We start from the raw sequence: 72,089 nt of genomic DNA on the forward strand, positions 1-72,089 counted from the left end.
CAAAGCTTCCTTGACAGCCACTCAGCTGTCCCATTTTTGCTTTTGGGAATAGAAATATTGATAAGGAAATAGTTATCTCCTGATGACAATTGCCTCCAGGAGAGACAAACCTCGAGGAGGAATAGCTTAAAACAGAAACAAAACAAAACAAAAGACATCAGAGAAATCAATGTTTGCTCCAGCTATTACTCCACACTGCCAGAAGATGGGGCCGCATCTATTTTTTCTATATGCTTTTGCAAACTACAGCCATTGTAGAGAAAATCTACGTTGGTAGGTTCATTCCACAGTGAATGATTGTAGTCTTGGCTTTATTTTGCTCTCTGCCATCCTCCCTCCCTCCCTCCCTCCCTCCCTCCCTCCCTCCCTCCCTCCCTTCCTTCCTTCCTTCCTTTGTTTCATTCCCCTTTTTAAAAATAAAAACTGCTTTATTCTTAGGAAACTATTAAAGAACCCTCTCCCCCCATTTCTTTAAATACACATAAAGGCCACTCCTCAAATTTGAAAATGAATAAAATAGGAGTCATGGCCTTTCCACTAGGGTGTCACTTCCTTCAGTTTTCTACTCAGAAAATAGAAGTTCAGTAACATCTGCTATACTTATATGGTAGGGCCTTATTCTAGGCCATTGAAAGCTTCAGAAAAAAGGTGGAACTCTAGTCAACAAAGAGGTATTATCTGTCCTCAAGACCCCCGCCTGGGAGACCTCAATCATGTAACTCCTGAGTCAGGAGGTGATAAAACAAAAGGTACTGAAGCTAAGGCGGCTGTGAGTGTTTGGGGGGAAGGGGGAGATATCTCCAAGGATGAGCAGAAGGAGGTAGAAAATGGGCTAGAATTGCAGAGAAATGCCATGGGTTTTTTTTTTTTAGATGTTGGGGGTAGGAGTTTACTAATTTATTTATTTATTTTTGCTGTGTTGCGTCTTCGTTTCTCTGCGAGGGCTTTCTCTAGTTGCAGCAAGCGGGGGCCACTCTTCACTGCGGTGCGTGGGCCTCTCACTGTTGTGGCCTCTCTTGTTGCGGAGCACAGGCTCCAGACGTGCAGGCTCAATAGTTGTGGCTCACGGGCCCAGCCACTCCGCGGCATGTGGGATCCTCCCAGACCAGGGCTCGAACCTGTGTCCCCTGCATTAGCAGGCAGATTCTCAACCACTGCACCACCAGGGAAGCCCGCCATGGTTTTTGTTTTTTTTTCAGCTTTATAATTTACTGTATTCATCCTCTGAAATACTCTATTGTGTTTTTTTCTCTGTTAAAGGCCTAATTTCCCTGTTCATTCAACTCCTCTGCCCTAGTTTTTTAAAAAAATTAAAACCCGATTGATTGGAATCAAGTGCAGCCATCATTTCCATAACAATATCAACAGTTTCAAAATTAGGCTCACAACTTCCGAGCGAAATTATATCATGGCTCCTGGAAAATCAGCTTCAGGGAACAGCTTTTGCTAAATACTAATGTGGTTTCCAATCAGGCCACAGCACACAGAGAACCGTTGTCAACAGGGGGGAAAATGATTTGTTGGGTTTGACTGAGCCGCAGAGCCAGGCCCTCTCATACATCTTGGCAGCACTGGGTACAAGGAACTTACAGATTTTATTGTGTGATTTAGTTCCTGATGAAGGTTCCTAGACAAATGGTCTGACTGTGTGGTTAAATCTTGCTTGTCTTGGAATCAATTTCAGTTGGGAACCAGTTCTCTCTGAACAGAATTGCCAGTTTCCTTTGTTCATATTTTCTATTTAAGATTCTCTGGTGTCTCTTAGGGTCAGTAAAGTCTTGGATTTGCATAGCTATGTATAAGATACTCACTGGCTAGAAACACCTGCCTTGTGTGTCTTGGTTTGTGGGCAAGCTTAGGGAAGGCTCTTGTGGGCTCAATTCAATGCCAAGAGTTCTGAGCCATGTTGTGGTTTGCTGGAGAGGTCAGCATTGTCGCCAGAAATACTTAACGCTCAGAAGGTCAGATCGGGTTAAATCCCTGCAAGCCCAGTTTCCTTCTAGACTTCAAACAACACAGAGAGATAAGAACATACACCATCCATGAATATTACAGACTTTCCTATTCAAGCTTTTCATTCTTAGATGAGATGAAGGTTGACCAGCTGACTGACCCACCTTCACCAAATAGCTCTGCAAAGGCCATAAGCCCTGCTTTGTCATTTGGGCTATCTTCTCATCACAAAGCAGGCAAAGTGTGGGCATGCACCAGTTCCTCACCTTTCTCCCTGGACAAACTACAAACCCCGTGTAATGGTTAAGTCACAATGCATTCAGCTCACATCTTGACTTTATTCACCACATGCGGCCTTAATGTAACTGCTTAACCTACCCTATAAAATGGGAATAATCAAAGTATCTGCAGTGAATACAGTGCCTGGCACACAGTAAGGACTCAATACACGCATTACCGTCCTTTATCTTCAGCAACAGACAAAAAAAGGAAAAGCTGGAAGAAACTTTAGAAATAACCTATTCCAGTAATTTTCAAATATTTTAAAGCCATGGAGAATGCTTTGTAGAAATGAAATTGTGGGCAGAAATATAAACCTAAGAAATAGATTTAAGACGAGGAACTCTGAAGAAGGTGTGAGGACCTGGAAGATGGGGGGCCTATCTGCTTGGCCCTCCTTCCTCTCTGTCTCCCCCAGAACACTCTTAAAAAGGTCTCTAGAACTCTAAGAATTGCAATGTTTATAGTCTGGCAATCACTCATTTAACCCAATTCCACATTTTAAATAACAGGCCAAGAGAAGGAAGGAGATTAATGTATGGTCATATGGCTAAAAAAAGACCTAGTCCGACTTGACCAGTTTTTATTACATACCTTTGAGTTAGGCACTGGAGATAAAAATGGGATATATGGGTCTTCATCTACTCTATTTTCTGAAGGAAAATCAGAGTTTATGATCTTACAACAAGCACAATATTTTGATTCAGTACTGTCCTGGAAATTTAGAGATGTTTGGTTACAGTCAAGCAAAGATCCACTCTGAGTGTATAAGCTAGTAGCTGAGACCAGAGAGCCTCATAAAAGATGACTAAGGCATCTTTGGCTTCAAACCAAATGTGTGGTCCCAACACAATTAGAAGATTCAGAAGTGGTAATAATCTGGGAAGGTTGGAGTGCATGGGGAATGCTCCATGGAAGGTATTATTCCTATGGTAGCCCTTGAAGATAGGTCAGAGCATTGGCAAGTGGAGAGAGAGATAAAGGCCATTCACTCCAGAGGAACCCTATGGAAAGCGGTGTGGAAAACACAATATATGTTGAAGAAAGTTGAAGAAACAACTAGCTTGGTAGGAGATGAAGATTCTACTAGAGAATTTGAGGTAATCACATCGTAGATACTGGGGAAGGGGATGGACTTTATTAAATGGGGCACCCCTGCTGAGTATAAGCATGGAGAAGCCAATGTGTGCAAAGTAACATTCTTGGAAAATTAATCACATCATAATAAGTACAGGATGAAGGGAGGAATCAGGAAAACAAATTGGGGAGCAATTACAGTAGTTCAGACATGACATCATGAAGGACTGGGCTTGGGGGTGGCAGTGAGACCCAAAAGGAAGGGGAGGGTATGAACAGCTACACAAAGAAGGAAACAACAAACTTTAGTGACTCAGCAGATGCTGTGGACGAAGAGAGAGAGGAGCTCAGACTGAGGGCAGGATATGAAGCTGAGGTGGGCAGCCTGTGTGCTGAAAATGAGAGTCTATAAAGAAAGGCACTTAGGAGGCCCTGGTGAGTTTTTGGCTAGTTGAGTGTGCAGGGACGGGGAGATGTTAGGTAGACCTAGAGAGTATCCATAGTGCCGGGGGTTAAGAGGTCAGCTCCAGGGGTCTATCGGTTCCACCACTCCCAGTGGTGTCCCTTTGGGCAAGTTATTTAAATTCAACTCTCTTAAGCAACAGTTACCTCATTTGATGGTTGTGAGGATGAAATAAGATAAGGCATATAATACGTATAGGACAATGACTGACCCTCGGGTGCATGCTCTCTACCTCTGTGTCTGTCTGTAGCTGTAGCTCTAGCTCTTGAATTATCCTGGAAGAAAGATGTGAAACACTCAAATTTAGCAAGGAATAAAGATAAAGATATTTAATTCATTTTAGAAGTGATAGTTGAAGATGTTAGTTATCTCTTGAAAAAGGAGAGAAAGGGATACCAGGAGGAGAAGTCTCTGGACACCCAGGGGGTAGTAGAGACGGCACTCTGGACCAGTCCACACAGTTTATTATTAAGGTGCTTGGACTCTCAGTCCCACTGGGGAGTCCCCGCTCTGATGGACCAGGACAGACAACAAGCATGACACCTTGGGAGTCTGGCCCATCTGACGCCAAGTGCAAGGCAGATGAGCAGTCACATGGGCCCTTTTCTCTTGATCCTATCCTCTGATCCTTGCCTCTCCCTGAGGCCTTACCATCCAAATGGTCATAAAAGTCGAGGGAGGACAAACTCAAGAGCAGAGCCTTTCCCAAACACCTAACCCTACAGTGGAAGTCAATGCCATCGTTATTATGACTGATTTTGGAATTAGAGAGAGAAGGGAATCAGGGGAAGAAGAGAGAGAGAGGGAGGGAGAGAGACAGAAGGTCAGGGAGGGCAAACAGTATAATTTTATAAAATTAAGACTCTAAAATCGGTCTTTTATTTTCTTTCAAATGTTCTCCTGTGCCCCAGTGACATTGTGAAATTTTGTCCTTGGTGTGAGCGATTCAGAAAAGCCTTTCTGGCGGGTGAAGTGGTAAAGGTGGAAGAAGTGAGCTTCTCCCAGTGAATCATGTCACAACTGGAGGCCACAAGCCACAGAGGAGAGGAAGCCTGCAGTCTGAAGATAAAGAGACGCAAGTCTAGTAAACGATGCTATCATTTGGACAAGGCTGGAGAGGAGCCGGCAAGTGAGGACCACAGGGTGCCTGAAGCCAAAGGCGAAGAGGACAAAGAATTTGATGGAGAAGGACGGTTCTTTCAAAGACCTTCCCATCTCTGACCCTCACCTGAATTAGGTCTCATCTGAGGTTAGTGCTGGACATTCTAAAGCCAGTTGGATCCCAGGGGGAGCTCTCAGGACCACGGCCTTATATAAGAACTAGGGCAACCACAGATAAAAGCTGATGATTTGGGCATGAGCAATCAAGACCAGTGCTGGGCAGACACCAGACTCGAATTCCCAGACATGTTCTAAAGTTACCAGCACCGGTGCTCTGGTTCAGGCCCCCCAGTAGCATGGGCCAGGGCTACTCACCACCTATCAGTGTGATTAAACAGCAGTTATTTATCTCATGGTGTTCACCATTTTGACATCTGTCAGCTATTTGCTATAAAAAATGATAATAATTATTACAAATATAACAACAAAAAATAACCATTACTGTTTGGGACTGATTTAGAAACAAAAGGCTCTTTACAAATGATTTAGCATCTGAATTTTCCTTAGGTTGCCTCAGATTTGGCTTTCCAGGTCATAAGATTTTAAAACCCCAAGTGTTTGGAAGTTTAGTCCAGAAGGAAGAGTCTTAGGCTGGGAGTCAAAAATGCTCGCTTCTGATCCCAGCCACACCTTTCTTGCTCTGTGACCTTGGGTGACAATTTCTCTGAGCCACAGTCTTCTCCACAGTAAGTGTAGTGGACAGACGTGTACTCTGGGTCTTTCCCAGGTTGAGGTAAGGAGTAAAAGAAAGAAAGAGGTTGAGATTACACTGGTGCAGAAATGTGCTGATTAGAAACACATGGGAGGTGCGGGACCATTTGTTTCTAAATCACTCATTCAACTGCTAGTTCTTGCTGGGGTGACTATTACTAGTGTTAGGTGTTGCAGCCAACCTTTCAGCTGCAAGGGCTCTCTTGCAAACGTCCAAAAGATTAAAATTAAAAATAGTTTAAAAATAGATTCAGGGTAGTCCCTCAGGATAAGAAAGGTTAGCCGAAGATAATTCAGGCGCCTCCAACAACAAAGCTGTGATCTTACATGACATGTTCCTCACAGGACTCTGTCTCTCGCTGTCACAGGAGCTCAGGCCGATGAAACTGCTGTCATCTCCAATGTGCTGGTCACCACGCTCTGAGGGTCTTGCCCCTGTAACTGAATGTTCAGCCCGGAAGTGACATACCTCTCTTCTGTTCACAACTTGTTGGCCAGAACTGGCCACATGTCAGTTTCTGTCCCCCAGTGTCACGGAGCCAGGAAGTGAGTGCATCCTTCCAGGGACCCGGAAGTAGAGGACTGGAAGTCCTTAGCCAGCCACAGGGACTCCTCTCCATTGATCCCTGCAGGGGTGGTACTTTGACTCTTGCTAGTGATGGAGTCACCCATCATTCATTTTGTGTAACGAGCATTCGTTGAGTACCTGCTGTGTGTGAGGAATGGTGTCCAAGGTGGGAGATGCAAAGTCATAGACAAGTTCTCTGCCCTCAAGCACAGCATTAGACATACACACTGGAGGGGACATGAGTGGAGTACTGACTGGAACAGTCAGTCATAGAGAGGCTGGGGAAGAATGTTGCTCCCAGTAAGGACAGCAAGAGCCGAGACAGGGCAGGGCCAGCACCGCGAGTGCGGGCCCTCTAAGCAGAAGTTTCGCTGGAGCATCAACTGTGAGGTAGGATGGCTGAGGGTGGGGAGTTTGGATGAATGGAGGACCAGTTAGGAGGTAGTGACAGCATCCATGGAAGAGAGATGAGGCCTTTACAGGGCAGGTGAAGCAGGGATGGAGGGAAGTGCTCAGGTTTAGGAAACTGTGGAATGCTGCCTTCAACTCTAAGCTCCCCCAGGAGCCCCAGAGCACAGAGGGAGGGAATAGCCTGCAGCCAGGTCAGAGCTGGCCGCTGTGTCCCCTCGCTTAGAAACCAGACTTTTTGGTTTAATCCCAGCTCCCCCATTTAATGGCTGTGTTACCCTGGGTTAGTTATTTGCCCTCTCTGTGCTTTAGTTTCCCTGTTTTCAAGATGGGGATAATGAAAAAGACAACTCATAGCTATGAGATTAAACCAGTTAATACGCATAAAGAGCTCAAGACAGAGGCTGCAGGGTGTGGACCATCGCTCCTAGCACCGCAGGGGGGTTCCTGCCTCTCCCAGCCAGGCCTGGCCTGTTCTGCCAGCTGAAATGTCAACACGGGCGGTTCCCATCTGAACTCCCCATGGACAAAGGACACTTTGGGGCCTGGGACCTGAGCAGTGTCCTTTTCTGTTTGCTTCACAGAGGCCTTCCTTTTCTGGCCTGCAGGGTGGGCGGGCTCTGAGCAGCAGGTCATTTTCTGCTGAGTCACCCTGCCGGCCCCTCCTGGCTGGCGTCTGCCCCCAGATTCCTAGCAGGAGGGGCCCGCCACCCTGAGCGGTTTCTGTTCTGGGGGCACAGAAAATAGCATTTTACTTGGGGGGATCCAAAAGCCTTCCTAAGAAACAATAGAGGTTTTTTTATGGGGCAAGGTGGGCTGTTTGCCAGGGTAGCCTGCCAAATCATGCCAGTAGAGGAGGCCCTGTTGTCACTGGGCTTTGTGCCATGAATTTGCATCCGTCGAACAGAACAGGAAGCAAGAGCCCAGAAGGGCCTGGGTTCCGATCTTATTTTTACCGCTTAAGACAGATGTGCCCTTGGTGGAGGTTTAGAGACTGTTTCACTTCCACAGCTGCCACGCTGGGTAATAATAGTTGCTGACCTTTTATGAGCACTTGCTAAGCGCCAGCCTCCCTACTATGCTTTCAAAGCATCTTCTTAATCAGTCTTTACCAGCTTGTGAACTAGGTTCTCTTCTTATTCCTGTTTAACTCCTGAGGACACTGACTCTCAGAGAGATCAAGTCGCTTGTATGAGGTCACACAGCAGGCCATTTGATGCCAGGGCCCCTTTCTCTCAAGTACACCTGCCAGCAGGCTGCAGGGACTGAAGGATGGGGATGTGTGAGTCTCACACAGTGGGTGTGCAAGCGGGTGTGGCCTCAGTTGGTGTTTTTACTATTATTTATTCCTTTAACACAATGTGATTATCCCTTTGAAGCAAAAGAACAACAGCAAAAACACGATGCAGCAGCATCGTATTCTAGGCTGGCTTTTGTCCTGAACGAGGCGAGGACCAGTCTTGCCTCTTGGCCCCCGCATCATCATGACACGGAGGGTCTATGGGCAGAGACCCCAGGGATCAGGAGACCACACCCCAGCCGCATACTTTACCCTGGTTATATTTGCTTCTGAACGGTACTGGGCTGACCTTGTTTTGAAGCAGAGTGACCTTCAGTCTGCATGTCCTCATTTTGTGGTTTAGGACTGAAGTGTGTAGGTTGTAGAAATTGCACGGATTCCAGACAGGCTGGCCACACTTAAAATGCCACCGACAGGTGTGTGACGCCTACTCTTTTAACTCCGTGTGGGTCAGATACACATTACTCCTCAGAGCAAGAACTTTCTTAAACCAACTTGGAACTGGGCTATTTTGCTTGCTAGCTCCTGGCCCAATAACACCAGGGTTTTTTTTTTTTTCTTTTCTTTTTAAGAGTTTTCAAGAGACGTTTGCTCCTCTCCCAGTGTCCTTTCTGGTGCCCAGAAAGAGTCCTGGTTACTGAAGCCGAAAACACATTCTCCCCTTGGTCACCATCAGAATCAAATTACCGAGCAAGCGGGTGCTGACGAGGTCTGTCCCCACGCAAACTTAATTAACAAAATAGGTAAGTGACCCAGTTTCCTGCGGAGTGACATTTCCTGAGGAGTGACACCTTGTGACAGGGACACGGCTTGGCAAGATGTGCAGCTTGGAGCCTGGGATCTGCCTGCCATTTGGGCTCCTGTCGGAGTCACTGTCGAGACCATTAATCTTCAATTTACGGCTGCACCTTCTCCTCGGGGGGTTGGGTTTTCTTGTTCTGTTTTGTTCGGCATGGCATTCAAGATTCCTTCACAGAAATCTGTGTTGGGGCAGCAAAATGCTATGTGAATTATGTCCTCGTGAAGTCACCATCTGGCCAATATTCATCTTGCTTTGCAAAATACCAAGGATATCCTTCGGCACAGATGCTGGGCCAGATCATCACACACCAGCGACCGCAGTCGTAAACCAACAGGCAATCAAGTGTAATTAATGCACCTGGTACCCGCTTCAGAGTTCCCAACCTGCACAATGCTTGGCTCTTTTTTTTTTTTTTTTTTTTCTGTATGTGGGGCTTGGTTTTGTTTCCTTCCCTTTTAGGGTGGGGAGAGAGGTTTGCAGTTTGAATCAGCTCTCGCATCTTCAGCAGTAATTAAGTCACCGTCACGGGGCTGGTAAAAATGGGAGTGTTTGTGTGTGTTCAAGAAGCTGCATCACATGCAAACAATACAGCACTGAGCAACTTTCTGTGGCTTGAAGAGGCCATTGTCCTGTGCGCCTGGCATCCATTCTGCTGTTGGCGCTCACTGGCTTTGGGAGGCCGGCCCCAGCCACTGGTCTCCTAGTGGTTTTGTGCCTGATGGAAGAAGGGAGGGATCTCAAGCTTGGAAAAACAAACAATAAAACACCAAGCAGCCCATCGTCTTCCTGTGAGCAGAATTTCACAGCCTCCTTCCTCTCTTGCTATGCTGGGTGCTTTAAAGTGGTGATGGGAAAGGTGGGGAAGCATCCTGCCTCTGTGCAATCGACATTCTGGGAAGCCGTGAACACTGTCTTTGGACAGAGACCAGCGAGGGTTCGCAAGCGGGACACAGAGGGTGGAGGGGAGCGGAAGCTGCAGAATAGCCAACAGTGATGGTGACTGCGGGTGGTGATGGGGTGCGGGGGTCCGAGGGTCCCTGCAGGCTCCTTCCATCACAACAGCCATGTAGGCTGTGGAGTGTGGGAGTCTGGAGAGCCTTGATCTGGGTTCAGGAACATGCAGGACAGTGAGCTGGGCTCCTTTGCAGCTTCCCTGCGCTGCACTTAAGTGCTCTCATGGTGACCTTGCTGTGGGCACCTTATTCTGAAGCACCTTGTCCCATTGCCTGAGCGCCGTCTCTGAAGCCTTCTAATTGCCAGCTCTCTTCAAATCAATTCCATTCAACAGATGTGCACTGGATTTCTGCTCCAGAGCCAGGCCCTGAAAGAAGGAGAGGCAGTTAGATAAATGAATCAGATGTCATAGGCTTCTGCGTATAGAAAGCATTTCCTAGTGTCTGAGAAAGGAGGCAATAGTTTGAGATTCAATCCAGACTCAGGAGCTGAATCATCTTGGGCAAGTTCCTTAAACTCTCCAACCCTCCTTTCTGGGGGCTCAGCAGTAAAATGGCAATAATAGTGCAGAGTTGCTCTAAGGATTGAGTGAGATTTTTATCTGTCTATCTATTGATCTCTATATAGTTCACGCACATATATACACGCACGCGCACTAAGCCCTCAAGAACCTGTTGTTATTTTCCCTGCAATTCAGATGGAGCCTGAAGTGGTAGTAGGTCATCTCTGCCTACAGAAGTCCACAAAGGCTTCATTGAAGAGGAGAGATTGAGCCAGGTGTTTCTTCTTCCAGTAGACCCGAGAGAAAAAGAGTGTACCAGGGCGGGGAAATATGTGTACAGAGTCAGGGAGGCAGGAAAGAGCCCAGCGTGCTCCAGGAACAGCAAGTACACCTGGAGCCCTGGTTTCTGGGGCGGCCTGGGGTCAGATGGTGGAGGATAACCCTAGAGAGGCAGTTGGTGGCCAGGTGGACACCCACCGAGGCCCCACCTCTTTCAGATGGTAGCTGCTCCAAGAACACGCCTCCTCCACCTTCTCTGTGTTGTGTGATTTCCCCTCTCATTCTCAATACTACTCAGACTCACCTTTTCCATTCAGCCTTTCCTGCTTCCAGGTTCAGTGCAGCCCCTAGCACCACTTGGGACTGGTCAGACGTCATCTATCACCTGTCTGGGCTCAGCTTGTAAAGTCCTCCAGGATGGAGAGCTCATAGAAGGCTCCTCTAGTAACCACATTTCAATAGCACTTTGCAAACAGAGGGAGTTTTGTAAATGCACTTGCTTCACCAGGTAGATTCTTAATTAGCAGATGAGGAGTAGTGATGGGAGAGCAGAACCCAGGTAGAGATGAGACACCTTTGCTTCCAGTGACCTCAAATGTGTCATCAGTCTCTTTGAACCTAGTTTTCTGTATCACCAAGACAAGGGCCACCTCTTCCTGAGGACGTTCTGAGAAGCAGGGAGGAGGCCCAGGGACTTTGGGAGAAGCGTGCAGCCTAAAGGGAGCCTTTGTTTCCATAACTGTGGCCAGGAAAGAACTTGTCGGGTTCTTATGGGCTTGTTTGCCCCCAGGGCTTGGAGTCTCTGAAGCTGCACCTCTTTCCTCTCCTCTCGGGAACAGAGCCCAAGACAGGGCTCTTTTACCAGCCCTAGTGTGTGGGTGTCACACTTCTTCCCCATTTATCAGGAGGTGGTATGTGCAGTGCTAACTCCACAGCTTTGGTGGTGACCCTCACAAACCCTGGCAGGAGGGAGCCTGGGGTCAGAGGGATTGACACACACCTATATCTCCCTCCCAGTAAGTGAGAGAGGTGAGACTGAGATAGAAGATTTTCTGACACCAACTCCAGGATCTTTTTACCATCCCACTCGGTAAAAATGCCCACTGGAGCATCTTTGGATGCAAAGTGGCACCAGAAGGAAAAGATATGTAGAATCAAGAGCCCCACGGGAACGGATCATAAACCTTGCAAGTTTCCAACTTGACCAACTGTTAAGGAGGAGACAGAACAGAGAACAGGGAGAGGAGTGGGGACCCCTTGGTGCGGGTGGGAGAGAACAGCTGGGTGTCAAGTGCAGAACTGGAGGTCTAGCAACAAAGTCTAGACCAGCAGAGAGAGGAAACAGAGGGGCATGGGAGGAGCATATGGGCTGGGTTCATGGTTGTGAATGATCAGTCATGGCTGAGTCAATGCTGAGGGAGCAGCCACTGAGTAGAGTTTCAAAATCCAAATGGAGCACTGACTTTGCACAAAGCAAAACAGGGTTCCTGACTTCACAAAGAAGATGCTCTTGCTCTCTCTTTAACTATGCTTTCTGTGTCAGGAAGGGTGCCTGGGCATGATCAGTATGATTCCAGAATAAACATCACTGCTGGTCACACCCACACGGGAAGTCTAGATGGAGATACAAGACATGTCTTCACTTCCCCATCGTTTAACCTGTTCTTCTCTGCAGAATCCACCTGGAAGGGCGGCTAGGAGTCTCACCCTCTCTTGGAATCTTTGTTTTCTCCTCCTTCACAGCCTTTTTGTCTTTGCATCCCAGAGGGGCTGCCTAACCTCCCTGCCTGATGACTTTCTGCTGCCTGAAAGCAGTGATGTTGGATCTTCCAAGCTTTAGATCTTTCACAGGAGCATCCACAACACAAAGATATAATTCCCTTGTTTTCCTCTCTCTCATTGTATGACTTCACCATGCTATTATACCTGCGGAATTCTATCTAATACTTGGTTATATTAAAGACCTCTGTTATGGACGAAATGCTTCTGTTCCCCCCAAATTCATATGTTGAAGCCATAACCCACAAAATGGTGGCATTTGGAGATGGGGACTTTGGGAGGTAATTAGCACTAACTGAGGTCATATGGGTGGGCACCGTGATGCACTTAGAGCCATTATAAGAAGAGGAGCTTCTTCTTAGACCAGAGCTTCCTCTCTTTGACATGTGAGGACACAGTAATAAGGTGACTGACTGTAAGCCAAGAAAAGCACTCTCACCAGGAACTGACCCTGCTGACAACTTGACTTCAGACATCCAGCCTCCAGAACTGTGAGAAACAAATATCTATTATTTAAGCCACCCAGCCTATGGTATTTTGTTATAACATCCTAAGATTGTAAGGCAAACTCGTCCCTCTAAAGGTAAGGGAAGAAGGGAAAGAAAGGAGTTTAAAGGTAAGGGATGATCCAGAAATGCTAATTCTTGAGAAAGGTGCCAGACGGGAAGACATCTGACCACCTCTTCCATGAAGCCCTCCTTGGCCTCCCCGGACTGACCGTGACTACGCTTGCCCACAAGCTCAGGTGCCATGCCTGCAGTGTTGAGTGGCATTGATTTATGTGCCTATGTCCCTCTCAATTGACTCTGAGCTCCTTACGACTGGACCTTGCTTGTTTGTTCTCTCTGCACACAGCTGGCACATACTAGGGCCTCCCTAAGTGCCTGCTGAGTGGAATACATAGTACTAGGAGCTCTAGGTTATGTCTCCCAGGATGTCACTTTCAGATGTAGGTATCTCAGATCCAGCACAGCATCACAGTTAAAAGTGCTGGCCCTGCATGAGAATGCCTGGGTTGGAACCCACCTGCTCCCACTTAGTTGCTTGACCCTAAGCAAATTGCTGACTCTTGCTAAGTCTTAGTTTCTAAAACTCTTAACACACAGGTAGGAAGGATGCTTACTTCCTAAGGTTGTGGTGCCATCAGCTGAGATTATCCATGAAAATAGTACTGGATCCAGAGTCAATACTCAGTAAACCTCAGCTATTATTATTTTTCGAGGAGTCAGAGGTGGGTGAGACTGCTTTGTGTGATAACCAGGGATACAGAGGAGGCTGGTCTTGAATTGACCTTAGAAGATGGGGATGGATAGTACCCAGTACTTGGTACGTGATAGCACCTGTTTCTCAGCACAAGTCTTCAAGGAAGGGATTATCATCTCCTTGGTAAAGATGAACAGACCAAGGCTCAGGGAAGTTGTGAAAACCTGCCCAAGATCACACAGCTAATAAATTACAGAGTGGGGGCTTGAAGTCAAGTTTACCTGCCCCCAGCGTAAGACACTATAGGCACAGGCAAAGTTTCAGGAGCAGGAAAGCCCAAGGTCATTCAGACTGGCTACAAGAGAAGGTGCCTGTAAAGGGAGGAGGACAGATGAGGGACAGAAAAGTCAGGTGGTGCCAGGGGAGCTCTCCAATGCCAGGCAGATCTTGTTCCATCAATATTAGAATGCCATTTCAAGGGTGGGAACAGGGAAGAAAGCAGACAAAAGGGGTGGAAAGGGGCCTAGATTGTTGTATAGTCCTTGTCATTTATCATCACAGATCTTAGCAGTGTCATATCCACAGGAGCCGAGGTGATCAAGAGAGGGCTTGGTGCTGGCCACTCCTCACTGTGTGCTCCAGAAATGCCCGTCCTTTGTCTTGTGTCCACTGCTGCTGTTTGTAGAATTTCCAACTCACATTTCAGCATCTGAATGTTCTGCAAACAGCAGCTGGGCCCCGGTAGGAGGGAGAGGATGCCCACAAGAATACAGTTAAAGAAGCTACCACCTCTTCTGAGGATGCCCTGAGCTCTGAGAGGGCCTCTGTCCTAACAGGCTATGTCCAGGGATTCAAAGCAACTCTCCCAGCATTGCCACTACTCAGGAACAAACCTTGCACAATTGCCTCACTGCCCCCTCCCCCCACCAGAACTTCAGTTCCCTTTTGTAAAACCCAGAGAATAGAGCGCCATCTGCTTGAACCCATCTGCTGTATCGAGCAAGCACATGTTTGTGAAAAGTGCAAAATCATCATCCAAGCAACAAATTTGCCACCCTGATACTTCCTTCCTCCTGTCTCCACCTTAAAGTCGACTTGATTAAATTTAATAATTACATTCTATCTGAAAAACACATATAGGGCACCAAAATAGGGACTGGACATGCAAAAGTGAATGAGAAAAGTTTGCCCTTAGATATCGCTCTCGTTAATAGAGGAATTCCAGACCTGAGCAAATATGGCGGTGGGCAACCTGGATGCCATTGGTCGTCTGAGATTCTTCCCACGTTGCACCCATTACTTGGGATGCCACCACGTGAGCATTTTCTACATGCAAGGCACTGGCTAATTTCCTTAACTTTGTTATTTTATTTAATCTTTAAAACAATCTTGTCTCAGAGCTTCTAAAACCAAAGCTCATCAAAAGATCACCCAGCTATGAAGTGGCACAGTCAGAATTCTAACCATGAACACACACCCAGAAACCTTTTTTCTGCCAGTCAGTTTTACAATGAGCAAGTTCTCCTCCTCGCACACCTACTTCCCACTCCCCTTCCACATGGCTGCATTATTTCAGGCCCCCATCATTTTTCACAGAGGTGATTTAAATAACCAGTACCCTGGTATCCCTTGCTAATTTCCAATCCATCTCCCCATGGCTACTAGAGTGAGCCTTCTCAGTAGATATAATCATGTCACTAGTGTTCAAAATTCTAAATTTCTTTCTTTGTCTCCAAGGTCTAAATTCTTTGACATGTCATGCAAAGCCCTTTCTGATCTTAGTTTTACAAACCTCTTTCAGTGCCCCCTGAATACTCAAGCCAAGCAAACAGGACCACGAGTATGACCCCACCCATCAACTCTTCTCCGAGTCTCTATGATGGAATTCCATTCTCCCCTCATCTATCTAGCAAAACCCTACTCTTGACTAAAAATTGAGAGTTTCCTCTTATAGGAAACCTCTCTGAGCCATCACAGGCCCCGTTAACCAACCCACCCCTGTACTATCTACTGTAATAGTTACTTCTATTATGAGGAAGTTGATCTAATGAACAGTGACAGCAGGATGCCCCTGACATGAGATGGGACAAGGGAAGGAGCATTTATCTATGGTTGGTCCTGGTCTTGAGGAAGGAAGGAGCATATATCTATGGTTGGTCCTGGTCTTGAGGAATACATCATGGAAGAGGTGGGATTTCAATGGATTTCAAAGAAAGAATTGGATGCACTGAGGTCACTGTGCTCTGAATTCCCAGCTGTCACCACGGAGAATGTCAATATTGAAGGCTGTCAAGTAGGAAGAAGACAAAGTCCCTTAAACAAACTCTGGGCGGAAGGATGGTGGTGTCTTTTGTTCTCCAGGTTTGGCTGCTGGCTGGTGGCTTATCTGGCAATGAGCCAGGTGTCCCTCAGCACGTTGACATTTTAAGAGATCTGGCAGCAGCGGCAAGTGTGGGTGAATTTTACACTTACTAAGGCTCTTTCCCTCCAGAAAGATCAAGTTCCAGCCATCAGGGAGGGGGCTGTGGACATTATCACTTTACTGACTAAGGGCATCGCTTGTTGCCTAGGAAAACAAATACTGATCTTCTCACTTTGCCTCCAGCAGCCCTGGGACTCTCACTGAACAGCATTACCTGGGGTGTTTTTCTTTGGCCAACCAGAAACAGGTTCCTTGACCCCTGACTTGGCCAGTCAGAGGCAAAGAGAACAAAGAAGCAACCATCATCATCCCCTCGCTCTGTATCTTCTAGGAGCCTCTGTAAGATTACAGAACCATTTGCTGTTTGGTCCTCTCTAACTCTAAGCCTACCAAATAATTCCTCATTCCCAGGAAGACAGTCCTCTGCTTCCACAATTCTTCTTTTAATCTTACGGCAACCTGTCTTTTCCCCCCTACTTTTAAAATTTCCACTGTGTACCTCTTACTACAATCCCTGAATCTTAGTCCAAGTAAGCACTTATTTTGTAGGGTTTCAGGAATTTTGAATACGTATAGACTGTAATTGTATCTTCTGCCCCTAGGCACATCTTTTTAAGGCTTAGGTTTTTGTTAAGATCAACTCTTCTAGTCTCTCTTTTACAGTCAGTGCTTCTGCCCCTTTTAGAACATGGGTCTTGCTAGAAGCGTTATTAATTCCCTGCCACTGAGGGTGGATTAGGCCATCTGTCATGGATCCTCACCCGATAATGATAACGTTAACAACAGCTACCACTGACCATGGGCTTGGTACTGGCCAGACGCTGGATACGGCTCCTGTCCTGAATTCATGATTTCATTCATTGCTACAATGAGTCTGAACTCAGTATCACTATTGTGCCCACTGTACAGGTGTGAGAACGAGGCTCAGAGGGGCTACATGACATGTGGACGGTCAGACAGTTAGTGAATGTCAGAATCTATCAGCCTCCGAAGCCAAAGGTCAGTGTCCCACACGATCTTGTATCTTGAACTTTTGTTGACGGCTGTTTTTATTTCTCCTTCTTAAGAAAATTACAATAAATAAAGACAGAAGATAAGATCTGAGAGACAAAAATATTGGACACCCTGAAATTGTCCTCTCCCCTTCTTTAGGGCCTCCCAGCAGGAGTGAAATTCAATTTCCTTAGCTAAATCCATTTGAATTCATTTTCAGGAGTTAAAATTGGACGACCGGCTGTAACAACGCACTCCAGTGAGGTCCGGGACTGCAGCCGCCTGCATGACTGCCATGGTCTTATTTTGTTCCTCTCGGGTTTGCCTGGTGTGATTTGTCCTTTAGAAACCAGCCTCATCTGGGAATAGTGGGCATTTGTTAATTACCTTTACAGAGCCAGCAGATGGTGCAGAAAGCACTGTATTGTCTGTGGACCCAAGCCAAAAAAGAGAGAGGGAGAGAGAGAGGCATCTGTTTATTTGTTTAACTTCTTCCTAAGGAAATGGTGGGTATAAAAATAAAACTGGCCATCACTAGGCATTTCAACATGAGGAACACTTTTGCTGTCGCATACAATGGTTTAAAATAAAATGCTCTTTTAGTCCCCAAAGACTTGGCAATTCAAAGAAGCATCTGAAACCAGGAACTGGCCGTGTTGGACTCATTGAGGACCCATTAGCTAGTCTTAGATGCTGGCCACACTTACCTGTCGAGGGAAACAAAACTGCCCCATCTCAGGCCTGATCTTTAGGAAGAGGACCACCCAGCAAAGTGGATCCCACATGAAGTCTTTCACTATGTGCTCCCACCCACTTCTCGACTAGCCAGAGTCCAGGTCCACCCACTTCTCGACTACCCAAAGGCCAGGTGAGTTTCATATTAACAGAGGATAACGGCCACTCTTCCTACACATTTGACGGTAGGAGTTCAGAGTATAAATCTGCACTGCTGTCCCTAGAATCAGAGAATAGTCCAGATGGAAGGGCTCTTAAAACAACCCCAGTTGAACCCCCTCCTTTCAGAGATTAGGACACTGAGACTCAGAGCAGGAAAGGGCTTTATTCCAAGTCACCAAGCTTATTTAGTGGCAGAGCCAGGATCAGAAGTGAGGTACCCACGTCTCTCAGCTTGGTGCCCTCCTCCCCCAAACTCCACCAGGTGAGGAGAAGAGGGGAAAGGATGGTCTGAGACGACTACGTGGGCTACATGAGCAAAGTCTAAGAAACTGCCTGCTTTATATATAGTAGTGTGTATATAAAATAGATAACTAATAAGGATCTACTGTATAGCTCAATACTGAGAGTACTGCACTGGAACTCTACTCAATACTCTATAATGACCTATGTAGGAAAAGAACCTAAAAAAGAGTGGACATGTGTATATGTATAAGTGATTCAATTTGCTGAGCAGCAAAAACTAACACAACATTGTAAATCAACTATACTCCAATAAAAAAAAGAAAGAAAGAAAGAAAGAAAGGAAGGAAGGAAGGAAGGAAGGAAGGAAGGAAGGAAGGAAGGAAAGAAGGAAAGAAAGAGAGAAAGAGAGAAAGAGAGAAAGAGAGAAAGAAAGAAAGAAAGAAAAGAAAGGAAGGAAGGAAGGAAGGAAGGAAGGAAGGAAGGAAGGAAGAAAGAAAGAAAGAAAGAAAGAAAGAAAGAAAGAAACTGCTGGCTGTAGAAGGGCCCTAACGGTCACACACATGGAGGTAGGCAGGCACGTGACTCTGAGAACCTTGAAATGGTGTAGAATGACAAGGGTACTGAGTGTGGGAAATAGGTCAAGAAGGGTTGTTTGGGGCCCGACTGTGAAGGGGTCTTGTCATAAAGATGTGGCACCAACAGATGTAAGCAGGGATAGTCATGGTTGGGCCTGTGGCGAATATGGTGATAATATGAGGACAGCCTGATGGGGGACAAGATTGGGGCAGGGGTGTTACTGGGAGAAAAACAAAAAGGGCCTGACTCAGGGCAGTGGCATTGGAGACGAAGAGGTTTTTATCTCCCCTCGCTCCACAGGAACTTCTCTGCTCAAGGTCACCAATGACCTTGAGCTTGCCAAATCCAGGGGTCATTTCTTTGGCCTGACCTTTCTCAGCACAGTTAATCACTACCTTCTTCAGATGCTTTCTTTTCTTAGGTTCCAGGACACTATACTCTACTGATTTTTCCTCCTTCCTTAGGGGCCAGTCTTGGCCCAGCTTCGTCTGCTGTGTCTCTAAAGGTGATGACCACAGGGCTGCCTCCTGGGCTTCTTCCTCTTCATCCTGACTCTTCCAGAGACTTTAAACATGATCTTTGAACCAACGGCTTCAAATTTTATTTCTCTAGCACTGATCTTTGCCTTCATATACATGCATATATCCAACAGCTTACTACTTAAAAACCAAATGGATCTCTGGAGCAGAGTTAGATAAATGAAAATCCTCCATTCATGACACACACTGTCACAGTCAATTCATACAATGAACACCCATGAGCCCACAGGGCAACTCCAGAGCTAGATCTTTTTATACTTACTCATGTGCTTTTTACCTGTTTACTCCCTTGTCCTTCGCGCTCTGAAGTAACCGTTGTTCTATATTTTATATTTGTCATTTCCTTGTTTTTCTTTTTTTAAACACAGTTTTATCACATATATATGTATGCCTAAAAAAGATATCTTTTGTTTTCAGTGGCTACTGAATTGTATTGAAAAGGTGTCATGCCATATGTGGTTATATTTCTAAGATCCATCCATCTGGTTCCATGTAGCCTCAACCAATCATTTCCACTGCTATATAATATTCCATTGTCTAAATATACCACCATGTATGTATCCATTTTCCTGTAAATAGGCATTTGGATTGTCTCTAGATTGCTATTAAAATCAGCATCATTATGAGCATCTTGTCACATCTGCTGACACACATATGTAAGAGATTCATTTAAGGGTGCACCTAGGATTGAATGGCTCCTTCACTTGAGATATGAACGTTCAATGTTACATCATGATGCCAAACTGTTTTACACAATGATTATACTAGCTCACATTCCCACTAGCACTGTGTATGCATCCTTACTGCTCCACATTGACACTTGGTTTTATTAGACTTTTAAATTTTTGTCAATTATATGAATATAAAATCACATCTCGTTAGGATCTTGATCTGCATTTCCCTGATTACCCATGAGGTTGAGCAGCTCTTTACAAGTTTATTACATATTTTTTTTTTTTTGGTACTATGTCTTTCCATGTCTTTTGCTTATTTTTTCTATTGGTTTGTTCATCATTGCATTGTAAGAATTTTTTATATGTTTTGATATTTTGTGTCTTTTTATACTAATCCTTTGTCTGGCATATCTAATATATATATTCCACTTTATAATTTGACTTTTCATTTTCTTTAATGTGTCTTTCTTTGATCAACACAATTTCTTAATTATAACATTCTTAAATTTGTCAGTGTCTTATACTTAGTGCTTTTTTTTTTTTTTTTTTGCGGTACACGGGCCTCTCACTGCTGTGGCCTCTCCTGTTGCGGAGCACAGGCTCCAGACGCACAGGCTCAGCAGCCAAGGCTCATGGGCCTAGCCGCTCCACGGCATGTGGGATCTTCCCAGACCAGAGCATGAACCTGTGTCCCCTGAATCGGCAGGCGGACTCTCAACCACTGCGCCACCAGGGAAGCCTACTTAGTGCTTTTTTAGCTTTAATTTTTTCCCTGTCCTAAAGTGAGAAAGATATTCTTCACTATATTACATAAGAGTTTGAAAGTTTAATTCATCTTAAATTCATTTTTGGTATGGTGTCAGGTAGTGATCCAATTTCACCTTTTTCCTCCCACTATGAGTGACCATTTTACCAGCACCCTTTGATAAGCACCATCTCATCTCCCCACTGATCTGCCGTACAATTCCCATCCATATATTATATTCTATATATATGTGTGCCTTAGTTTCTCGGATCTCTATTCTATTCCAACAGGATGAATAAATTTTATTGTTTTGTCCACAACAATCCTTTCCTTTCATTCTGGTAATAGATTCTTTCATTCCTTTTTAGAGACTGCCCCTTCCTTACCTACTGGCCTTCCCAAAGATGTGGACATATGACCCAGGCTGGACAGCTAGAAGTCTCCATCTTCTGAACAAGGTGATTAGTTTAAAATTGGTCACCTGATTAATTAAGAAGCCAAGATAACAGAAAGCACAGAAGATGAATGAGAACAGAGGTAACTGCTTGATGATAGCTTTGAGCACCTGGATCCAGTGATGCCTGAAGCAAGTGACCCTTTGCACTTTCCAATTACATAAGCCAGTGGATGCTCCTTGTTGTTAAGTGTGATTAAGGAGGGTTTTATCTCTTGCAGTTAACACACATAGATGGCCACAGCAGCATCTACTTGCAGATGAATCAAGAGAATACCTATGGGCAGACTTAATATTTTCCTCAATCTATCTCCCTCTGCTCCCACCCAAAGACAAATAGGAGATAGATCAAGTTCTCAAAACTCTGACGAACAGGTGTTTTTGAGTCCTTTTTAAAATATAGAACACATTATTTAGGTAAATTCAATGCTGAAATCTCATATAGAGAACACATAAAAGTGGCATTGCTGTGGTTGAAGAAGGGCTGAGGACCCACACAAACCTCCCATGCTGGCCCAAGAGCAGTTTCCCCTTCCATAGTATATGAATGCTACGATCTTAGCCTGGAGAATTTCCTTAGCAGATCTTACTAGACCATTAAGAAGCCAAGAAAAGGATTTTGATTTTAGAGTGGGTGACTTTAGGCTGTTCATTCTGGAAATAACAGATAACAGGGCAGTTATCTTTGGAGGCCATTCTTAATCCATGACAGTAAAAGATGTCATCAGCATGGGGGGAATGCTGACTTTTCTGTTCTCTTGAGCAGGGGGAGAGGAAGCAGAGAGGCTTTTTGCTAGATTGAGAGTAATAGCAGAGCTGGGGAACCTAGGAATAGCTGCATCAGGTTTCATTGTCCCTTCACTCTGCCTCCACATTTATGACTTTCTCTCCTCCTCCCTCCACGGCCTCAGCAGTCTCCTAGCAAGAGGGTGCAAATCAGCCAGTCTTTGCAGTTCTGTTTGAAGTCAGATCTTCCCAGGGGAATCCACTTATCATCTGGGATCTCTCTACCCCTTGAAATCTTGGTAACTTGATTCAAATCCCATAATTCCATGGTCAGTGGGATTCCAAAATCCTCCACGACATTTATTTATCTTTGAAGCACTTAAACTGTGCCAGGCTCCTCTGCCTTGGGAAAAATATGGAAGGCTTATGGGAAAATCTGAAGGTGAAACAAACCTGAGAGGGAATGACAATAGGATAAATGATAGAATCAAAATTCAACACGACCTTGAGAGATAAAAGCCAAGGTGATATCAACATTATGAGATTGGACAGGGAGAAAGGCAAGATTCTCCATTTCAAGTTTTTTTATTTTTATTTAAAGATAGAATGGATGAATGTATATATATATATATATATATATATATATATATATATGTATATATATATATAGCTATGCTTAAAAATAAGAAACAGAAATCTCCTTGGATGGAGGAAGACAGTATTGATTATGATCCAGCCCCTCCCTAGTGGGGGGTTACCACACGGTCAAACCCACAGGGGGCTCCCCCAATCCAGGGAAAAGGCTTGGCAAAAGGAAAGTATTTTGGTTCAAAATACTCAATTGGAAATAAAGCATTTAGGAGACCCAAGACCTAGTTTAGATTATGCTTTTCCACCATCCACAGGTAAGAGTCAAAATACCCTAGCACAGCATATGAGCCTCTATGTCTTCTTTCTATTTACTTTCCATTATTAACTCCATGATTGCTTCTCATGTGGATAAACCAAGCTTGCAACAAAACAACTATTTAGAAAGCTAACAAAATAGGCAATAATAGCTCTAGGAGCGTAATTTCCAGATCAAAGGAAGTGATAGGCCTGCATTACTTTGCATTGATTAAACCTTATCTGGAGTTTGTTCTGTGTCCAACTCTAGGCCTTATGTTTTCTAAAAACACAATGACAGATGGGGAAACAATCCAGCATGAGCAGCTCACCAACAGATGCAAAAGTGCACCTTGTGAGACCTGGTTACATTTTGCTCAGAGAAATCTTTAAGCTCCCTTGATTGCTATTTTCAAATGTTTGTAAGGAAAATGTAGGTGATGGAGCAGCAGACTTATTTCAGAAGAAATAAGTGGCCAATGGGTGAATCTTGCAGGAAGTTGGACTTAGCACTGCATAAGCACTAACCTTCAAAGGAATTGACTGTTGGGAACTACAGCAAGCTTTCTTTACCTGGGAGTGTGCATCTACAGAGACGTACTCAGTGCCCGAGAGGTGACCCTATGCATGGAAGAGTTTAACTTATTTGAAATGTAGCCCTCTCTTAATGACTGTCAGCAGGTTCCAGGATTTCTTAGAGGTCCAGAAGTGTTGAAAATAACTGGAGTTGTCAAGAATAGAAATAAGACAGAGGAGGATATGAGGAAGATGGGATTAGCATTAGAGAAACTCTGAAATCTGTTAAATGGTCTTTCTAGAACCTCCATTTCCTCTTCTTGACCAGTGATATACTCTCCCCATCCTCCATGCTATTGTCTTGTACCACTTTCAAAATACTCCTTAATTAAAGGGTTAGTAATAATTCATACTAACAAGTAAGTGACTTAGAGAAATCCACAGTCTTTTCTGCCTAGAGCCATTGCTTACCAGTAAATGATAAAAGCTAACTAATAGACTATAAAGTCAAGTTATTAACCATTTGCAGGGGAGAGATGAAGTGTTACGTTTGGGGGTACGTATACTAAAGGTTGATGACAAATAACAGAAATGGCCTCTAACTAACTTCAGCACAAAATGAATCCATTTGAAGAACACTGGGGAAGCTCACCGAAATGAGGATCATCAACCATGCCTCAGGAAAGACATGAACCAGGGAAGCCCTGGGGACTGGGAAGTAAGAACAGGTGAACCTTCTCTACCATGGCTGCTGCCAGGAAACTCAGCTCTAACTGCTGTCCTTTGCCACCATATCTGTGTATGTCAACTTAATATTCAAATTCCCAAAAGACAGAAGATGATGGTGGATCTTGGGTCCTGTGACTACCTTGGGGGCTAGAAGAGAAGAGTCTGATGCCAGGTGCTGGTAGAAGCATGAAGGTAAGACAACCAGATGTAGGAAAAGTCATAAAAGAGGGACGGAAATTCTTCCCAGAAACCTGAGATCACATCACACAAGTGAAGTTTTGAGAGTTGCCTCATGTCACCAACAAGTCCAATCCCATCACCATTATGCTCAGAGCCCTTGAGTGCCTCCCAGGTTCCAACAGGTGAAGCCCAAATTCCATAGCAGGTATCCATGACCCATGCGCTCTTGCCCTTGACCACTTCACTGGCCAAATGACCACTGAGTGGCCCTTCTGATTGACAGCCCAGCCACAGTGCACCAGTGAGCATTCCTAGTCCTAGCGCCCCTCTCCATGCAGCATCCTTCTGACTCTTGGCGGCTTTGAGAGTACCTATTTGCCTTCACAGATGATGGAACAAGGTAACTGGCCGCATCCACAAAGTACCTGCTCTGTTTGGTATTTTCACTGACTCTGGTTTTATTTTTGGGGTTTACAGTATTATGGAATGTATTTCCCATGAGCCACCTCATATCTTTGATGGTATGAGGCAGGATGTAAACAGGTAGGGCCCTTTGGAGCATCAGAGCTGGGTCAGAAGTCAGGGCGATCTCCCTCTCCTTCCCTCCACTTCCAGGTTAGAGTAAATGCAGCTTCAAGTTACCTGCCACATAGTAGGTGCTCGATAAATACTTGCTTGGTAATCTACTGAGAGAAGAGGGCTTTTACTCCTTATGACCAATGACCGGGGCCAGATCCAGGTCTCAGGGGGTCTGAGGCTTACTCAGTTTGCCTGGCCCTCTAGGGAAAAGAATATGAAGATATAGTACTTTTTTTTTTTTTTTTTTTTGCAGTATGCAGGCCTCTCACTGTTGTGGCCTCTCCCGTTGTGGAGCACAGGCTCTGGACGCGCAGGCTCAGCGGCCATGGCTCATGGGCCCAGCCTCTCCGCGGCATGTGGGATCCTCCCGGGCTGGGGCATGAACCCGTGTCCCCTGCATCGGCAGGCGGACTCTCAACCACTGCGTCACCAGAGAAGCCCAAAGATATATTACTTTTGCAGTTTTCACAAAAACAGACGGCGGGAGAAATACCTTATGATAGCCTTGTGTAAGAGAGAGAACTGAGGCAGAAATTTCTTACCTCCTCTGCTCATACCCACCCACATCATTTAACAGAAAAGAACCAGGTAAGGAGAAGGTTTAGCCTTTACTACACCTTTGCTGTGTGCCAGCATCTCACTTCAGCCTCACAACACGGTGAAGGCGAATGTATAATTTTCCTGTGGCTGCCATAACAAATGATCACAAACTTGGTGGTTTAAAGCAACAGAAATTTATCCTTAAACAAAAATCAAGGTGTTGGTGGAGACATGCTTTTCTATAGAGGCTCTAACAGAGAATCTGTTGTTCCAAGTCTCTTCCAGCTGCTGCTGGCTGCTGGCATACCTTGGTTTGTGGCAACATCCCTCCAATCTCTGTCTTTACATCCACCTTCTCTTCTGTGTGTTTCTTATAGGGACACTTGTCACTGGATTTAAGTCTCACCCAGATAATCCCAGATGACTTAATCTCCAGATCTTAAATTTAATTTTACCTGCAAAGACCCTTTTTTAATAAGGTTACATTCACAGGTTCCAGGAATTAGGATATGGATATAACTTTTGAAGAGAGACTTGTTATCTTCATTTTGCTAAGGCTCAGAGAGGTTAAGAACAGTTCCCAAGGTCGCACAGAAAATGATGGATCCAGGATTCAAACCCAGGCAGACTGCCTCAGTCTGAGATCTTAACCACTATTTTATACAGCAACTGCAAGTTGTAAACCAATGGATGGAGAGGATATATCAGTATTCCCCTGAATAAACAGTTTTATAGAATTTTAATAGTTGTCTAGATTTAAACATTTCAGGTTATTTTATATAAAATTCTGGATTTTCAGTTATAAAACAACAACACAGGGATACCTCAACCCAGAGACAGAATTTCTTCATGGCAACAGTTGGATGGTACTAAGGGGTGGCTGCCCCTTTTAGATGGGACATTAATGCTTTAGTACTCCACACACACACCCCCCACCTGCCCTCTTATTTACCCTTGGTCTCCACTCATTGACTTGACTTGCCAGAACCTTGAAAGTACTTGAGCTGGGCTCTCTGCATACATGGATGGTTGCAGAATTGATTAAAGGCTCTACACAGCTTCAAGGCTTGTTTCAGGAGGTCTTGCCCTATTTGTATCCTCTCCAAGGCTCATGGAGTTCTCTCCCTCCTCTGCATTTTTCTACCCCTTTATAAGCCATGCCAACCTCCTCAACCTTGACCTTGAGTTATTGGTAATACTGATTATATTCTTGCCCCCAAACTCTGATGGCTTCTAGATTTAGTGTTTACTTGTTTTTTTAACTGCAGGTCAGGTTTCTGCGAATTGTGCTTGAGCTGCACTGAACTTCTTTTGGTTCCACAAATGTCAAAAGTGCTCTTACCTCAGGCCTTGGCACCTTCCCCTCCTGTGCTTTGGTGGCATTTCACTTCCCTCTGTCTTTTCATACCTGGCTCTTTCTTGCCTTCGAATCTCAGTTTAAATTCCATATCCTTGGTTACTTCGTTCAGCCCAATCAACCATCAAAAGACATTGTTGAGAAAATCAGGGGGAAATTTGACCACAGTCTTGGTGTTGGATAATATTAAAGAATACTTATCTTTAAGGTGTATTAATGATATTGTGAATATGTTGTTATTGTTGTTTCTGAGTCCATTTTTATTAGAAATGCTCACATGTTTATGGGAGAAATGGTACAATTTCTTGGATTTGCTATAAAATACTCCAACAACAACAACCAAAGTATAGGAAGTATAAGTGAAATCAAAGAAATGGGGTTGTCAAAATGTTGATGACTATTGAAGCTGGGTGAAGGTTTTGTGGGGATTCATTATATTATTCCTTGACCTTTGTGTGTGCTTAAAAAATTCATAATAAAAAAGATATGTGTGTGTATCTATGTATATGTTTGTAAAATCTTGGACATCACATTCTCTGACTGCCTGACATCCTTATTTCATTCTCCCCAGCACCCATCTCTTCATGATCTGTTATTATTTTTCTACCAGTTTGGGTGTGTGTGGGGGGGGGGGAGGGGTGTGTGTGTGTGTGTTTTGTTTTAACTCCTTGCACCTGTCCTACAGAATTTAAGAGCTGGTTCCTGCAACTAGAATTTTCACACTCTGAGCAAATGGACAACTTTTTCTTCTGTTCAGTGGCACATCTCTAAATGCCTCCTAAAGCAATAGCTTGTACATGGTAGGTGCTTAGTAACTGCTTTTGACTAATGAACCCAGACTTTAAGCTCCAAGAGACCTTGTCCCCTCCCCTGTGCATCAATGTGGTCCCTATTGTGATGTAAGGCTCTTGATCTGACTATTTAGGAACTGACTGTGAAATAAATGCTTATGTGCTCTGAGCTGCACTTTACAACATGCTTGCTTGTCTCCTGTTTATTCTTGGCTTGTGTGTGATAGCAGCTTGGAAAGTATGGTGGTATAAAGTAGCTTTTTTTAAAAGTACTTTAGGAATTCCTGGAGTATTTCTAAATTATTTTTCTTACACAATTTAAAACTAGTGTTAAACTGTCTATATAACACAACAAACATTTAAATGTCTTAAAGATTACATTTTAACCCATTTAAGGTTAAGGCCATCAATGAGTTACTTTGAGTTGCCAGATTATCTAATTCTGGAGAAGGGCCTTATTATAGTAAAGCTTTCCTGATATCTTAATGTGTGTATTTGCATGTTTTTGGAATGTAGCATTGATTTGGAAAGCCTCTTATTTTTTGTTTGTTTGTTTCTTTTCTTCCTTTTTTTTTTGTTTTTAAATTCAGGCTCAATCAGGTCCTGTCATGTAAAACTGTATATATAGGAACCCTTATACAGTACATCTTTGCATGATTAGGTACTGGGCAAGGGAAGCTGTAACGTAGGACCTGGTGTCATGACGACAATCCCAACACAGGCAATTTCTCAGATGACCATTCATCTTAAAGCCTACTGATGTGAATTGGACATTTAAGTTAAAGAATGTGGAGTCATAGTTAAATATTAGTAGCAATGCAGTTTTATAATATGTGGACTAGTTTTACTGAAGAATGAGTATGCTGACACCAAAATGAGCTACTTGGGAAATGGCAGTCCTTTGCAGCTATGAATCTATGTAGAAAAGAAGTTTGTTTGTTCAATTCTGTGCAACAGAAACAAAATTCAAAAATACATGAAATTCTGAAGCTTACGGAAAATTGTAACTGTTGTCTGTGTCTTCAGCTTTGGGATTCTTGTGTTAATTAGCAATGACTCATTGTTTTTAAATGTAGGCTCTGAGTTTAAACAAATAGATGATATTTATACCAGCATGCCACTTTGAATTTTCAATATAGTTTGCATATTTGCAGTCTATGTAAGATTTTATTTGAAAACGAGACTCCACTGCTCAAAAAAAAATAAAACAAAAAACGCTGGGTTAGCGGGGAGAATATGGTGTTTAGAGGTAGGTGGTCTTGGGTTCAAGTTCAAGGGATGCCCAGTACGACATGTCCCAAAACTTGTATTTCATAACTGCTTGCTAGATGCTGTCCTGTCTTTACGAATCCGCTGCCTGCATGCAAAGCCTTAGATCCTTGAGGTTCTTCTGCTTTTCCTTTTCTTTCACAAAACATCTCATGTGAGGAAGGTGCCATCCTGCATGTCCATATGGTAGCTACGTTCAAAGCCCAAGAAGAATCTAGAAGATAAGGGACATTCGTAAAAAAGTGCTGGCTAATCAGGCCTGCCAGGCTCTGAGCCCAAGTGGGCAGTTCAGTTTTTGAAGAGTTTTGTTTCTCCAAGAGGCCGCCAGGACAATGCAGGCCTTATGCTAAGTCAACTGACCAGACCTTACCTCCTGCCACTGCCCCACCCCCAGCTTTGAGGACCGCCCATAATCTTCTACGGGGGACAAAGTAACAAAGACCAGTCTATTTCCCTCCACCCTGGAGATGCCATCAGGGGAGACAGAGTATGTTTTCTTCAAAGTCCAAAATACTCAGTTTTGGGCTAGAAGGCCAAACTTGTTGAACTGGGAGGGAGTGGGCTCAGATGCTAGGCTGGGAGGCGTTGGCAGGTTTTCTAACTTTGGATGGAGCGTGGGCTCTGGGTGAGAGCCGAGGTGGGAGTGGGGCTCCAGGAGGAAGAAGGGGATGTTGCCAGAACTGGCTGGCTCCAATCACGCACATTCTTGGCAAGGAGAGAGAGTCCTTGGATGGGGAAATCTCCAGAAGCTGCAGAGAAGGTAGCCTTTTCACTGCCTATGTTTTCAAAATCATAAAGGCAATCACATGCTTTATTAGACTTTAAGCCAGAGTTGACGCTCTGCGAAAACAAAGCCAACAAACAAAACCCAAATGTCTTAAATAGGTCATCAGAAAGACGTCTCCTTGGTGTTGACAATCAAATTTCCTCTTCATGTTTCACTTGCAGACACGAAGCCTGCCGTGGTGCAGTGCTGGGATAGTCTGCTACACAGTCTCTCTGACCCCAGGATCATTCTCTTTTGTCTGCTCTGCACAGGGCAGGTAGTGGCTGCCTTAGTGCCTACACAAATGAAGGTGCATTTCACGGCTTTAACTTTCTGTTTCTCCCCATTGTCTATAAAATAAGCTTAGACTCTCATCCTTGCCCCTCAAAGCCTTCCACAATCTGTCCCTAAACTATTTGTTCAATCTTAATTTTACTGTAACTATAAACTACTTATCCCTCTATCAATTTCACATTCTGTTTCCCATTCATGCATCCTGCTCTTCACTCCATGCCTTTCCTCCTACTGTTCAAATGACTCCCAATGCCCTCTCTCCCCCTTCCACCTGTCCATGTTCAAGTTCTACCTACTCTAAAATACCTATCTCAGACATTGCACCTCTACAAAAGCTTCCTAAGAAACAGTCATTAGGAAAATTAAATTTACTCTAGATTTGCCCTTTCATCTTCTAGTGCTATGGTTTGGGACTAGAACTGCAACTTCTCTGGACCTCAGTTTCTTCAGCTATAAAATGAGGAAAACTTACAGGGAGTGTGAAATTTCACCGAGAATAAGAGTTCTTAGCACAATGCCCAGCACATAGTGAGTGCTTAAAAAGTCCACTTTAAAATTTATTATTATGCTTACCACGTTCTATCTTATTTTATGGTGGGGAGAAATGTACTCCCATTGTTTCAGTCTGCATTTCAAAGAATTCCTGCAAGACGGGAGAAAGCCTATGAAAAAATTCACATAATCGATAGACAACTTCAGACTTACATGTTTATCACCACTTGCCACTCTGTGCTAATTCACATATGGAATCCTGGTGGTAAGTCTAATTTACCACAGACATTTTAATCAGCCATTATATTCTACCTGCTCCCCAAAGGAGCTGTAAAATCAGCATTTACAATACTGTGGAAGTCTTATTCCCTGCTCAGATTTCCAGAACATGGAGCTATCATCCCATATTTATAGAGTACTTCAGTTTTCAAACGCTGGCTTGTTTGGTCACTGCAACAATCCTGGAAGTTAGGAATACTTAGCACCGCCTTACAAAGGAAGAAAGAGGGACTCATAGTGACCAAGGGAGACCACAGGCTAATGTAACGGTCAGTGCGGAAACAATTAAGTCATGTGGGCACAGGGTAGCTACTCAATAATAATTTATAAAGTGAATGAATGAATGGATGGATGGATGAATGAGAGAAGTAAGCTGACTTCTTTTCTGGCTGAGAGATACAATTCATTAGGAGTAATGGGAGGATAATATTCATCTATGAAGTCCTTTAAAAATTAGGGGTACTGTATCTGTCGGATCCTTTCAGTTTTGACAGATGTCCTACATAATTTGTTTAAGGGAAAGTGAGAATTATTGGCTTCTATAAGTGGGAAGCACAAGGATGAAGCTGCTTTTTTGTTTTGTTTTTGTTTTTTGCGGTACGCGGGCCTCTCACTGTTGTGGCCTCTCCCGTTGCGGAGCACAGGCTCCGGACGCGCAGGCTCAGCGGCCATGGCTCACGGGCCTAGCTGCTCCGCAGCATGTGGGATCTTCCCGGACCGGGACACGAACCCGTGTCCCCTGCATCGGCAGGTGGACTCTCAACCACTGCGCCACCAGGGAAGCCCTGCTTTTTTAAAAGTTGGTTCTGGGCTCAAGTAATGTTACCAGTTCTCTCTCTCTCTCTCTCTCTCACACACACAGACACACACACATACACGCGCACACACACACACACACACACACACACAAACTCATTCTCTACTCTGCAGTACAAACTTCCCCCACTCAGTAGAGAAGATTGCAGTGCCCCAAGCTCCACATCCTTCCTGTTCTGTGGTCAGGATGATAAAGAAATGGGGGTGTGCCAGGCATCCACATTCAACAACTAGAACAGGGCCCCGGTAACACTATGTGAAAGTGATTTTAGAATTACTTACGGGGTATCTCAGGGACAGTGTGTATTTCATAGTGATATGGGCTTCTAATTGCCTGCTCTAGCCCTGCCTACACAAAGAAACTATAATAGTTCATTCTTATGAGCACTTATTTATGGGCAGCCCCTGTTCATTGCATGTGTGTGTGCTCTCACTGTGTCCTTTGAGCAACTCTACAATGTAGTTCCATTATTATTGTCCTTTATAGATAAGGAAAGTGAGGCACAGACAATTTAAGTAACTTCTCCAGGGTTTTGCAGCTACTGGATAGTATAAATAGATATTCAGGTCTAAATGTTCTAGCTCCAGAGACCACAGTCATAACCACCACACAACTGCCTCTCAGTTACTACTTGTATGACTTGAACATTTCATATGATTTAGTAAAAATCTCAGTTCCTCATGAGTAATGTTACATAATTGTTGCAAAGAATAGAGATAATGAATGTATTCACTATGCCTAATAGGGGCTCAATCAACCATAGTTAATGCTCCATTCCACGAAGATGCTCATTTATGGATCCTAGCATAGCCCAGGAAGCTCACAGGGATAGACTGGGATGACAAGGACCAGAACTATTAATGGTTTTGAGATCTTTGTGTTAACAAGCCCAGGCCTCTGATACAAGGTTTATACCTTAGTCTGTCTTAAAGTCGAGATTGTGAGCAATATTTGGGGTTCCAGGGACAGCGATCTATCAAGTTGGCTTAAATCTAAGAGAGGAATGTTTATTATCATAAACGAAATATGACATTATAGAGTCAGTGTTCAAATAATCTTTGTAGAAATTGGTCTTTCTTTATCTCCCAGTTCTACTTTCCTCTATGTTGGTTTATTTTTCCAGTTCGGCAGAGGTGGTCACCATATACCATCTCTCCACACTAACATCAGTTTGGCACGTTGACCTCCCCTGCTCCTTCCCCATGTAAAGAGAGCATCTTTTCCTGAAATTTCCATCAAAAGTCCTGGGAACCTCTCATTGGTCTGGTTTAAGTCACATGCCTATCCCTGAATCAATGACATAGCCATAGGGATACAGTGTTCTGATTGGCCCAAAGCAGCTCACTCTTCTCACAAAGGGAAATCAGGGTGCAGTTACCAAAAGAAGGGGAAAGAGATCCAGGGCAGGCTAAAATGATTCTTCTCCTACAGAGCACTGTAAACAAAGGTGGAAAATTCCAATCAGTCCAGTAGAGAAAGAGTTCTTGAATTTTATCTGGAGAGGGCAAGCCCCATTTGAATAGGGGAAATTAAAAATTTGGCCCCAACAAGTTTTTATTGTACCTCTCCCATTCATTCAATATTTATTTATTAAGCACCTACTATGCATCAGGTGCTGTGAAAAGAGCTGAGGATACAAAGAGGAATAAATACACCTGCTACCCTCTACAGCTCTCAATCTAGTGATGATCGTTGGGGATGGAGGAGATAAGAATTTTAATAGTTATCTTGCAGTTTTATACTCCAAACACAAAAACAATTTTTGAGTTGCATAAATACTCAAGTATTAAACTATTAATCACTAAAAGAAAATATGGTAAGAGATTTATATAATGAGCTGGAAAAAATGTATTCACCAAAATATTTTGGAAGACAGCAACATATTTATTTGGCAGAAATGTTTGATAAGATTTTGGGGTACATGTCAAGACCCTCAAAGAATGCTTACCTATCAAAAGATGGTTCATTTATTTCTCTTAATAAAAAAAATATTTGGTGCTCACAAAAGAGAGAAATTAAGAGGAGATTTGGCAAAAGAGATAAAGATGGTGGGATGCTTTGCACTTAATGGTGATGTGTCCTTCATCATGAAACCCTCCCTCCCCTCTCTCCCGCAACCTCTACAAAACAATTGGTGTGAGTGGATTTATTGGGGAAACTGGTGAATGGGCTGAGCTTCCTCCATACAGAGCCTGTGGCTGCAGTTGTCACAGCTGGAGTGACTGCAGTGACATCTGGTTTCCATTGATCTAATCACAGGGTGGGGATGGACTGCCAAAGCATGACCCCAAAGGCAGAAACCATAAAAGAAATGGGGGCTAAATATGGCTGCATCACACAGAACAGATTCTGAATGGTTAAAATGCCATAAACAAAGTTAAAATGTCAAAGACAAACTGGAATGTATTTTGTTTGCAGTGTAAATGAGAAAAGTTTATTTTTATAAAAATATTTTTATATCTTTAATAAAACAAAAGCAAACACCCCAATAGAAAGATAGGCAGAGAATATGATCTGGTCATTTTCAGAAGGAAAAATATATAAATGATCAATAAACATATTAAGAAGTTTAATCTCATCAATAATGAAGAAAACACAATAACAAAATCCCATGGTTTGCCTATTAGATTGGGGGGAAATAAATGAGAATTCCCAGCTTTTGCTAGATTGTGGAGAAATGGGCATCTTCAGATACTGCTCAACAGAGAAAAACTTTCCAAAGAAAAATTTGGCAGTGTATTCGAAATCCTTAAACATGTATATATTTTTAATGAAAAAAATTCATTTCTGGGGATGTATCCTCAAGAAATATTTAGACAAATGTGAAAAGGTATGCATACAGGGGTACTCACTGTTGTTTCTTTATAAAAGTGAAATATTTGAAGCAACCTAATATTCAGAGGCCACAGATTGGTTACCAAAACTATGCTGTGAAACACCAGGCAGCCACTAAATATTATGGTACAGATGCATATGGAGGAGCATGGGAATATAGCTCCAATATAAACATGATAAAGTGAAAATATCAGGCTGGAAAAGTATATGTATATTGTGAACCTAGTTTTGGTGATAGACACGACCCACAAATGCACACAAAGGAAAAAATGCCCAAAGGGCATCCACCAAGTGGTTTCCAGAGGTTATTTGGTGGTGACTAGATTATAGATGATTTGGGTTTTTTTTTGTTTGTTTAAATTTAATTGGGGTCTCTGTTCTGAGTATCCTAAAAAGAAAGCTAGATTCTGGCATCATGAAACAATAAACGGAGATAAGGAGTGATGGTGGTAGGCAGTGCTGTGGAGGGGTAAGCTCAGGTGATGTGAGGAGCAGTGGGGAGGCCTGTAACACCCACAGGAAATCTCAGGAGTGCATGCTGAGCCATCTTCCTTCCCTCATTTGCTCTGTTGCTACAGTATAGCGTCCCCACTCCAAATCTGATTCCTTCTGAACATTGCCAACGATCTGGACTGTCCTTCATTCCCAAGTTCCAGGAGCCCATCACAACTTACCCAGCCACCTGCCCCAGCCCTGGAGCCCTGCTTTTGTTCCTTCTACACAGGCTCTTCTCTCCACCTGAAAAGTCAGCCCTCTATTCTTTGTTTGGCGATCTCCTTAAAGATTGCTCAAATGTCAAATCCTCCATGAATACTTCTCAGACCTACTGAATTGATCTTTCCTTTGAGCTCTTGTCATACGTCTACTCTAGTATGTTCTAGACCCTCCTCTTTGTTGTTTGGTATGGCAGGATCCTGTCTGCAGGCTTACCCCCCATCCTGCCCTTCAAGATGGGATTCAGGCATTGTGGCTCTGCAGTCCCATAGGCCAAACCTCAAAGGTGAACTGCTCACCTAGGCTGGAGAAGATTACACAGGACACCTCTCTGTTTCATTGCTTAGTATAAAATCCAATCCCCTTGCCATGACCTTGAGGACCTCTTAGCTCTGACATTGCTTTGTGGGCCTGCTTCCCACCTCTCCTCTTGTTCCCACACTTCTGGAATGAGGTCTCCATGGCAGAACCTGTAGTGGTCACCAAAGTGATGGGGCAGTCCCTGGCTCTGAGTATGCTGACCAGGGCTTAGTGACCTTTCACATGCCTGGTAGTCAAGCACAGCCCTGGTGTCCAGGGTCATGCAATTGGCAGCCCAAGGAGGCTCACCTATCTCCCCATCATTCAGGGCTGCAATTTACTTTCAGTATTTCCAAGCTATGAAATTGGTGGCCACAAACTTTTTGAAACTAACATTTGGTGGCATTTCTTAGCCTATTTTTCTAAGGCTAACTGGAAAGGCATGTAACCTGATAAGACTGGGTATCATTCAGGGATATACCTGATGGGATTTTTGTGTTAAGGAGTTCTCTTGGACTGAGTGGAAGTGAGGATACCAGTCAGGAGACCCTTGTCTCCCAGCGGGTCTGGACAAGAGTGACAAGAGTGGACACAGAGAAATGTAGGTCAGTTAGGAGTGTCTTTGGGAGGTGTAATTAACAAGACTGACTAGGTGTATGATTCGTGGAGGGAGGGATGGAAAGGAAAAATTATGGGAGAGTCTTTGTTTTTGGATTGAGCAACTGCATGGAGGGATGGTGATGTATTTAAGGAGAGGCAAAGGGCTGGGGTTGGGTAGGTAAGCACTTTGGAAGAGTTTATAGGATGTGGGTGGGGGAAGGAGGATGTTCTGTTACCAATGCATTACATTTGAAGTGTCTGAGACATCCAGGTGAAGATGGCAATTATGCAGCTGTTTATGTGAGTCCAGAGCACACGGTCTGGGCTGGAGATAGACATCCTGGAGTCATTGACATAGAGGTGGAATTTAAAATTATGGAAAGGCATGAGCACAGGTTGAGAAGGAATATTAGAGAGAATGCAAGACCAAGAGAAAAGCTGGGTCACCTTGCATAATCTTTCTGTGCTTCCTTTTACTCATCTGTAATATGGGTATTTAAAAGTGCCAGGCATGTAGTAGCACTCCGGAAATACAGCTTTAATTGTTAACATTTTTACAGGTCAGTAGAAGGGGGGCTGGTTATGAAAATACAAATGAGACAGTGAGGTCTGAGGGAAACGTGGGCATGCAGTTCCTTCAACAGAGTGTATGTGAGCCTATGTGCATGTGTATGTGCACATATATGTATATATATATGTGCATGTGTGGGTGAGGCTGTAGTGGGAATAGAGGGGACCCAGACACTCAAACAAGATGAAAGTCCACCCTGTCCTTATCCTCTTAAGAGACCATATTCATTTCCTTTCTATTTATAACCTGATTACATGCAATGATGACTTTTGAGCTTTTTTAAAATTGAAATATAGTTGACTTATAATATTGTGTCAGTCTCAGGTGTACAAAGTGATTCAGTTGAAATGTATGTATTTTTTAGCTTATTTCCATTATGGCTTATTACAGGATATTGAATATGTTTCCCTATGCTAGATAGTAAATCCTTGTTGTCTATTTTATATACAGTACTGTGTATCTGTTAATCCCAAAATCCTAATTTATCCCTCCCTCCTTCCCTCCCTTTCCCTTTTAGTAAACATAAATTTGTTTTCTGTGAGTCTGTTTCTGTTTTGTATATAGATTTATTTGTAGTATTTTTTAGATTCCACACATAAGTGATGTCATGTAATATTTGTCTTTCTCTGTCTGGCTTACTTTACTTAGTATGATAATCTCTAGCTCCATCCATGTTGCTGGAAATGGCACTATTTCATTATTTTTTATGGCTGAGTAATATTCTATATTCTATACACACACGCACACACACACACACACACACACACACACATATATATCCATATATATACCACATCTTCTTAAGCCAATTATCTGTTGATGGAAATTGGATTGTTTCCATGTCTTGGCTGTTGTTAATAGTGCTGCTATGAATATTGGGGTGTATGACCTAAATGAATTTTTAAGTCATTGCTGGATGATAAGACAACTGCAGCAAAATCTACCACCAAGTTTATGTTTAATATAATTTTATCAAGACCTGGATGTGCATGTCTGTCCCAGTCCATAAGTTTCCCTGTTCATGCCAGTGTGATTTGTTCCAGTTGAGAATGGGCTGGTTAATATTACTCAGGGGCTTTCCCACACAGTTCTAGGCATGATCACCAGGGGCATAATTTTGAACAGAGCCGGAGGTGGAGGGAGAACAGTAGGAGGAATTCTGGAAATATCATTTTAAAGAGTTGATTTGATAATGGGGAAAATGTTATGTCCCATATCTCATTTTATTTACTAATGAAATATTACTGAGTTCTTAGATCATTTCGTGAACAGTCTCTTAAAATAATAATGATAAAAATCCACAACCTTAGGAGGACACCCTGAGATTTGTAAAGCACACTTTCCTCATCTCAGCTTATTCTCTGTCAGCCTTGGATGAGGGAAGTCAGAGCAGCCACAGGAACCTGGACTCTGGAATCAAACAGGGGCTTGGCTCTGGCCTCAGTCTCAGGGTTAGTTTGCTAGGGATGCAGTTACAAATCACCACAAGTTCGGTAGCTTAAAACAACAGATACTTACTGCCTCCCAGTTCAGGAGACCAGAAGTCCGAAATCAAAGTGTCAGCAAGGTTGGTTGCTTCTGAGGGCTCTGAGGGACTATCTGTTCCAGGCCTCTCTCCTCGCTTCTGGCATTTGCTGGCAATCTTTGGCCTTCCTAGCTTGCAGATGTATCAGTCCAATCTCTGCCTCCATCATCACATGGCATCTTCCTGTGTATCCCTCTGTGTATTTACCTGGCCTTCTTCTAAGGCCCTCAGATTTAGGGCTCATCTTAATCCAGTATGACCTCATCTTAATCATATCTGCAAAGATCCTATTTCCAAATAAGGTCATATTCTGAGGTTCCAGGTGGACATGAATTTTTAGAATGTACTCTTCAACCTGGTACAATCTCTTACCAGTTGTGTAAGTTTCTCAGAAAGTAAGTTTTTTCACTTCTAATATGTAAGTCTTAGACTACTGGGTTGTGAGGGTAAATGAAGTAAAACAGGAGACACATCTAGCACAGTGCTGAGTGTATAGTAAAGACCATAAGAACTGTGTTACCAAGGTCAGATCCTGGCTATGCTGGGAGATCACAGACTTCTCTGAACCTGTTTCTTATCTTCATTAAAAGCTCCATAAAAACAGGAACAATTTACTCTGTTCTATTTCCATTACTACATCTCAAGAGCTTTCTACAATATATGGTCAGTAGTGGGTGCTTACTAAAATATCTTGGCATGAGATATCTTGCACTCTATATCTTGCATGAGATAACTTGCACTCTAACACGGGAATGATACATACCTCACAGAAGTGTTGGTAGGATGAAATGAGACAAAATTGTGTCTGCTTCTTCGTGCTCAGTAAAACGTCTATTCTCTCATCTCTCTCTCTCTTTTTTATATACAGACTGGCACAGAGTATAGACATTCTGAGAGATGCCAAAGGGGGCTGTACTCATCGGTGAAAAGCTCAAGAAAAAGTCAGGGAAGGGGCCTCCTGAGCTCAGTTTAAGGCCTGGGTAGAATTTGGAGAATGGGAAGGAAAAAAGTAAGCCAGCTTGACGAACCACCAGAATGATGCCCACTTAGTCTACAAATAGTCAGCTCTGATCCAGGGACCATGTACAAGGTTGGGGATGCCAAGATGATCTTCCTGTTCACTTTGGTTCTTAAGTTCAGTAGAGAAAACAGACCTAAGCAGGTTAATATAAGGTTCTAAGCCTTCATGGGGATATTTTCCCAGGATAAAAATTTCTATAAACTACTTTAGATATATGTAAATGTTTAAACAATAACAGTGAATATTGTATACCCAAGTAAAAGAATGAAGCATTGTTAATACAGTGGGAACTCTCTGTGTTCTCCTCCCAACTGGCACCTCTTTCTGACAGGTGAAAATGTTGTTCATGAAATAAAGGATAAAGTGAAGAGAAATGACTGGCCCAGGGTGCCACATGGAACATAAACTCAGCTCAGGGTTCACCATCCTTCCATAATGGGAATAGGCAAGTATAGACTTGTGTTATCTGACAGTGTTTATTTGTTGCTTTCCAAGCAAAGGAAGCAGGCTATTACTCTAAAGCCCTGAGGTGTATGAATGATCCTTTTCTTGATTCCTTGGAACCCATTTCTAAAGTAGTCTTATCCTATTTAATAACAATGTCACAGAAATTGGAGGATAAAGAGGCTCCAGTAGCCCACATTCTCAATAAAACCTCCAACATAGGATTAAGCATCATGTCCAATGATCCCTAAGAGGTGGCAGAATTAGCCTCTCCTCCATCCTTGCCCAAGCATCATACCATAATGCTCCTCAAGCTGTGAAAATGCGAGCAGGGGACACAGAAGATGAGGAATATGTGGGAACTGTCCTCTTTGTTTGGGAGGAGACATTTCCCCTCTTTGGAAGCCTAGTGAAAGGGGTGACCTAAGAGAATCACTTTTGGAGGCTGAGGCCATCTTACTTGCCAACTTGATATCACTGAACTGCAGAACTTTGAGGCCTTACCTGGCGCTAAGGCAAGGAGGAGAGCATGGTGTGGTAGGCAGAATTTTAAGGTGGTCCCTGAGATTCCCAGACCCAGGTGTACACACACCTCCTCCTAGTCTCCAGCCAACACTGATCAAAGTACTGATGTGAAGGGATTTTTCAGATGTAATAAAGGTCTCAAATCAGTTTACCTTAAGATGGGGAGGTTATCTGGACCCTGGTCTAATCATAGCTGAGTTTAAATGGCAAAGGCAGAGGAAATCAGAGATTCAAAATGTGAGAGAGACTGGGCATACAAGAAATTCTCTGTTTGTAGATTGAAGATGGAGGGACCACATGGAAAGGCATTCAGTTAGCCTCCCAAAGGTGTGAGTGAATCTGGTTGATAGCCAGTAAGAAAATGGGGACCTCAGTCCTACCACCTCAGAGAACTGAAATTCTGCCAGGAACATGAATTCACTTGGGATCAGATATCCCCTAGAGCCTCCAATGAGAACTCATGCTGGTTAACACCTTGATTTCAGTCCTGTGATAAACTAAGCAAAGAACTTTAGACCTACATAATTGTGAGATAATAAATGGGTATTGTTTTAGGCTAGAATATTATGATAATTTTTATGTAGCTGGCTGCTGTAACAAAATGTCATAGACTGGGTGGCTAAAACAACAGAAATTTATTTCTCACAGTTTTGGAAGCTGGGAAGTCCAAGATCAAGATTCTGGCCTATTTGTTTCCTGGTGAGAGCTTTTTTGCAGAAGGCTGCCTTCTTACTTTATCCTTACATGGTTGAGAGAGAGAAAGAGAGAGAGAGAACAAGCTCTATGATCACTTCTTATAAGGGCACTAATTCCATCACGAAGGCTCCACCCTCATCACCTCATCTGAACCTAATTACCCCCCAAAGGCCCCAGCTCCCAATACCATCACCTTGAGGGTTAATGTTTCAACATAAAAATTTGAGGAGGACACCAACATTTACTTCATAACAGGAGGATTTTCCAGGGTCAGAGATAAACAAAAGCCTTGTGGCCTCTGAACTGAATGCCCTGGGAATGAAAATAAATCGAAATTCTGAATGGGGGCAAGGAGCAAGCAAGCAACGCTTTCTGAGGTTGCCACTTTTCATGCCATCTTGAAGCCAGAGCTGCCTTGAACGTCAGGAGTCCCTGGTCAGTAAGCCCAGACCAGACATTCAAGCCCAAATCAGCCCACTCTAAGCCAAGGACATCTTCATCACCCTGGTAACTATTCAGGCTCTGCTGTGGGGGGCGGGGGCACATTCCGGAGGCCAGGGAACAGGAGGAGGTGGAGAGTTGGCATACAAAGAAACACGTCTCAGAAAGCAGCCCAGAAGAAAGTCACAAAAGCCACGTTTGCCTCGGTCTAATATTTACCATTCCAGAATTTCACATCTGCAAACAGCAGGGTTGAGTCTGTGGTCATGGACACAGCCTGGACTGAGTGCTGCTTCTTGCTCTTTATGGCTTTTAAAGTTGCTGAGTTCTACAGACATGATATGATTTGTCTTTCTAATCTCTCTCTCAATCTCTCTTTCCTCCCTTCCTCCTTCTCCCTCTCTCTTCCTACATAACACAAAAACTTGAAAGAAGGCATTAGCAACTTAATATTTATTGAGCGCTGACTGTGTTCTAGACATCATGTTGTGTATACAATGCTATATTAGCTGGTTCTCATGATAATTCCATGAAAATGGGTATATTACCCCCATTGGTAGGCAAGAATAGTTATGTTCAGAGACGTTGATTAAAATGTCTGAAATCACACAGCCCATAAGGACTGCACTGGATTGGAACTCCTGCCCAGCTGCCCTCAGATCACCTCTCCAGATCAGAACTCAATATGAAACTCCTTTCCTTTTACTGCTCACCTAGGACCCAATCGTGGAAGCACAGTGTCTATCTAAAGAACAACTTGGGGGAAGGTAAGTGGGGACAATGTCTTATCTTTCAACACATCTTTAAACAAACATCTTCTGAGGTCCTAAGGATCATCTGTGAAATGAGTGAGGGAAAAAAGAGGAGAGATTCAACTCAATCATTTTTACAAATGTCAGCAAACCTCCTGCCATTGTTTCATTGCTAAACATAAGAAGATGAACAAGACCATCTCTACCCTTAAGCTAATAATGGTTTATGCTGTGACCAAGCATTTAAAATATTGTACTCCCTTTTTATTTATTTCTCACAAGAATCCTATCAGGAAGTCATTAGTACAGTATATCCACTTTATAGAAGACAGTCAGGTGACTGTCCAGGGACCCACAGTCAGGATAGACACAGCTGCTGCCAAAGCTTGTAGAAGTTGTGCGTTGCCTGTGGGTACCAAGTCCATCCTGGCAGTGGAAGGGGCTCATCCTGGATCAGGCAATAAAAGGGTCCATTATCTGAAGAGAACCTAAAAACCATAGTAAAACTGCTGAGAAGTGGTCTGTTTTTTATTACCACTCAGCCCTGATAATATCATACAATGTCAGTGATCAAATACCCTGTTCTGAAAAAAATTCTTTGCTGCTCAAGGTTGTAAACAATTCTGCAGTTACTATTGTATTTGAATATATACGCAAGTTTCATATCAGCTCATTTTTATTCCCTATGCTTTAATAAATGATGTATTCTACTGGGAAATTACCCTCAGAAGACACCCAGGTGTCCAGTTGGTCCCTGACTCCCATGGACTCAGCAATACTCCCTTGTTTCAAGAGTAAATTTGTAATGGTTTGAAATCGCTTGAGCTCATTTGGGGGTTGTGTCTCCAACTCAATACAACTCAGCTGCTAGTGATTACTGAGCACCCACTGGGAGCCAGGCTCTGTGCTGGGCATGGAATGAGACAGGTGAAGCCCCTTCCCTCCTGGGGTGTCCATCTTTAGGAAGAAAGCAGATGGTGACACAGAAAACAAACTGAAACACAGGAGAATGCTCTGAAGGAGAAAAGAAACTGAAACACAGAAGAATGCTCTGAAGGAGAAAAGAACAAGGTTTTGGGGAGCATCGTGGCATGAGGGGACCATTTTTGATAGGATGGCCAGGAAGCCCTTTCTGAGGAGGAGACATCTTAGCAGAAATATGAAGAATAAGGAGGGGTTAGTCGAGTTATCCCCTCAGGAGGCAGGTCAGGAGGGAAACAGCATGTGCAATACCCTGTGAGAGAAAGTTCTCATCTGAGGACTGGGTGGGGAGGGGGAAGGCCTGCCAGAGCTTAGTGAGGGATGGGAAAATGACAAGAGAAGAATTTGGAGAAGGAAGCAGGAATCAATTACACACTGAGAACCTGGTGTGTAATTGGGGTGGGGGCATGGGTTTCGAATTTGATTCGAAATTGATTCGAATTTGATTTCACTTGCCACACAAGGATGTTCAGAGGGGAATAAACTTATTCTAATGTACATTTTCAAAAGATCTCTCTTGTTGCCATATGGGGAAGACAGTGAGAGTAGTCAGGAAAGATGATGGTAGTATTCCTGCAAATGAGGAGAAGGTGTGAGTCGCAGACATTTTGGGGGGTATTATCTTGTTGATGAAGTTTGTGAGGTCAAGGGAAGGAGAAGAGCAAGAGCATCTCTGAGCTGTCTGTTCTGTTTTGAGTAGGTGGTAGAGCATTTGCTGAAATGGAGAACTGTGGAGAAACACAGAGAGAGGGAGAGAGAGAGAAAGTGTGTGTGTGTGTGTGTGTGTGTTCAGGCAATATAATATATTTATATTTAAGACAATTTGGAAAATAAGAAGGAAGTAAAAACTGTCTCATCACTTAAAGCCAAATACTTTTGTGCTCAGTGCATATATTTCTAGATATTTTTCTTTATATATATATTTTTTATTTGAATATACAAGATACTGTTACATGCAAAACAATGTATCATAGTAATTAGGAGTTACATAAACCAGAAGTTCTGACTTCACTTACCTTGCTGTGTGACTTTGGCAATGTACTTATTCTTTCCAAACTTCACTCTTCATCTGTAAAATGGGGATGACAGTAATCTACAATTCAATGCATTGCTGTGAGGATGGAATAAATGATGCAGATACTGCACTTAGCACAATCCCTGGCAAATAAATACCAGGCACAAGAATTGTTAATCATCATTATTATTATTGTTAATATTTATATGATGATATCTCTAGGATAAATTCTTAGAAGTGAAATTTCTACCCTAGAGTACTATACAATAACAATAATAACAGAAAAAAGAAAACCCCCAGAGTAAATTTCCACACTCCACAATAACTCCTTTAATATTTTTCTGATCCAAAGAGATTTTGGGGAAAAAAGGTAACTAAAGAATCACATAGGGCTTCCCTGGTGGCGCAGTGGTTGAGAGTCCGCCTGCCGATGCAGGGCACACGGGTTCGTGCCCTGGTCCAGGAAGATCCCACATGCCGCGGAGCGTCTGGGCCCGTGAGCCGTGGCCGCTGAGCCTGCGTGTCCGGAGTCTGTGCTCCGCAACGGGAGAGGCAACAACAGTGAGAGGCCTGCATACCGCAAAAAAAAAAAAAATAAAGAATCACATAGTAAAATCAATCTGACCTGAAGCCATATCCACATATTGTTTTGAATATTGAACTAGCAGGGATTAAGCATCAGAATATTTTTCTCGATTATTTTTAAGATGATCCAATATTTCATTTGAGCCTTTTTGGATGGAATTCTTTCCTTGCCACAAATTAGGGTCACTTTACTACTCTAGGAGGGAACATTCTAGGCCAGGTGAACAAAAGAATGTCTCAAATATGCTTTGATGCTTGCTGGTGATAGCAAACAGGTATGGTGACAAGGTAAGCCTGAGCCACCTCAGAGACAAATTTCACCTGGAGCCGCCATCATTGGTTTGTTTTCACTACTGGCGAGTCTGCCCTTTCCTGGTGATTTTGCTTGGTCAGATTCCCATGCTTCAAAAGTTGCTTCTATTTATGCAAAGTCACTTAAAGGGCTAAAGAAGCTCAGTCCGTAGAAAGACTTGAGGCTGGGCAGGAAGCCAGTGAAACCTTCAGACCAGCATAGGAATAACCCAACTATGAACCCAAGAGAGACTAGTGATCAAGTCTGTCCCATTGATCTGCAGTGGCTTGAAAAACCCCAGGGTCACCAGTGAGTGTAACAGTGAATGAAAGCCAAGGAAACATGCAGGTGCAAGGAATCACTTAGAAACCCAGTGAGCACTGATTCATTTCCTTGTCAAGTTAAATTCATTAGCCCAGAAGCCAATTAAATTGGAACATTTGTTAATAAAAGTAGCACTGAACAAGGAACCCCCTCTGAGGACGATGGAGATGATTTGGCTACAGAAATGGTGTCATGGAATGGGCCAGAGCTAAAGGAAGAGAGTGGTTCTGATCGAGGTATATTGTCATCATAAAGTCTAATTTCGTAGCAACTTAGATGTACTGTTAGGATCACAAAGTGAAATAAAGTGTGTGAAAATGTGTTGTGGCCCATAAGATGCTCGAAAATGTACAGCAGTCTTATGTAGCTGAAACTCACAATTTAAAGAAGTAGAAGTGGCAATGTAAGGGTAGGGGATTAAGAAGTACAAACTATTATGTATAAAATAAGATATAAGGATATATTGTAAAACACAGGTAATATAGCCAATATTTTGTAATAACTATAAATTGAGTATAAACTTTTAAAATTGTGAATTACTATACTATACCCCCCATAACTTATATAATAATGTACATCAACTATGTTTGAATAAAAATAAATGAAGATGTAGAAATGGAAGCTCAGAGAAATTAGACAACCAGATCATGGACACACAGTACATTAGGACTAGAAGAGGCAATCTTCCATGCATGGTTCACTGTTCTCTTTACTATAGCATGATGCCTCTATGAACAAAATGTTAGTAATGCATATAGTAATTCTCATTTACTGGATATCTAGTATTTTTCATGTTAATCTTGGTAAATTCTCATGAGAATCCTGTACAGTCACATGATTGTCCTCATTGTCCAGGAGGGAAGGGAGGTTGAGAAACTTATTCGTGTCACAGAGGTGGGAAAAAGGGGACTTACGAATTAAATCCACATGTCTCCAATTCTAATATACACTTTCTCAACCACTGCAGTGCATTGCCTCCCATGGATTGCTTCAGTCTAAAACCATCTCTTAATGATGTCAACAATACTGTGCTCTTGGTAAGCATTGGAATGTTGCAGGAAACAGGCTAGCTACACCACAAGCCTTAACTCATGTTATCCTACTAATCCAGTAGAGTATGTATTCTTGTTCTTATAAAAGAGACACAAGTCAGCTAACAGAATTCAGGGAACTTGCTGAAGATCAAAGTGTGCTGGGACCACAGCTCTTTTGCCTGACTCCAAAGAAGTGTCCTCTGTACTGTGGCCTCCCTGACAGCAGTCTTGTGAATATCACAGGTAGAGTAGCAATCATCATAATGAAACAAAACTGACTGTAACAGCAGCCATGGTCACTACAAATCCTTTTTGGGGTAGATGGATCAGAAAGGAACCAGAAGTAAAATTTTAAAAGGAATTTAGAGGACTTTCAAGATGATGGAGGAGTAAGATGTGGAGGTCACTTTCCTCCCCACAAATACATCAAAAATACATCTACATGTGGAACAACTCTTACAGAACACTTACTGAATGCTGGCAGAAGACCTCAGACTTCTCAAAAGGCAAGAAACTCCCCACATACCTGGGTAGGGCAAAAGAAAAAAGAAAAAACAGAGACAAAAAAATAGGGATGGGACCTGCACCTTGGGGACGGAGCTGTGAAGGAGGAAAAGTTTCCACACACTAGGAAGCCCCTTCACTGGCAGAGACAGGGGCTGGGTGGGGGGGGGGAATGAGGGGGAAGCTTCAGAGCCACAGAGGAGAGAGCAGCAACAGGGGTGCGGAGGGCAAAGTGGAGAGATTCCCACACAGAAGATCACTGCAGACCAGCAGTCACCAGCCTGAGAGGTTTGTCTGCTCATCCGCCCCAGCGGGTGAGGGCTGGGAGCTGAGGCTTGGGCTTCGGGGGTCAGATCCCAGGGTGAGGACTGGGGTTGGCTGCGTGAACACAGCCTGAAGGGGGCTAGTGCACCACAGCTAGCTGGGAGGGAGTCCAGGAAAATGTCTGGACCTGCCTAAGAGGCAAGAGACCATTGTTTTGGGGTGCACAAGGAGAGGAGATTCAGAACACGACCTAAACAAGCTGCAGAGACGGACTCAAGCCGTGGCTATCAGCACAGACACCAGAGACGTGCATGAAATGCTAATGCTGCGGCTGCAGCCACCAAGAATCCTGCGTGCAGGCACAGGTGACTATCCACACCCCCCCCCCTCCTGGGAGACTGTGCAGTCCGCCACTGCCAGGGTCCCATGATCCAGGGACAACTTCCCTGGGAGAACACACAGTGGCCCCAGGCTGTTGCAACATCAAGCTGGCCTCTGCCGCCGCAGGTTCACCCTGCACCCTGTACCCCTCCCTCCCCCAGCCTGAATGAGCCAGAGCCCCCTAATCAGCCCCCCCTTAAACCTCCTCCTGTCTGGGGAAATAAAAAATGCCAGAGGGCGACCTACATGCAGAGGCAGGGGTAAATCCAAAGCTGAAACCCAGGAGCTGTGTGAACAAAGAAGATAAAGGGAAATTCCTTCTGCAGCCTCAGGAGCAGCAGATTAAATCCCCACAATCAACTTGATGTACCCTGCAACTGAGGAATACCTGAATAGACAAAGAATCAACCCAAAATTGAGGCGGTGGACTTTGGGAACAACTATAAACTTGGGGGTTGCTGTATGTAACTGACTAGTTTCTGATTTTTATGTTTATCTTGGTTTAGTTTTTAGCACTTGTTATCATTGGGGGATTTGTTTATTGGTTTGGTTGCTCTCTTCTCTTTTTTAATTCTTTTTTATTTTAATAATATTTAAAAATTTTTACTTTAATAATTATTTTATTTTTTCTTTCATTCTTTTTTATTTTTCCCCCTTTTCTTCTGAGCCATGTGGCTGATAGGGTCTTGGTGCTCTAGCTCAGTGTCAGGCCTGAGCCTCTGAGGTGGGAGAGCCAAGTTCAGGATATTGGACCACCAGAGACCACCCGTCCCCATATAATATCAATAGGTGAGAGCTCTCCCAGTGATCCTTGTCTCAACGCTAGGACCAAGCTACATTCAATGACCAGCAAGTTCCAGTGCTGGACAAGCCATGCCAAACAACTAGCAAAACAGGAACACAACCCCAACCATTAGCAGAGAGGCTGCCTAAAATCATAATAAGTTCACAGACAACCTAAAACACACCACCAGACATGGTCCTGCCCACCAGAAAGGCAAGATCCAGCCTCATCTACCAGAGCACAGGCACCATTCCCCTCCACCAAGATGCCTACACAACCCACTGAACCAACTTTACCCACTGGGGGAACACACTAAAAACAATGGGAACTATGAATCTACAGCCTGAGAAAAGGAGACCCCAAACAAAGTAAGTTAAGCAAAATGAGAAGACAGAGAAACACACAGCAGATGAAGGAGCAAAGTAAAAACCCACCAGATCAAACAAATGAAGAGGAAATAGGCAGTCTACCAGAAAAAGAATTCAGAGTAATGATAGTAAAGATGATCCAAAATCCTGGAGACAGAATGGAGAAAATACAAAAAACGTTTAACAAGGACCTAGAAGAACTAAAGACCAAACAAACAATGATGAAGAACACAATAAATAAAATTAAAAATTCCCTAGAAGGAATCAGCAGCAGAATAACGAGGCAGAAGAATGGATAAGTGACCTGGAAGATAAAATAGTGGAAAAAACTACCACAGAGCAGAATAGAGAAAAAAGAATGAAAAGAATTGAGGACAATCTCAGAGACCTCTGGGACAACATTAAATGTACCAACATTTGAATTATAGAGATCCCAGAAGAAGAAGAGACAAAAAAAGTGTCTGAGAAAATATTTGAAGAGATTTTAATTGAAAACTTCTGTAATATGGGAAAGGAAAGAGTCAGTCAAGTTCAGGAAGCGCAGAGAGTCCCATACAGGATAAATCCAAGGAGAAACAAGCCAAGACACATATTAATCAAACTATCAAAAATTAAATACAAAGAAAAAATACTAAAAGCAGTAAGGGAAAAGCAACCCATAACCTACAAGGGAATCCCCATAAGGTTAACAGTTGATCTTTCAGCAGAAAATCTGCAAGCCAGAAGGGAGTGACAGGACATAATTAAAGTGATGAAAGGGAAAAACCTGCAACGAAGATTACTCTACCCAGCAAGGATCTCATTCAGATTCAACAGAGAAATTAAAACCTTTAGAGACAAGCAAAAGCTAAGAGAATTCAGCATCACCAAACCAGCTTTACAACAAATGCTAAAGGAACTTCTCTAGGCAGGAAACACAAGAGAAAGAAAAGACCTACAATAACAAACCCAAAACAATTAACAAAATGGTAATAGGAACATACATATTGATAATTATCTTAAATGTAAATGGATTAAATGCTCCAACCAAAAGACACTGACTGGCTGACAGGGTACAAAAACAAGACCTGTATATATGCTGTCTACAAGAGACCCACTTCAGACCTAGGGACACATCCAGACTGAAAGTGAAAGGATGGAAAAAGATATTCCATGCAAATGGAGATCAAAAGAAAGCTGGAGTAGCAATTCTCATATGAGACAAAATAGACTTTAAAATAAAAACTATTACAAGACAGAAAGAAAGACACTACATAATGTTCAAGGGATCAATCCAAGAAGAAGATATAACAATTGTAAATATTTATGCACCCAACATAGGAGCACCTCAATATATAAGGCAAATGCTAACAGCCATAGAAGGGGAAATCGACAGTGACACAATAATAGTAGGGGACTTTAACACCCCACTTTCACCAATAGGCAGATCAACCAAAATGAAAATAAATAAAGAAACACAAGCTTTAAATGATACATTAAACAAGACGGACTTAACTGATATTTATAGGACATTCCATCAAAAAACAACAAAATACACTTTCTTCTCAAGTGCTCATGCAACATTCTCCAGGATAGTTCATATCTTGGGTCACAAATCAAACCTTGGTAAATTTAAGAAAATTGAAGTCGTATCAAGTATCTTTTCTGATCACAATGCTATGAAACTAGGTATCAATTACAGGAAAAAAAAAACTGTGAAAAATACAAACACGTGGAGGCTAAACTATAAGCTACCAATAACAAATAAATCACTGAAGAAATCAAAGAGGAAATCAAAAAATACCTGGAAACAAATGACAATGAAACCACTATGACCCAAAACCTATGAGATTCAACAAAAGCAGTTTTAAGAGGGAAGTTCACAGCAATACAATCCTATGTCAAGAAACAAGAAAAATCTCAAATAAACAGCCTAACCTTACATATAAAGCAATTAGTGAAAGAAGAACAACAAAACCCCCAAAGTTAGCAGAAGGAAAGAAATCATAAAGATCAGATCAGAAATAAATGAAAAAGAAATGAAGGATACGATAGCAAAGATCAATAAAACTAAAAGTTGGTTCTTTGAGAAGATAAACAAAATTAATAAACCGTAAGCCAGACTCATCAAGAAAAAAAGGGAGAAGACTCAAATCAATAGAATTAGAAATGAAAAAGAGAAGTAACAACTGACACTTCAGAAATACAAAGGATCATGAAAGATTACTACAAGCAACTATATGCCAATAAAATGGACAACCTGGAAGAAATGGACAAATTCTTAGAAAAACACAACCTTCCGAGACTGAACCAGGAAGAAATAGAAAATATAAATAGACCAATCACAAGCACTTAAATTGAAACTGTGATTAAAAATCTTCCAACACACAAAAGCCCAGGTCCAGATGGCTTCACAGGCGAATTCTATGAAACATTTAGAGAAGAGCTAACACCTATCCTTCTCAAACTCTTCCAAAATATAGCAGAGGGAGGAACACTCCCAAACTCATTCTACGAGGCCACCATCACCCTGATACCAAAGCCAGACAAAGTTGTCACAAAAAAAGAAAACTACAGGCCAATCAATGATGAACACAATGCAAAATTTCTCAGCAAAATACTAGCAAACAGAATCCAACAGCACATTAAAAGGATCATACACCATGATCAAGTGGGGTTTATCTCAGGAATGCAAGGATTCTTCATGATATGCAAATCAATCAATGTGATACACCGTATTAACAAATTGAAGGACAAAAACCATATGATCATCTCAATAGATGCAGAAAAAGCTTTTGACAAAATTCAACACCGATTTACGATAAAAAGCCTCCAGAAAGTAGGCATAGAAGGAAATTACCTCAACATAATAAAGACCATATATGACAAACCCACAGCCAACATCTTTCTGAATGGTGAAAAACTGAAACCATTTCCTCTAAGATCAGGAACAAGACAAAGTTGCCCACTCTCACCACTATTATTGAATATTGTTGTGGAAGTTTTAACCACAGCAATCAGAAAAATAAAGAAATAAACAGAATCCAAATTGGAAAAGAAGAAGTAAAACTGTTACTGTTTGCAGATGACATGATACTATACTTAGAGAATCCTAAAGATGTTACCAGAAAACTACTAGTGCTAATCAATGAATTTGGTAGAGTAGCAGGATACAAAATTAATGCACAGATATCTCTTGCATTCCTATACATTAATGAAGAAAAATCTGAAAGAGAAATTAAGGAAACACTCCATTTACCATTGCAAAAAAAAGAATAAAATACCTAGGAATAAACCTACTTAAGGAGACAAAAAGAGAACTGTATGCAGAAAACTATAAGACAATGATGAAATAAATTAAAGATGATACAAACAGATGGAGAGATATACCATGTTCTTGGGCTGGAAGAATCAACTTTTTTTTTTTTTAAAGACGATGTTCGGGGTAGGAGTTTATTAATCAATTTATTTTATTTTTGCTGTGTTGCATCTTCGTTTCTGTGTGAGGGCTTTCTCTAGTTGTGGCAAGCGGGGGGTCACTCTTCATCGCGGTGCATGGGCCTCTCACTATTGCGGCCTCTCTTGTTGTGGAGCATAGGCTCCAGATACGCAGGCTCAGTACTTGTCACTCACAGGCCTAGTTGCTCCACGGCATGTGGGATCCTCCCAGACCTGGACTCTAACCCGTGTCCCCTGCATTAGCAGGCAGATTCTCCACCACTGTGCCACCAGGGAAGCCCAAGAATCAACATTTTGAAAATGACTATAGTACATAAAGCAATCTACAGATTCAGTGCAATCCCTATCAAACTACCAGTGGCATTTTTCACAGCACTAGAATAAAAAATTTTACAATTTGTATGGAAACACAAAAGACCTCAAATAGACAAAGCAATCTTGAGAAAGAAAAATGGAGCTGGAGGAATCAGGCTCCCTGACTTCAGACTATACTACAAAGCTACAGTAATCAAGACAGTATTGTACTGGCACAAAAACAGAAATATAGATCAATGGAACAGGAGAGAAAGTCCAGAAATAAACCCACACACATGTCACCTTATCTTTGGTAAAGGAGGCAAGAATATGCAATGGAGAAAAGACAGCCTCTTGAATAAGTGGTGCTGGGAAAACTGGACAACTACATGTAAAAGAATGAATTTAGAACACTTCCTAACACCATATGGAAAAATAAACTCAAAATGGATTAAAGACCTAAATGTAAAGCCAAACACTATAAAACTCTTAGAGGAAAACATAGGCAGAACACTTTATGACATAAATCACAGCAAGATCCTTTTTGACCCATCTCCTAGAGAAATGGAAATAAAAACAAAAATTAAAAAATGGGACCTAATGAAACTTAAAAGATTTTGCACAGCAAAGGAAACCATATATAAGATGAAAAGACAACCCTCATATTGGGAGAAAATATCTGCAAATGAAACAACTGACAAAGGATTAATCTCCAAAATATACAAGCAGCTCAATATAAAAAAACAAACAAACAACCCAATCCAAAAATGGGCAGAAGACCTAAATAGGCATTTCTCTAAAGAAGATATACAGGTAGCCAACAAACACATGAAAGAATGCTCACCATCATTAATCATTAGAGAAATGCAAACCAAAACTACAATCAGGTATCACCTCATACCAGTCAGCATGGCGATTTCATTTTTATAAGCTCAGAAATGAGCAAAATTATATAATACCCTATCTGGGGACACATGCATACATGGAAAAATTATCCCCCCATAGACAAGAAAGTTATTAACACCAGTGTCAGGGGAATATTTACATTTAAGAGAGAGGAAGGAGGATATGGGTTGAGGACCTGGATGATGTTTAATTCACCAGCAGGATTCACTGGTGTTTGTTATATTAACATGACTATGATTTTCATAAATATTACATATTTTCTTTTGTACAAATCAGCACTACGTAGAATAAAAAGTTGTGTGATGAAATGAAAAAAAAAAGATTGTATTCCAATAAAACTGTATGTACAAAACAGGTGGTGAATTGGTGAGATATTGTCAATGGGCCATGGATTCCTGACCCTGATGTAATAGGACATTTGTTTCCTGACACACAGCTTAGGTGATGTTGCCTTACACTGTATTCACTGACTGTTTACAAAATGCTAGAGCAGACCACGTAGTTCCTCTGCTTTCATCTGCTGTAAGCCTCAGAACATTGAGTCTGATAGTAAGGTAGAGCTCATGCAATAAAGATATCTGTAAAAACTACTGGGGTGGTTCCTTAACTGAGACTCTATAAAAATGATACAATTGGCTGTTACAGATGATCCCACATTCTAGAAAGATAACTCCAAGACATACCTTTATACAAAAAATACAAAATAGATTCCGTTACTAGTTTCCTTAAAAAATATAATATGCAAAAAAGTAATGATGTTAAATATCCATAAATAAAAGTTAACATCTATTAATAATAAAAATGCTAAGGGGCTTCCCTGGTGGTGCAGTGGTTGAGAGTCCGCCTGCCAATGCAGGGGACACGGGTTCGTGTCCCGGTCCAGGAAGATCCCACATGCTGTGGAGCGGCCGGGCCCATGAGCCGTGGCCGCTGGACATGCGTGTCTGGAGCCTGTGCTCCGCAATGGGAGGGGCCACAACAGTGAGAGGTCTGTGTACCGCAAAAAAAAAAAAAAAAAAAAGCTAAATATGTAAGAACTTGAAGTCTACATCATTAGCATAGCAAAGTATATTTGGAAACAGCCAACACTGTGCTTAATGATAAAACACCAGAAGTTTTTGCTTTGAAATCAAGAATAAAACCCAGCTCCTATTTAATTTTATTTGTCATGTTCTGGACTGCCTAATAAGGCCTTAACCAGAGATAAGGGCTGTAAGAATTAAAAAGATACCATTAAAAATAAATAAACAAACAAACAAATAAATAAATAAATAAAATAAAATAAAAAGATACCATTATGTGAGGATGATACAGTTTAGCACTTTGAAAAATCCAAAGATATCAACCAAAATGGTATTAGAATTAATAAGAGTTTATGAGTAAAGAGGCCAGAGAGAAGATAAATATATAAAAATCAGTGACATTCCTCCAAGCCAACAATTAATGAGTTTGAAACATAAGGAAAACATGAATAAAAAGCAGAATTTCAGTTAATTATAATATATCAAGCAATAACTTTGACCCAAAGAAGTATGTATATTTATATATCTTCACTAGACTACTCATATGATTTGAATAAAAATCTCCCTGGTCCCCATGCAGGAGCAGAAAAGGGATTGGAGCTAAGTACTAACCCAATGGGGACACCCTAGAAGTCTTTCTTCACAGAAGAATAGAAGTCAGAAACTGGACCATTAATCTTAGGTAGTAGTCCCATTTGTGCTAAAGAAAGAACATTCTTTGGATATTAACAGACATAAGATGGTGCTGTATAATAAATGATTTGGTCTCTGTCCGGGATTCCTAGCACAGAGCTTCTAAAACCCTTGTAATTTCCCAAGTGATAAAGTTATCTGTTTTTCATGAATCCCTTGGGCCACACCTGAAAATAAGATAATGAGATGACTCATGCTTGGCCTCTGGATAGTTTCAGGATGGGGACTGGTCACTGGAATGACCAATCACATGATTAAAGGACTGAGACTTTGAGCTAGCTTGACCTCTGGAGAAGAGAAGGGAGCTGGAGGTTGAGTTAAATCATGTGGCCACGATTAGTGAATCATGCTTGTATAATAAGACTTCAGTAAAAAGCTGGATACTGAAGCTTGTTGGAGCATCCTGGATGGGGAAGACATCAATGTGCTGGAAGAGTTACGTATTCTGATTCCATGGGAGAAGGCTCAGGAGCTCTGCATTCAGGACTCTCCCAACCCCTGCCATATTTATCTCTTCATCTGGCTGTTCCTGAGCTGTATCCTTTATAATAAAACTGTCGTTATAAGTATCGCTCCTTCTTGAGTTCTGTGAGTCATTCTAGCAAAAGCAAACTGTTGAGCCAGAAGAGGTCATGGGAACCCCCCTTCAAATATACCACAGATTGAAGAATGGTTCGGTACATGATGTCAACCTGGCCAATGAGGTGGCCAAAGGAGAAACTGCCCTGTGTAGTGCTGGACAGTGGTAGGATAATGTGATGCCTTGATCTGGGGCTGCAGCAGCGTCATGGCTGACTCATTGAGGATGGACCAAATGGAAGAACGCAGAGCTTTTGGAGAAAAGCACTACCTCAGGATTTCCTTTTGGCAAGGGGGTGAATCACTGCCCAAGGTTTAGGTCACTTCACTGATGTGTGCTGGAGCAGAAAGCCTCAGGATGCAGTGGGGAGGCCAGAAAGGGAAACCCTGAGGCTTCCTGAGACTTCCGGAGACGAGATAGTCCTAATATATGTAGTTGTGTGACTTAATCCTGGGAGAGAGTTTACTGGATGTCAATGGGAATACTTCATATTTAAAACAAGTCCTGTCACAATCCCAGAGGGAATTTTTAAAAGGAATTTAACAAAATGATGCCCCCAATTCATCTAGGAACATAAACAGAAATGACCATTAGAAAAAAATTGATAGGACCAGTTCCACAAAATGTTAAAACAATTTTTGTGTCCACATGCAAGTATATATGACTGGATAATAACAATGAAGAGCTCAGAAGAGACCCCATGACCCACTAGCAATAGAAAAAATGCAAATTGAAATAATATATACTGCTTTGTCTTAGTATAAAGTCGAAAAATGATTCTAGACCCATAGTGCTGGTCAATGTGTGTAAGATGGATAGGCTCATATTCTGCTTGGGAGAATATAAGTTGAAAAGATCCTTCTAGAGAACTGTTTGGAAATTTGTATCAAGAACCCTAAGTAAATTAGTACACCTTGATGCGATTATTCCAATTTTGACAATATATCCTAAGGAAATAATTCTAAATATGGAAAATGCTTTATGTAGGCAGATGTTTATTATTGTAATAATGAAAAATGGAAACAAATTAAATTTGCAACAAGCAGGGGGAATTTAAGTCAATTATGGCACATATACTCTCCTCTTGTGCAGATATTAAAAATGATGGTTATGAAAACTAAATTAGCAATGAGAAGTGCCTATAATTTAATATGAAAAAATGATATAAAATTATATACAGTATAATTACATTTAGAAAAACAACAATTGTATGGGTAGAGAAATTTTGGGAGGAAATGTAACAAAACACGAATAATATTTGGATTTGAATAGTGGGATTATTAAGATGTTTTTAGTGTTCTAAATTTCTATAAAATACCACTTTTATAATAAATAATTTTTAAGAATCAGAGTAATTGCCTTAAAGAATGTAAAAGGTGTTGTGTTAGGGTTCTCCAGAAAAACAGAATCAATAGGAGGTAGACATTATGGTGAGGGAGAGAGAGAGAGAGATTTATCATAAAGGTTTGCCTTGCGGGATTATGGAGTATGAGAAGACCCATAACTTGCCATGTATAAACTAATGGCCCAGGAGAGCCAGTGGTGTAGTTCCAGTCCATGTCTGAAGGCCTGAGAACCAGGAGAGGTCACGGTGTAAGTTCCAGTCTGAGTGCAGTAGAAGCTCAATGTCCCAGCTTGAAAATAGGCAGAGAGTGAATTCTCCCTCACCCAGCCATTATTCTATCCAGGCCTTAGACAGATTGGATGAGGCCCACCCACATCATGGAGAGCAATCTGCTTTACTCGGTCTACTGATTCAAACGCCAATCTCATCCAGAAACACCCTCACAGACGCACCCAGAATAAAGCTCAAGCAAATATCTGGACACTGAATGACTCAGTCAAGATGACCATAAAATTAATAATCACTTGTGTTAAATCTGTGATCACAGTAGCATTATATTAATTATTTCACTCCATCTTTCAATAGATACACATATCTGTATATATCTTAATATATCTTTATACGTATATATCTCTATAACTACATATGTATCTACATGTGTGCATGTATATTTGTATGCATGTAAATGTAGCTGATTCATATGTGCCAGGTATAATTCTAGGCCCTAGAGAAGCCACAAGACAAACTCCATAGCCTTATAGAGCTTATAGTCTAGAAACTGAAACAGATGAAATTGGAAAACAAATAAATAAAAGAATGGGACTTTAGGCAATGAAACATACTATGAAGAAAAATAAAAGAGAATAACGGGATAGGTGAGGGTGCTATTTTCAATAACATTGTCAGGGAAAACCTCTTTGAGGAGATATTTGAACACAAACCTTAATGAAGTCAGGAAGTGATCCCAGTGACAAAGGGTGGGACCTTACTTGGGGGTCTTGAGGAGGACACACTCGCCAAGGTAGCTGGAGCTGAGTGGGGGAGGAGTGTGAGGAAATAAGGTCAAGGGTGGGTAGGAATGAGAGTAGGTATAGCCTTATGGGTTTGGGGAGTGGTTTGGAATTTACTCTGGGGGCCAGTGAATGGTAGTGAGCTGGAAAGTGACTTACCTGATTTATTTTTATTTAGTTATTCATTTATTTTATTGAAGTATAGTTGATTTACAATGTTGTGTTAGTTTCTGGTATACAGCAAAGTGACTCAGTTACATCTATCTATGTGTGTATCTATCTATCTATCTATCTATCATCTATCTGTCTTCTTTATCATATTCTTTTCCATTATGGTTTTTTACTGGATATTGAATATTGTTTCCTGCTATACAGTAGGACCTTGTTGTTTATCTATTTTATATACAGTAGTTTGTATGTGCTAATCCTAAACTCCTGATTTATCCCTCCCCCACCTCCTTTCCCCTTTGGTAACCATAAGTTTGTTTTATATGCCTGTGAGTCTGTTTCTGTTTTGTAAATAAGTTCATTTGTATCATACTTTAGATTTGTTTTTAGAATGTGTTTGAACTTATATGACTACCAGTCTAAAGCAAGTAGATACAGGAATGCGTTAACATATTGAAAATCACTGTAACCACAAATCAAAAACATACAATAGATTCACAAAAACCAAAAAGAAGAAAACACAAGCATAATATAAAAGAAAACCATCAAATTCCACAAGGAAAAACAAAAAGGAAAAGAAAGGAGCAAAGACAAAAGCAACTGGAAAACAAGGTTTAAAATGTTAATATCTATCAGTCTATCCATAATTACCCTAAATGTTTGATCTGATTTATAATTTAAATGCTGACTGCAAAGTCGACTCTAGGGCAGGTAAGAGTAGAAGCAGGGAGAGAAGTTCAGAGGCTGTTGACAGCGGCTCAAAGGAGAGAGAGGTGTTCCCCTTTGCTGAAAGAGGAAGGATGGCACCGATCTCTCAGAACTGACTGAGGCTGGGAAATTGATGGAAGTGGAGGAACTCTGGAGAAATGGATAGAGCTGCCAGAAGAGCCTGGTCTCCATGGATTGGCTGCAGTGATCATAAAGGGCTGTTAGTGTCCAAGGGTGGAAACGGTTAGCTCAGCTTGTTATGAGCCTGCCCCTGGCTGGATGGGGGTGGGGGGAAGTGGTGCAGATACAGAGAGAGAGGATCTGTCCCAATCTATTTCCATAGTGGGAAGTCTACACTCAGTGGGGGATTCCTTAAAAGGAATATTGGGCATTTGTGGAGTGGAAGGATTACTATGAGGGGAGATGGGCTTTGGATACAGCTACAGGCAAAGAATGACATATTCATTTTCATATTCAACTAAATAAACACATCTAGTACCAGTCGTTGTTCTGGGCAATTTCTCTTTGATAGACAATGTGCTGAATTAACGCAACCAGTTCTCCAGAAATGCTTGCTAAATAAATTCATGTGCTCCTCCCCTAAAACCTATAAGCATCATGAGGTACATTTAAAATATTTGGCAACTGGACCTCAGAAGAAGTAAGTAAATTTGCCAAAGTCCTACAGCTAGTAAAATGTAATAATTAAAGGCCTGACAGGCTTGGGTCAGAATCTCAAATCTGGTACTATCTAGCTTTGTAACCTTGGGAATGTTACTCCATCTCTCTGTGCCTCAATTTACATATATGTAGCATGGGGTTAATATTAGCACCTACCTCACAGAGATGCTCTGAGGATTAAATGAGATTATGAGCAGAGCTGATGTTATTATTATTAGAGCCGAGGTTCATTCCCAGGCTTCTGGCTCTAAATAAATGTATTATTCTTGGTGCTTATTTCTTATAAAACTACACTACTACTCAAAATCAAATCAAAGCAGTCATCTGACATTTAATAGGAGCCAATTTCTCTCAACTACCTTGCACATAGAAGATCTGCTCATAACCAAGACCAGCCAGGAGGAAGGAAGTTTTTCCAAAAGGAAGTTTGTTTGGGAGAAGCATCCTGGTATGTAGGGAGCAGCCTTGCCTGCTGAAAGAACACACAATCACTCTCTTTCTCCTGCATGGGCTGGACCTTCTGCTTCTTCCAAGTCCAGTTTCCCTGAGGATGTCATATGTCTCCCCAAAATGGACCATTGCTGCCTTGGGAACAATGTGTCAAATATTGAACAAAGGCTCCGTTTAGGTCCTGCCGCTGGAGAGCTGAACCAAGGGTCAAATTCTGTTTTGGGTTTCTCCATGTTGCATCTCTGTTAACTTTAGCACATACTTTTGGGGAATACAGACTACAAACCTCTTCCCACCCCATCCCTTGCCACACAAACCACAGCTCTGTTCTGAAACTTCTGTCCCTCTACCCTTGCGTGGTGAACCTTCTTGTTAGTTGAGGGAAATGCTTTGCTGGTGGTGCCTGTTTGGAAACACATTTCCTCCAAAGCACATGAGGGCATCTCAATAATCACTGCTCACATCACCCCATGGAGGGAGGGTGTTTCCATTTTATGAGTAGAAAGTTATACCCTGACTTAGATTTGGAAGGGTCATTGAAGACCATCTTGTGGTCCTCCTTTCTTATGTTTTATAGTGCTTGACAATATTACTGCCTAGTGGTGACTCTGTTCTGCCTTAATTCTACTCCATATGATATCTATTACAATTTCAAACAATCTCATTTTGATTGAAAGTACATTGCACAAGAACTAGGTGGTCGAATCACTTTTTTGGAGTAGTCTTTTTACCTCTTAATTAGAGTATTTGTATGAGAAGAGCATTTTGTCATGTTGACAAATTTATTTGGCCCTAAGATAGAGGGTAATAAACTTTTGGGGAGTATTCTTTTTATTTTTCATTTGCCCTTCCAGATCCACTTTTAACCCTCCTCTGCCCTGTTCCGTGACCCAAGAGGCTGACTATTATGGACCTCATCAGTGGGCAATCCTGCCCTCTGACTTCTTGTTGATTTTAATGAGGTCAGGATGTGTCTTATCCCAGATTCCTCACAAAGCAGAATCGGGTTTATGTGCAGGTAGTTAGTTTATTTTGGAAGTGATAGTAGGGAGCTGAAGTGAAAGACTAGGGAGAATAAATTAAGGGAGGAGGCAAAGGCAATATAAGGACCTCAGTGTGGGCTGCTGCACTGAACAACTAATCTTTACTCCTGCTACGTCAGTGATTCTGAGAAGAAAACAGAATACGCTTCAGCATTTTCTACCAGAAGGGTGCATGGGAGAAGCAATTAACCATTGTCTCCAGTCTTCATTACCTGAAGGTTGCCCCATAGGCTGTTAATTGCCCCCACATTTCTGTGTTTCTCATGGATGAGTGCTGAACAGGCTGTCGTGGGCATCAGAGAAGACCTGGAGCAAAAACAAGGGCAGAGCAGTGTGTACATGAGTGGAGGTGCTATCAGCCTGAAGCAGGTCAAATCCTGCACGGAATTGTTCACCAAAACTGTGGCTGGGATTTGAGGTGAGGGCAAGAGTGTGTGATTTGGTGTACCAGAGATCTCATATACTGTGTATTTAATCCCCCTGGATCCCTCCTTGCTTATTTGTTTCACTCTTTCTAAGGTTACAGTTCCTATTGGGTGGCCCCCAAAAGTGGGATCTGAGCCAATATCTCTATCTCTGAAAGTGCCATAGAGTAAGAGACCCGAGGTGCCAATATAAAACCTGGTTCTGGACTGGGGAATCCAATGCCCAAGGGGGAAACAACTGTAAAACCACCAGTCCCAGAAGGTATCATAAGTGTGGGGGAAAAAAACATTAGAAACGTCTACTCAAGATGAATCTGAAAAAAAAATTATGAAGTATGTGTTCAAAATAATTATCACAGAAGATTGCCTACAAACTCAATGAACAGGGAATTTATTGTTGAGGAATTGTAGGTATTAGAATCATCTTATAATAAGGGGTTAAATGATATGGATTAAACCCTCAAAACAATAAAGGAAGACATAATAACCATAAAGAAAAAACAAAGAAATTATGAGGTAAAAACAGGCAGGTATGAGCCAAGAACAGAAGGATTTTGAGGGGGAGATGTCTTTTTTAAATGAACTTTTTTAGAAGAACTCTAGATTCTATAGAATGATTGCAAAGATAGTTTCCCTTATACCACATACCCAGTTTCCTTTATTATTAACATCTTATGATTATGGTACACTTCTCACAATTAATGAACAAACTTAACACATTATTATTAAGTAAAGTTCATACTTACTCATATTTCCTCAGTTTTTCCCTAATGTCCTTTTTTTTTTCTTCCAGTTCTAGAATCCCATCCAGGCTATCACACCATTATATGTATTAGTCATGCCTCCTTAGTTTCTCCTCTGTTAGGCAGCTCAGTGAGGCTATAGGCTGACTCAGAGGATATTTAAAAGGCAGAGAACAGAGTGGAAATGTTGGCACTGAAACAGTGCAGATGGAAGTGGAGCTCTGAACCAGGTAGGTTCAGAAGAAGGCATTACTTTCCACAAGCCAAGAGCCAAGAACCATGCAAGGGAGTCTCAGTAGTTGTTGCTTGTTTTTAATATGCTTAAAGTAGAGATGACTAGTGTCAACCAAACATATACCAAGATGGACCAGCTTTTGGGCCATAAAACAAACCTTGTCAAATTGAAAAGAACTAAAATTATACAGAGTATGTTCTTGAGGTATCACTGAATCAAACTAGAAATCAATAGCAGAAAAATAACAGGACAATCTTCAAACACTTTGGAACTAATCAGTCAAATAATTCACAGAACAAAGAGAAAGTCTCTAGAGAAATTTTTAAAAATATATTAAACCAAATGAAACTACAACATATGAAAATTTCTAGGACACAGCTAAAGCAGTGCTGAGAGGAAAATTTATAGCACAAAAAGCCAACATTAGAAAGGAGGAAAAGGTTTAAATCAATAACTTAAGCTCTCACATCACAAACCTAGAAAAGCAAAATAAACTCAAAACAAACAAAGAAATAATGATATTAGAACAGAAATCAATTTAATTGAAAACAATAAAAAATAGAAAAAATCAATGAAGCAAAGAGATCATTCTTTGAAAAGAAAAATGCAATCAACAATCTCTATCAAGTCTGACAAAGTAAAGAAATAAGACACAAATTACTAAAAGGAACGAAACAGAAGATATTACTACACACCCTGAAGACATCAAAAGGAAATAGGTGAATACTATGAACAATTCTGTGGACATAAATATGACAATTTACACAAAATGGACCACTTCCTTGAAATACAAACAGCCACAACTCACTAATATGAAATAAATAATTTGAATATCCCTATAACTACTAAAGAAATTGAATTTGTAATTTAAAAACTCCATGCCCAGAAATTTCTATGGTTGAACTCTTCCAAATGTTTAAAGAATAATTAATACAATTCTATATAATCTTTTCCAGAAAATAGAAGAGGAGGGAACACTCAATTCACTTTTTGAAGCTACTCTTACCATCATACCAAAACTGGACAAAGACACACAAAAATTCTGGACAGAGTATTAGCAAATAGAATTCAGTAATATGTAAAAGGAACCATACGCCATGACCAAGTGGCCTTCCTCCTACAGATAAAAGGTTGGTTCAGTATTGAAAAATCAGTCAGTATAATTCCCTAAAATAACAGTCTAAAGAAAATCACATGATAATATGAATTGTTGCAGAGAAGGCATTTGAGAAAATTCAACAGCCATTAATGATAAAAACTCAGAAAAATAGGAATAGAGAACTTCCTCAACTTGAAAAATAGCATTTAGAAAAAAAATAACATTTTATTTAATCGTGAAAGACTGAATGTTTTTCTTCTAAGTTTGGGAGCAAGTCAAGGGTGGCCACTCTCATCACTCTTTTACAACTTAATGCTGGAAGTTTTAGCCAAGCTTAATGCAATAAGGCAAGAAAATGAAACAAAAGGCATAGAGATTAGAAAGGAAGAAATAAAACTGTCCCTCTTTGCAGATGACATAATTGTGTGTGTAGAAAATCCCACATAAGCTAAAAAAGACAACAACCAACAAGTGAGTCAAGCAAGGTCACAGGAGATACAATGGATATGCACAGATCAACTTCATTTCTACATATTAGCAATCGACACCAAAATAAAAAGTATAATACCATTTACAATCATTCATCAAAAAGAGAAATACTTAACTGTAAATCTAACAAAACATGTGCAGGACTTGAATTCTGAAAACTACAAAATGCTGATGAAAGGAACCAAAGAAGATCTAAATAAATGGAGAAGCATACTGTGATTATAGAGCACAGATTCAACATCATAAAATGTTCTCCCCAGATTTATATATATATATAACATAATTTCTCTCAAAAATCCCAGCAAGTTGCTTTATAGATATAGACAAGATTATTTTAAAATTTACATGGAAAGACAAAGGAAGTAGAATTGCTAAAACAATTTAGAAAAAGAAGAATAGAGTGAGAATAATCTCTCTAATTTCAATACTTATTATACAATTATAGTAAACTAGAGAGTATGGTATTGGCAGAGGGATATACATGTAGATTAATGGAACAGAATAGAGAACCCAGAAATAGACCCACATGAATATGTCCAGTGGATCTTTGGCAAAGATATAAAAGCAATTCAGTGGAGGAAATATAGCCTCTTAATAAATGGTACTAGAGCATTAGGTGTCTGTAAGTAAAACACGAAAGTGAACCTTTACCTAAGTCCCATATCTTACAGAAAAATTAAAATTCGATTACAGACTTAAATGTAAAACTATAAAACTTTTAGAATAAAAACATAGGAGAAAAATCTTTAGGATCAAGGGCTTGACAAAGATTTCTTAGACTTGACACCAAAGCACAATCTATAAAAGGAAAAAAATGATAAATTTGACTTCATCAAAATTAAAACATTTGCTCCGTGAAAGGTTCTGTTAAGAGGATGAAAAGACAAGCTACAGAGTGGGAGCATATATTTGCAAACCATGTATCTTATAAAAAACTAGAATGTAGAATATATAAGCAACTCTCAAACTCAATAGTAGAAAAATAAGCCATCCAATTAGGAAATGGGCAAAAGACACAGAGAGACATTTCATCAAAGAGGATAAATGAAAGGAAATAAGAACGTGAAAATAAGTTCAAAGTTACTGGCCATTAGGGAAATGCAAATTAAAACCATGATGATGTATCTTTACATATCTATCAAAATGGCCAAAATAAAAGTAGTTATAACACGAAGTTCTGGCAAAGATGTGGAGAAACTGGATCATTCACACCTTGTGGGTGGGAAGATAAAATGATATAACTATTCTGGAAAACAGTTTGGCAGCTAAAAAAAAAAAAAGACTATACATGCAACTACTGTACAACCCAGCAATTATACTCCTGGGCTTTTATTCCAGAGGAAGACATGTTTATATAAAACCTGTACACAAATGTTTATAGCATCTTTTTTGTAATAGCCCCAAACTAGAAACAACACAGATATATCCCTCAATGGGATATACAACCTGTAGTAATGTCATGTAATACTACTCAGCAATAAAAAGGAGCATAGTTTTGAGACAGGTGACAACTTGGATGTAGCTTTTGAGAATTATGCTGAGTGAAACAAACAATCCTCAAAGGTTATACATTGCATTATTCTGTTTACATAACATTCTTGAAATTACAAAAGTATAGAAAAGGAGAACAAATTAGTAGTTACCAGAATTTAAGGAGGAGGTGGGAACAGGAGGGAAGAGGTTTTGGTGATAAATTCAGAGTAAAGAATCCTTGTGGTGAAGGAACTGTTCTCTATCTTGACTGCATCAATGTCAATCGCCTCTTTGGGATACTGTACTCTAGTTTTGCAAGATGTTCCCATTGATGGAAACTGGGTGCATGGGATCTCTCTGTATTATTCTTACCACTGCATGTATATCTACAATTATCTCACAATAAAAAGTTGTTTAAAAATGAAAAAAAATAAACCTGAAAGGGTGTATGCCTGTGCAGCAGTCTAACTAATGGCTTTTTACATTCCTGTTGAAGTGTATAATTCTACTCCTGCTCTTATTCTTGTTTCTTTGCCTAAGAGAAATTATATATGGACCAACACAACCTATATTGATATCATTTTCCTATTTAAAGTTGTGTGTGATCAAACTTGAATCTAATTCAAATGTGAATATTCAGTAACAGAATGTATTATGTGAAAGTACCAGTGAATGTCTGGTACACAAAAGGAGTTTCCTTATCATTTGCTGAATTAATGTATTAACAAAGGATTGAAGGAAGCTACTTTCAGCGATTAAAATTCTATAGTGAAAATACCCATGACATATTTTCACAGAACTAGAACAAATAATCCTAAAGTTTATATGCCCATATACATATACATAGTCTTTCACCACAAAAGTTATTGTGCAAGGTGACATTTGCTGAATTGTGGTGAGATGAGCCCATATCTAACCATCGATGCCCCAAACTCATGAAATGAGATCTCAAGCCCAATTTGAAATAAGAAACACGTCTCCTTAAACACCCTGATCCCTATTTTCAGATAACAGTTAAAATCCAGAGGATTTTCTAATTTGTTTTAGAAGACAAGGGGAGTGTCTTGAAGGGATTTCATGTGGATTGCATTCTGTTCTGCAATAATCTGACTTTTTTTTTCTTTGTCACTGGTAGTGTTTTTTTTTTTTTTAGCATCTTTATTGGAGTATAATTGCTTTACAGTGTTGTTAGCTTCTGCTGTAAAACAAAGTAATCAACTATGTGCATACGTATATCCCCATATCCCCTCACACTCGCATCTCCCTCCCACCCTCCTTATCCCACCCCTCTAGGTGCTCCCAAAGTACCGAGCTGATCTCCCTGTGCCATGCAGTTGCTTCTCACTAGCTATCTATTTTACATTTGGTAGTGTATATGTGTCAATGCTACTCTCTCACTTCGTCCCGGCTTACCCTTCCCCCTCCCCATGTTCTCAAGTCCATTCTCTAAGTCTGAGTCTTTATTCTTGTCCTGGCTCTAGGTTCAGCAGAACCTTTTTTTTTTTTTTTTTTTTTTTTAGATTCCATATATATGTGTCAGAACGCGGTATTTGTTTTTCTCTTTCTGACTTATTCACTCTGTATGACAGGCTCTAGGTCCATCCACCTCACTACAAATGACTCAATTTCATTTCTTTTTATGGCTGAGTAATATTCCATTGTATATGTGTGCCATATCTTCTTTACCCTTTCATCTGTCGATGGGCACTTAGGTTGCTTCCATGTCCTGGCTATTGTAAATAGAGCTGCAATGAACATTGTGGTACATGACTCTTTTTGAATTATGGTTTTCTCAGGGAATATGCTCAGTAGTGAGATTGCTGGGTCGTATGGTAGTTCTATTTTTCGTTTTTTGAGGTACCTCCATACTGTTCTCCATAGTAGCTGTACCAATTTACATTCCCACCAACAGTGCAAAAGGGTTCCCTTTACTCAACACCCTCTCCAGCATTTATTGTTTGTAGATTTTTTGATGATAGCCATTCTGATTGGTATGAGGTGATACCTCATTGTAGTTTTGATTTCTCTAATGATTAGTGATGTTGAGCATCGTTTCATGTGTTTGTTGGCAATCTGTATATCTTTGTTGGAGAAATGACTATTTAGGTCTTCTGCCTATATTTGGATTGGGTTGTTTGTTATTTTGATATTGAGCTGTGTGAATTGCTTGTATATTGTGGAGATTAATCCTTTGTCATTGCTTCATTTGCAAATATTATCTCCCATTCTGAGGGTTGTCTTCTTATCTTGATTAAGGTTTCCTTAGCTGTGCAAAAGCTTTTAAGTTTCATTAGGTCCCACTTGTTTATTTTTGTTTTTATTTCCATTTCTCTAGGAGGTGGGTCAAAAAGGATCTTGCTATGATTTATGTCATGGAGTGTTCTGCCTATGTTTTCCTCTAAGAGTTTGATAGTGTCTGACCTTACATTTAGGTCTTTAAACCATTTTGAGTTTATTTTTGTGTATGGTGTTAGGAAGTGTTCTCATTTCATTCTTTTACATGTAGTTGTCCAGTTTTCTCAGCACCATTTATTGAAGAGGCTGTCTTTTCTCCATTGTATGTGCTTGTCTCCTTTAACAAAGATAAGGTGACCATATATGTGTGGGTTTAACTCTGGGCTTTCTATCCTGTTCCATTGATCTATATTTCTGTTTTTGTGCCAGTACCATACTGTCTTGATTACTGTAGCTTTGTAGTATAGTCTGAAGTCAGGGAGCCTGACTCCTCCAGCTCCATTTTTCATTCTCAAGATTGCTTTGGCTATTCAGGGTCCTTTGTGTTTCCATACAAATTGTGAAATTTTTTGTTCTAGTTCTGGAAAAATGCCATTGGTAACTTGTTAGGGATTGCATTGAAGCAGTATATTGCTTTGGGTAATATAGTCATTTTCACAATGTTGATTTTTTGTATACAAGAACATAGTATATCTCTCCATCTGTTTGTATCATTTTTAATTTCTTTCATCAGTGTCTTATAGTTTTCTGCATACAGGTCTTTTTTCTCCTTAGGTAGGTTTATTCCTAGGTATTTTATTCTTTTTGTTGCCATGGTAGATGGGAGTGTTTCCTTAATTTCTCTTTCAGATTTTTCATCATTGGTGTATAGGAATGCAAGAGATTTCTGTGCATTAATTTTGTATCCTGCTACTCTACCACATTCATTGATTAACTCTAGCAGTTTTCTGGTAGCATCTTTAGGATTCTTTAAGTATAATATCATATCATCTGCAAACACTGACAGTTATACATTTTTTCCAATTTGGATTACTCTTATTGCTTTTCTTGTCTGATTGCTGTGGCTAAAGCTTCTGAAACTTTGTTGAATAATAGTGGTGAGAGTGGGCAAACTTGTCTTCTTCCTGATCTTAGAGGAAATGGTTTCAGTGGTTTTCACGGTTGGGCATGATGTTGGCTGTGGGTTTGTCATATATGGCCTTTATTATATTGAGGTAGGTACCCTCTATGCCTACTTTCTGGAGAGATTTTATCATAAATGGGTGTTGAATTTTGTCAAAAGCTTTTTCTGCATCTATTGAGATTATCATATGTATTTTACCTTTCAATTTGTTAACATGGTGTATCACATTGATTGATTTGTGTATATTGAAGAATCCTTGCATTCCTGGGATAAATCCCACTTGTTCATGGTGTATGATCCTTTTAATGTGCTGTTGGATTCTGTTTGCTAGTATTTTGCTGAGGATTTTTGCATCTATCTTCATCAGAGATATTGGCCTGTAGTTTTCTTTTTTTGTGACATCTTTGTCTGCTTTTGGTATAAGGGTGATGGTGGTGTTGTAGAATGAGTTTGGAAGTGTTCCTCCCTCTGCTATATTTTGGAAGAGTTTGAGAAGGATAGATGTTAACTCTTCTCTAAGTGTTTGATAAAATTTGCTTGTGAAGCCATCTGGTCCTGGGCTTTTGTGTGTTGGAAGATTTTTAACCTCAATTTCAATTTCAGTGCTTGTGTTTGGTCTGTTTATATTTTCTATTTCTTCCTGGTTCCGTCTCAGAAGGTTGTGCTTTTCTAAGAATTTGTCCATTTCTTCCAGGTGTCCATTTTATTGGCATATAATGCTTGTAATAATCTCTCATGAGCCTTTGTATTTCTGCAGTGTCAGTTGTTACTTCTCCTTTTTCATTTCTATTTCCCTTGATTTGCGTCTTCTCCTTTTTTTCTTGTTGAGTCTGGCTAATGGGTTTTCAATTTTGTTTATCTTCTCAAAGAACCAACTTTTAGTTTTATTGATCTTTGCTATCATTTCCATCATTTCTTTTTCATTTATTTCTGATCTGATCTTTATGATTTCTTTCCTTCTGCTTTGGGTTTTTTTTTGTTGTTGTTCTTCTTTCTCTAATTGCTTTAAGTGTAAAGTTACGTTGTTTATTTGAGATTTTTCTTGTGTCTTGAGGTAATATTTTATTGCTATAAACTTCCTTCTTCAAACTGCTTTTGCTGCATCCCATAGGGTTTGGGTCCTCGTGTTTTCATTGACATTTGTTTCTGGGTATTTTTTGATATCTTCTTTGATTTCTTCAATGATCTCTTGGTTATTGGTTGCATATTGTTTAACCTCCATGTGTTTTTATTCTTTACAGTTTTTTCCTGTAACTGATATCTAGTTTCATAACGTTGTGGTTGGAAAAGATACTTAATATGATTTCAATTTTCTTAAATTTACCCAGGCTTGATTTGTGACCCAAGATATGATCTATCCTGGACAATGTTCCATCTGCACTTGAGAGGAAAGTGTATTCTGTTGTTTTTGGATGGAATGTCCTATAAATATCAATTAAGTTCATCTTGTTTAATGTGTCATAAAGCTTGTGTTTCCTTATTTTCATTTTGGATGATCTATCCATTGGTGAAAGTGGGGTGTTAAAGTCCCCTACTATTATTGTGTTACTGTTGATTTCCCCTTTTATGGCTGTTAGCATTTTCCTTATGCATTGAGGTCCTCCTCTGTTGGGTGCATAAATATTTACAGTTATTATATCTTCTTCTTGGATTGAACCCTTGAACATTATGTAGTGTCCTTCTTTGGCTTTTCTAATAGTCTTTCTTTTAAAGTCTACCTTGTCTGATATGAGAATTGCTACTCCAGCTTTCTTTTGATTTCCATTTGCACAGAATATCTTATTCCATCCCAACACTTTCAGTCTGTATGTGTCCCTAGGTCTGAAGTGGGCCTGTTTTAGACAGCATACATACGGGTCTTGTTTTTGTAGCCATTCAGCCAGTCTATGTCTTTTGGTTGGAGCATTTAATCCATTTACACTTAAGGTCATTATTGATATGTATGTTCGTATTACCATTTTCTTAATTGTTTTGGGTTTGTTATTGTAGGTCTTTTCTTTCTCTTGTGTTTCCTGCCTAGAGAAGTTCCTTTAGCATTTGTTGTAAAGCTGGTTTGGTGATACTGAATTCTCTTAACTTTTGCTTATCTGTAAAGGTTTTAATTTCTCTGTCAAATCTGAATGAGATCCTTGCTGGGTAGAGTAACCTTGGTTGTAGGTTTTTCCCTTTCATCACTTTAAATATATCATGCCACTCCTTTCTGGTTTGCAGAGTTTCTGCTGAAAAATCAGCTGTTAACCTTATGGGGAGTCCCTTGTATATTATTTGTTGCTTTTCCCTTGTGCTTTCAATATTTTTTCTTTGTATTTAGTTTTTGAGTTTGATTAATATGTGTCTCAGCGTGTTTCTCTTTGGGTTATTCTGTATGCTACTCTCTGTGCTTCCTGGACTTGATTGACTATTCCCTTTCCCATATTAGGGAAGTTTTTGACTATAATCTCTTCAAATATTTTCTCAGACCTTTTTTTTTTTCTATTCTTCTGGGACCCCTATAATTCAAATGTTGGTGCATTTAATGTTGTCCCAGAGGTCTCTGAGACTGTCCTCAATTCTTTTCATTTTTTTTCTTTAGTCTGCTCTCTGGTAGTTATTTCCACCATTTTATCTTTCAGCTCACATATCCGTTCTTCTGCCTCAGTTATTTTGTTATTGATTCTTTCTAGATTATTTTTAATTTCAGTAATTGTGTTGTTCATCACTGTTTGTTTGCACGTTTTTTCCTTTAGATCCTTTTTAAATGTTTCTTGTATTTTCTGCATTCTCTTTCCAAGAGTTTGGATCATCTTTACTATCATTACTCTGAATTCTTTTTCAGGTAGGTTGCCTGTTTCATCTTCATTTATTTGGTCTTGTAGGTTTTTACCTTGTTCTTTCGTCTGTAACAAAGATTTTTGTTGTTTTTTTTCCTTTTTTTTTTTTTGATGAGTGGTGCTGTATTCCTGTCTTACTGGTTGTTTTGCCTGAGACGTCCAGCACTGGAGTTTGCAGACAGATGGATAGACAGTTAGTCTTTCTACTGAGATGAGGACCTCTGGGGGCTCACTCTGTTTGATATTCCCTTGGTCTGAGGTTCTCTGATATCCCAGGTGTTTGGACTCAGAGCTCGCACCACAGGAGCTCGGGCCTGATCTCTGGCCTGCAAACCAAGATCCCACAAGCTGGTCGCTGGGGGTTCCTCCCATCCCCTTAGGTGTCCGTGATCCCCCGCCAGTGCCTGGTAGGTGCCCTCTGTCAGTTATTTTTAAAGCAACAAGGAATATTAATTCTAATGTGACATTCTTGATGAACCTCATGTCATCAAAAAGTGCATGTTAGAAATAATTACTTCTATATGGAAGGGAAATAATATACTAAAGTGTTTCAGATGTGCAATAATAAAGTTTTTTTAGGAATTTTAAAATAAAATTATTTTTCTAGGTAAGCTAAATATAGCTATAAAACTTAAACATGAATGAACCAATCTGACACTTGATTCTATGCAACTTTGAAAAAAAAAACGGTTTTCTTTTTCTGTCACCACCAGCACTTGTTACACATCCTTATTACCAGCATTTATTCACTTAACAATTGCCTATCAAAATTTCTACTATGGGCCAGGCACTACTATAAATGTTGAGGTTTTGAGAGTGACCAAGGTAGACAAGAGTTCTGACTTCAGAAGCATGGAAGCAATCAGATTAATACAACAATTATGGATTTCAACTGGGTTATGAAGGAACTAGATAAGACCCTAAGATGAAGGTGGAGAGGATGGACTCCCTTCAGAATGTG

Source organism: Monodon monoceros, unplaced genomic scaffold (genome assembly GCF_005190385.1).
Source record: "Monodon monoceros isolate NGI ecotype Baffin Bay Population unplaced genomic scaffold, NGI_Narwhal_1 Super_Scaffold_20, whole genome shotgun sequence".
Taxonomy (NCBI): Eukaryota; Metazoa; Chordata; class Mammalia; order Artiodactyla; family Monodontidae; genus Monodon; species Monodon monoceros.